Raw genomic sequence first — 72,089 nt, forward strand, 5'->3', positions numbered from 1 at the left:
GTATCATGTTGACTCAAACTGCATAAACATAATCTTTTCTCAAAAGGGATATTAAATCTACCCTTTAATACCTCCGAGGGGAGGGCATTAAGTCTGGCGAGCATAAAAGCCCTCCGTTGGAGGGGATCCTCGAGTGTGTCAAAGTACTGCTGCAGTTTCCCGTGTTTAAACAATAAATACTTTTGTGTCAATTACTGCCACAAACATTGGCTCACACTAATCTGTCCTGCACCCTGCCATTATGCAAGCCCACTAGCATGCAAGCAGTTGTTTTCCTCAGGAACTTAGCGAAATTCTGGATTATTGGGGCTTTGGTGCGTCTTGCAGTTTTGGAGATTTATAAGTTAATGAAATCAAAGGGGAAAGCTCTTTGTACCTTGATTTCTGCACTGCCAAACTAAAATTAGTATCCTAGGCTAAATTCTTTTAAGGGGCTGCTTCCATACAGGGACAGCAGGTAGCCCCTGCTGTAAAGGGGAGCGTTCAGACAACACCATGCCCAATCTGGGCACAATTTGTCTGGCTCCCATTTTTTCCTTTTGCTTGGGAGGAAAAATAAAAATGATTTTCTCCTAAGCAAAAGGGGAAACAGTCTGCAGGTGGAACATTCCTCTGGATTCTCCCCCAAAGCCAGCATGGGGAGAGGGGGAAGAGCTAAGCACCTTATTCAAAATAACAGAGTACGCTTCACATTTTCTGACTGTTTTCAGCCCTTAAAAGGTCTCCCCCCATTTCTTTACTAAAAAAAGAAATAATCCTTTACACGGTTTTAATGTGGAACTGGGGGTGGGGGCTGCACGATACACAAGTGTAAGAGGAATGGACAGTGGAGACAGAACAAGAGGCAGCAGTGTCGGGTTGCCAACCTCCAGGTACTAGCTGGAGATCACCTGCTATTACAACTGATCTCCAGCCAATAGAGATCAGTTCACCTGGAGACAATGGCCGCTTCGGCAATTGGACTCTATGGCATTGAAGTCTCTGAAGACTCAGGCAGTAGACATGATTTTTCCAGAGATTCCTCTCCACTCTTGTAGAGTCCAGAATGGCCCTTGGTTTACGAAGGAGTCTGGGGTTTTGAGATAGTTGGGCAGATATTTAGAACACAAGTAGGGAGCAACTTGAAGTGAGTATGATTGGATGTGAGTGAGAAAGCCTTATAGTTCCTGTTCTGTGGCGATGATGACACAATGCCATCCATCAGAACTTCTCTGGATTAGTGGGGGAGGACTATGATTTGGGATCAAACTGGGAGTGATGGCGTCCTCGTGGCTGCCATGCGGAGGCCACTGTCATTTTAAAGGCTGAGAGGGCCCAATCCTGTTCAGGCCTGAAGCATGATGTTTTGGTCCCCCCTCATGTCTTCCAGCCCTCTCCACCCAACCCAACTGTTTAAGCTCTTGAAAAAGAGCGGGCGGGGGGACAAGAGCTCCATGGACTATCACATTTCAATTGGCCCATAGGGTTTGGGTCAGTCTCAAGATGCCATTGGCCTAGATGCCATTGGCCTAGATGCCTAGCTGTTTGGATGAATTTGTTGATAAGACCTGTTGAAGTGGACCAAACCTTGCCCTTTGGGTTAAGTTAGTCAAGAGGGTCTGGGAGATAGGAAATGCACTTTGTGGGAGGGTGCAGTTACCCAATCACTTTGAAGTAGTTGTACAAGACCCTATCCCTGGTCCCAAATGGCTCAGTGGCCAACATTTCATTCTTGGGCAACATGCTTGAGCAGGTAGTGGCTATGCAGCTTTAGGCAGTCTTTTTTCATTGCTTTTTGGAGAGGGTGTGTATTACAATCTGTGAGCCATTTTGAACAGGTCTCTGGATAGGCGGCATATGCCTTTTCGAACCAAACAAGACCAAGATACTTGGCTAGTAGGAGTACAGTGCCAAGAGATTATTACCTTGAGAAATTGCAAGTGATTGAAGTTGAGCAAATGATGGGGATATTATCTCCTTCTCACTTGCTCCTGTATTATATATTCTTAAATGAAGCACACCTCACAGTACCCAAAGAAGAACATGAGAGGCATATTTTTCTAATGTTGCCAATCTCCAGGTGGCAGCTGGAGATGTCATGGGATTACAAGTGATCTCCAGGAGATAGAGATCAGTTCACCAGGAGAAAGTGGCCACTTTGGAAGGTGAACTCTATGGCAGCATACCCCAGTGAAGTCCCTCCATTCCCCAAACCCTGCCCTCCTCAGGCTCCACCCCCCAAATCTCCAGGTATTTCCAGACCTGGAGCTGGCAACCCTAATATTATTCACTTGTGGCAAATACCCCAGTTCACAGTAGTCAAACCACAGAACAAGAACAAGATCCAAAGCATTTTCTTGGACAGTGAAGTAAGGGAGATACCCCTGGCTGCCCTTGTGACAGCCATTTTCCTTCTCAAACCATGACAAATCCCATTCTCGATGAGATGGACCCAAACCGAAGATTCAGTATTGTTGCCAGGGCTGCCAAGGCAGTCCCCCAGACAAATACTCCCTCTGAGGCCTTACTTGCATTCTGAAGAACACACACAAGATGCAGAATGTGTGTTATGCTGTCAAGTTGCTTCCAACTTATGGTGACCCCATGAATTAATGACCTTCAAAATGTCCTGTTGTTAACAATCTTGCTCAAGCCTTGCAAACTGAGGGTGTCATCAGTCCTCATTGGGTGGCTTGTGCTGCCCAGCAAAACTGTATTCATGGAGATAGTCAACCAATTTGGCCACATGCCCCAGCCCTGATTCTACCTGACATTACTCACTCAGTGGTGAGAGATGGCAAGATCAGACATGGGACAGGATGGCAGTAAAACATTTCTGTTTTCATGCACTTTAATCACCAAGCTCAAAGTACCAATATAACAATATAGGAATTGTGGGAAAGCATGTATGTAATCTGTTTTCATTGCTGAATGTTTCTGAAGAATTCCCTTTAGCCGGATACTGTTTCTGTTATTTTACCTGCCATGCAAAGAGCTCACATTAAAATACTGAAGTAAAGGTAGAGGAAAATCACAAGACAACTGTGGTCTTCGAAGTCCATTAATTCTTTGTCTACCTATGGTTCCATTGTCTTATTTTCTAGAGTATTCTGCCTCAGAATATTCAGCCTTAGTGATGATTGTAAACTTTCCCCAGCCTGGATAAAAACGATTGCTGTGCAAGCATTTCACTGCAATGTCAAGAAATGTTACTTTGGCTCCCTTTTTTACCCAGGCCACATCTGTGGGGGCCATCATTCTATAAACAGCCAGTCAGCCTGACAGGAGTGCAGCAAAGCGGTTAGAGAGCAATTTAGGTCTCAGCAGTTCTGCATGACCAGGCTAACTTGGCATAAACTGACATTCCATCATACCAGTGGCTGCCCATCTTCTTCCCCTAGAGGACCACCAAAATATTTCTTAAAATGTTACTGACTTCTAGGAAGGAAAGTGCAATCTGCAGGACTAAAATTGTACCTGTTTCCTAACACTCACTGCTGAAAAGTTGGGTGCTTCCCCCCTCCCCTAGTATTCTAGTATTTCTAGTATTCTAGTATTTTTCTAGCATTCTAGTATTCAGGATATGAGATGCATGACAATGGAAATACTGTGATTTATGAGAACACCGTCCTGACTTTAAAGAAATGTATTTGGAGTCAGCATTTCAAAATGTCGTTGCCAGGGCTTGCCAACAGACTCAATAGAAATAGTATTGCATGGGTCATGACTCTGTGCTCCTTGTTCACTTGATAGAAAACACACAATGTTTGACTCAAAAACACCAAACGCTGCACCTTGACCTACAGACTGTGACACCATTTGGTGTATTTGCCAGTTTTGCCTCTTGCTGTTCTGGGACTGGCCATCCTCCTTTCTTCTGTCTCTAGCTGGCGTTTCTTCTAGCATGTCTTAAAGGGACTTTATGTATGTTTCAAGAGTAGCACAGGTCAGCATGGTAGTGGCGTGGAGTTTGCTTTTGACTTCTGTCCTGCCAGCGTGGTGTAGTGGTTAAGAGTGGTGGACTCTTATCTGGAGACCTGGGTTTGATTCCCCACCCCTCCACATGAGCAGCAGACTCTAATCTGGTGAACTGGGTTGGTTTCCCCAATCCTTCACATGAAGCCAGCTGGGTGACCTTGGGCCAGTCACAGTTCTCTCCGAACTCTCTCAGCCTCACCTACTTCACAAGGTGTCTGTTGTGGGGAGAGGAAGGGAGGGATATCGTAAGCCGGTTTGATTCTCCTTAAAAGGTAGAGAAAGTTGGCATATAAAAACCAACTCTTCTTCTTGCCCAGTGAAGTGTGCCAAACAAGAGCTCATTAAGTAGGGAGGAAGTGAGAGGGTTATGCCATCATGGAGTATCATACCCTTAGGTCACTGACTGAAACATCTGATTTTTCTCCAAAGAGTAAAACAGAGGGTGAAATGAGTTGAAAGAGATTTAACAATTCCTCACATATTCTCTTTGAGTTTACAGGGCAATTAGGCATTATGGAAAGCCTTGGCTACTGTTAACCCCTATGTCTCTGGTAATGTCTACCAAAAGATGATACTTTGTGATGTCATTACACTCAGGGTTTTTCTACTCCCCACAAGCATAACCAGTGAAGTGCAGTGGGGGCAAGGAGACTGAAATATAATTGTGTGTTGTGTCTTCATAGTGGCCATGAAGGAAACGTGGGCTGAGATGTAGATTGACAGCAGCCTCATATCTACGGCAGCCCCTCCACACAGCAGACAGTCCACACACAGCTAATATTATGTGTGACATGAGCACCAGGCACTGACATCAGTAAATGCCTAAGCCCAATTTGTGTTATATTTGTCACTGTTGAAGAGGAAGACTTGCGTGAATCAGGCCTCTGCATATATGGACTACAAAGCAAAACAAAACAAAACAAAAATTCAGACTGGCCAATATTGAGTCTTCCTGGTTTTTCCAGTAGTATGATTTATAGCTGCTTTACAGCAGTTTTGCAGCATTATGATTCAGTAGGAGACATGCTGCTTTTCAGTCAGTAGCCAGTTGCTGTATGGTCTCAGGGACTCAGGAGTGAGTTGGGCTCAGTGGCAAAACAGGAAACAGAGAAGTGTTTTGTTATTTCTTTGCACATTCCGAGATTTTTGCAAATAAATCATTTCCACCTAAGCACAGGAGCATCTGTTTGTGCTGTTCTCATAAGAGAGCGGGTTCTGCCCCACCCATAACTGTTGATTTCAAAAATTCTGTCACGTTCCTAAAGGGCCATCAGCAGCTTCTTAGGTAGCCAATAAGCAACTCACCTCGCCCCACCCTTGCATGCACACATTATCACTTGACATTAACACCACAGAAGTGCTGATGTTCTCAATCGGCAGTGACTTGCTGAACTTTGATGCCTGCTTTCAAGTTAATGAAATGTAACAGCACTTCTGGACACAGTTGAGATTAAATAGACTGGCAATAAAATAGTTATAAGGAGTAAGAAATGGCTGCATCTTTATTTTAAAGGGCTATTCTTAAGATTCCCTGGGATAATGATCAAGTATCCTGGGAGACTTCAAGTTCAATTACCAGTTAGTTATGTGCATCCTGCTAGATTTCTTTGCTGACTGAAGTTCTCGATTAGTGGGGAAAAGTTGGACACAAAAGACAGCAAAGCTATTAAAACAAGGCACTAAAAACAGGACAAAGCCATTGAAACAAGCCATTAAAACACAAGTCAAAGCCATTAACAAAGTATTAAAAGAACAAGTCAGGGCATAAAAGCAGCATAAAACACCTCAGGAAGCCCAGAGTGATGTGGATAAAACAGCCCCCACACCAGAAGCAGACCATGAAACACCAAACAGAGATTTAAAAAATCCAGTCTCTCAGATTGTTTGGAATCAAATTGGGTGGAAACAGGGTCTGCAAGAACCCCATCTTTGCTGCCTTCATTTTTCCCCACTCTCACCTTTCCATTGCAGCTTTTTCTCTATGTCTTCTAAAAAGATGGTCCCAAATACCTAGAATCATTTCCTCACAGTGCAAGGGTGACTCCGCAAAAGGCTGAACCAGGCCCAGGCAAACAAGCCCCCCCCCACTCAGTAACAGTTACTCCCCTAGGGCAATTAGCTGCAATCACCTAGAACCCAGGGAAAAGGGAAAAGAAGCAGCCAGAAACACACTTTAAAATGAAACATGAAACTTTAAAATGAAACTAAAAGCCTCTCCCGCTAGAAGCCACACTAAATGAAATAAAAACCTCTCACTTCCAGTCCAGCTGCTTTGCTCTGCTCTGAGAAGTCCCCACCACCAGGCCAGCTGACTATATATTGGACTTTCAACTCAGTTTTATGGGCCTGCATCTAAAGCAGGGGTCCTCAAACATTTTTGAGCCTGTGGGCACCACTGGGATTTTGAGAACATAGAGTGGGCACTACCACAAAATGGCTTCCATTGTGTGGCACCTATGATGGGGGCTGCTGTTTCTGAATGAATGTTGCCTGCAGAGCCAAAGGTGATGCCCTGTGGGGGTCTTCTGAAGCACCTCTTGCTCCAAGGAGGTTGAAGAAAGCCAGGATTGCTTTAGGTAAGTGATGCTTTGTTGAAGAAGCAAATGGATGTCAGGACACACACTGGTGGGTACCATGGTACCCATGTACACCTTGGTAGGGCTGTCGATTCGGTTCCATCCGACATGGAAAACAGCCTAATTTTCCCCGATTCGGCAGTTTCCAGTTCGGATAGAGCCGAAGTAAAAAAAGGCGGGGAAACAACAAACCGAACTCAGCGAGTTCAGGCGGATGCCGGATAAATTCGTACAACTTCGGTGCCCCCGAATCAGCATTCTCCTGCGGCCAATGGTGGCCCAAGCTGGGTCTTCTTCTGGCCAATCAGAGCAGGGATTCTCCCTTTTGAATTGGCCAGGAGAAGAGTATAAAAACTTCCAAGTCCCTCCCATCCCGTCCCGTCCCGAGTTCATTTCCTTCCATTTTGGTGGTGCTGCTCCTGAGAGATCCTGAGCTGAGCTGCTTACTGCTTACTGGAATAGGATTGGATTTACTTCTCCTCTCTGCTCCCTCTGGAAGACATCCACACAGTTTGATTTTTGGGGTTTTTCTCTATACCTTTTCTCCTGTCTGTGTGGGGGGGAGCAGATTCTGTGTGTGTGTGTTTGTGTGTGTGTGGGGAAACAGTTTCTGTGGTTGGGGGGGAGCCAAAGGGGGGCTGTTGCCTGTTCTGCCGGGGGGGGTGCTCGCTCGCCTCTGCAGGAGTGTGCATTCTGCCTTTTTCTGCCCGTTGCCACCCTCGCCTGGAATTGAGTTGGTGCAGCGGTGCGGCGTGAGTCTCCCTCCGTTTGGCACCCGCTCCTCCTCCTTGGTTCGGGTTTTTTTTTGTTTTTTTATAAAGTTTTTATTGTTTTCTCATTTTATACATCATAATCATTTTCCAGTAATACTTAACAATATAAAATTGAATCTATAAACAATTCTAAACTAAAAAATAGCAAAACATAATTGACTTCCCCTTCACTCTCTTCTGTCCATAATTAGATTGTATATACTTTTGCTAACAATATAATCCCCCTACTCAGTTGCTTTATAAGTATCCTTTTATCTAATTAATATACCTGTAATCATCCTAATATTCTCACTATACCAAATAAATAAGAGGGATTAAATCAAAGAGTATCTTTTAAAATGACCCATTGAAAAATATTTCTCACAATAAATTCTCCACACCTCCCACTCCCCCAAAAATTGTACATTGTCGGTCTGATTAATATAAGCAGTAAGTTTCACCATCTCCATCAATTCCAACATCTTGTGTAGCCAGTCCTTTTTCCCCGGTATCTCATCAGTCTTCCATTTTGCTGCATATATCAACCGTGCAGCTGTGGTGGCATATATCAAAAAAGTTCTATGAATCAGAATGGTGTCCGGTATCATACTTAGTAGCATCATCTCCTTGGTTCGTTTGTTTAGGGTTGAGCTGAGCCATACTGGTTTGAGGGGTGGTTGCCTGTTGGACTGGATGGCCCTTGTGGTCTCTTCCAACGGGCAAAAAAGGCAGAACGCACACTCCCGCAGAGGCTAGCGGGGGGGGGCCCCCCAGCAGAACAAGAGAACACGTGGAAGAATGTTACCCACAGGAATAGGAAAGCCAGGAGACATTCTGTTCCTCTGCTGCTTAGCAATCAGTTTGAAAACCTCCCCATAGATGCGGAGTCTGCACCATTGGAACAAAGGTTAAGCACCCAGTCCTGTCTGGTCTCTCAGGACCCTGTGGATGACAGGACTCAAACCTCTGCTCCCCATTGTAGAAGTAGGCAAGTGTTGGTTATTGGGGATTCCCTACTGAGAGGGGTTGAGGGTAAAGTTTGTCGACCAGACTTGTCATCTCGAGAGGTGTGCATGGCAGGGGGTTGGACACAACCTTGTGTGATTTTGTGATATTTTAGCATCTCACATTAATTTAACTGAAATTATAAAGTGGAGAGCAAAACAATAATCAAAAAGATAACTTGGTAAATGAAACATTAGCAATACAGGCAGTCTTTCATGTTTATAGTAATGATCAGTTCCATAAAGGGAACAGCTCGTCTTTTTAAGTAACAATTATTTTAATAAAAACCTTAGACATTTCCAGCATTCTACACTGTGTCCCTGGCCTGCAAGATGCATTCCTTTGAATGGTTATAAAATGTTTTTGCTTTTAATCAATGTATATTAAAAGGTTGAAAATTCTACTAAGAGAAACCACGTACTAAAGCCCCCATTGATTTCTGTGGCACTACTCTTGAAAAGCTTGTTCTGCATCATAGAGAATGTTTTGACTGACTGGAAGGGTTAGATTGAGGATGGAAAATGATATGATAGGGGAAAAATAGCAATATGTTGTCCTACCTCAGAACAGAAGTAGGATGTGAAAGCTGATCTTTCACATTAGTTAGCAATCTGTTTTCTTTCGTCTTCCTATCCAGATCTTGTATCTAACCAATGTTGTTCTCAAATCTCTTCGGAGATATTTCAGGTGCATCGTATCAACTTCATATAAAAGACGATGAAAACTTGAACTGGGTCATGACCCCAACCCAACCGCCAACAAATGATAGCAGCAGCATTATCTCCTATTCCTTGCTTAACTGAGCAAAGGCAGTGGCTGATACATGCAAGGAACTATAGTTAATGACAACAGCAATGACGAATCCAGGTTATCAGAAAAGGCCCAGAAATCAGAACTAAGTAAACGAAATGGCACTGACATGACGTAGGAGCATCCTAACCCATTTCAAAGCACAGGAATAAAAGCTGGAAGATCTGTCTTCGTGTAGGGAGGTATGACAACTCTAGGGTACAGGAAATCAGAGTCATTGCTCCTTGACTGTAGAATGCTGGCAACAATCTCTATTCTAAATCTCATGGATATTACTGAAGAAGATAGTGTGCTCCCGACCCAGGCTGGCAATTGTTCTAGGTTGTTTTGGAGACTGCCTTGTAGGCCAGTAAGTTCCTGGACCAGGTACTCTCTAAAAGAAACAAAATAACCAGATTAAGTAAAGTATGCATGACACATAGCAAGTAGGGTTGCCAGGTAGTTCTCCAGGTAGTAGCAGAAGATCTCCTGCTATTACAACTGATCTCCAGCCGATAGAGATCAATTCACCTGGAGAAAATGGCCGCTTTGGCAATTGGACACGATGGCATTGAAGTCCCTCCCCTCCCCAAACCCTGCCCTCCTCAGGCTCCACCCAAAAACCTCCCGCCGGTTGCCAAGAGGGACCTGGCAACCCTAATGGCAAGGCAGTTCAGGGAGCCGCAAAACTCAAATAACTCTCAGGACTTCTAATTTTTTTTAACTCAAAGAGCTGTGTCGCTATGTTAACTGTGGGGAAAAACATTTTTGTTACCATTTTCATTCAGTGCTTTCCCCCCAATCCATTTTTTGTCATTTTCCCCCTTGCTGTGTCCTACAATGCACTCTTTTCCCTCTTCTGCACCACCACTGGTCTGTCTTTGAACCTCTCTCGCTGTTCGCTCTCCCTCTTTCTCTGAACCATCACAAGTTTGTCCTCAATTACTGATTTTACTGGTTTTGTAATGTATTTAATGTTGTACATGCTCTTGCTGCCAGCCATTTGGGGCATGTTTTTATGGGCACTGGTTGGAATAAATAACCCCAGTTAATCCATCAGTCAGGAAACACACAAGGGATACATAGAAATCCAAGCAAAATGGCCAAATTAAAATTAATAAATTATAATAATAATTAACTAAAATATTAATAAAATGTAACTGTAGAACGTTTATGAGTTAAGTGTCTAGTGCTTCTCAATTATGATTACGTCTACATGGAGGTGTGAAAATGTACCCCTGCCATGGCAACCACAGTAGTAAGATGCATGGGGATGGCATCCCCTGGTCCTGAGCCCCTCTCAGCCGCCACTGTCCCCCCTCCCCATTCCTTTCCATTTCCCCCATCACTCTTGCCCAAAAGCACAGACATCAGGTTGCCAGCTCCGGGGTAGGCAATACCTGGAGATTTTGGGGGTGGAGACTGAGGAGGGCGGGGCTTGGGGAGGGGAGGGACTTCATTAGGATATAATGCCATAGAGTCCACCTTCCAGATGTTTTCTCCAGGGGAACTGATTGGAGATAAATTGTAATCCCAGGAGATCACCAGCCACCACCTGGAGGTTGGCAATCATACTCAGGCATGACAGTAATTTTGCAGGGACACTCACCCCCTTCCCCTGTGGCCCAGAAACCTCCCCCTTCCCCATCCCTTTCCTGAGCCGCATTGTCACAGTACAGCACACCTCATCAAGGAAAGGGGAGGGGGGATATGAAGCTTAGCCCCACCATTTTGAAGATGGAACTTGGCTCCATTCTCCCTCCATGGTGCTTCCCGGGAGCACCCATCTAGATGTTCTACCCCAAATTCCTTTGTGGAAGAACTCTATCATTATTCTTTCGCTTCCATTGGGCACAGCCCTGGATGACAGGAATGAATACTTGGGTAGAATTCGGCCAGCACACTTTTCCTTTTATCTCCACAAGTAAAAGGGCAAGAGACTTCCTTACTGAATGGCAGTTGAAGCCACTGAAGGATGTAGAATCTGATCTCACAGGCCCCTCTGAGGCTACAGCCAAGCCCTGTAATTCGAGCAAACTAGAATACCCACTAAATTAGCTCATAATCATATTTCATGTTATACTCACAGTATGGGCTGGTATCAGCCGTGATACTTTTGAGACAAAGCATGACTGGATAGGTAGAGGCAGCCTTTCCTTTATTTCATAGTCACCTGGGCCTGGACCGTCTTTCTACAATACAATAAAGTTTACATACATTTGCTAGCATCTGCACAGCACACACATTTTACTATTAAATTGTTATTCTCGTCCACATGTTCGTTGCATTGATGCTACTTTATTGGCTGTCAAGAGTCAGGATTCAAGCTAACAGATAACCAGAACCATTTTTAGAGCGTGCAAAAAGCTGAAGTGCTGTGGATTTTCAGTGCACAGGGAGAAATTCTGCTTGCAGCTCTTTGGGTCTTGCTCCTTTTAGCTCCTTAGCAGAGTACATGATTTGCACTTAGGGTTGTTAGCCTCCCCTGATATCTCAGTTATTATTAGGATTGCCAACTGTGTTTGGAAATTCCTGAAGATTTTGGGGTGGAGCTTGGGGAGGATGAGGAGGGGAGGGACCTCAGTGGGGTATAATGCCATACAGTCCACCCTCCAAAGCAGCCATTTTTACCAGGAGAACTGATCTCTTTAATCTGGAGATCAGCTGTGATTCTGGGAGATCTCCAGGCCCCACCTGGAGGTTGGCAACACTAATAATTGTTTTAGTTGACTCACTGGAGATGACGGATTCAATTAATCAGAGTGTGTAAAATTGGTACACATCTCTATGTACCATGTTAATGCCATAAAAAGATCCTCATGTCTCATCACGGAAGCTGTGAAAGTCTAGCTTGGCTGACCAAAGGCCTTCGTCGATACTGTCCATCATCTTAGATCCCTTCAGGCAGACTGCTTGATTACTACCACATGGTGAGTGTAAACAGCAATGCTCTAGAGGAAAAGCCAGTTGAGGAGAAGCAAATTAGGTGACTTACAAGCAGGGGACCTCAAGGACTTGCAGGGGGTATTGCATTTCCCCCTCCCTTAATACTTCCTCTTTCCCTTACCTGAAAAGCCCCCATAGGGTCTCCCCTTTTCCCATTTGCTTCTTTTCTTCCTTCCCACTAGCCAACATACCTCTATCTACCCATCCTGTCTTCAGCTTTCCTTCATTCCCTCCCCCAGCACCCTTTACCTGGGAAAGCTATGGCCCAGTTGTGCAGTGCCGGCCATTGAGCCAGTTCCAGTTGCATTGTCCACAAGGACTTGAGAGGGGTACAGTTTTCCCCATGCTATTTTGTCTTTACCTCCTTTTGGCAACCCATACATCCTCACCTTTCCCTGTTTCATTCTCTCCTTCCCATCCACTATCTAACCTGCCTTTTATCTGCCACCCATCTTCAGCTATATTTCTAAATTAGTTATTTAATTTATACCTAGGGTTGCCAACCTCCAGGTACTAGCTGGAGATCTCCTGCTATTACAACTGATCTCCAGCCGATGGAGATCAGTTCACCTGGAGAAAATGGCCACTTTGGCAATTGGACTCTATGGCATTGAAGTCCCTCCCCTCCTCAAAGCCTGCCCTTCTCAGGCTCTGCCCCAAAAAACCTTCCGCCAGTGGGGAAGAGGGACCTGGCAACCCTATTTATACCCCACCTTTCTCCACAATTGGAAGCCAAAGCAGTTTACAACATTCTCCTCTACTCCATTTTATCCCCACAACCATCCTGTGAGGATTTTTCCGCTGAGGATTAGCCTAAAAATCCTCAAAGGATTGTTGTGGGGATAAAACAGAGGAGAGGAGAATGATTTAAGCTGCTTTGGGTTCCAATTGTGGAGAAAGGTGGATGATTCTGGGGAACATTCTAGGATGCCTTCTGAATTCTATAGATAACCTAACAACATCAGCAACAATTCAAACACTCTGTGAACTGAGTGTGTATCTCTAGTCTTCATTTTGAATAGGGGGGAACTCATAAATGTGTTGCATCCTGGTCTATTGCATCATTTCGCATCAAACATTTATTTTTGTAGAGAGACCAAAGAAGACAGAGTTCTTTGATTTTTTTGTAGTTGAGCAGAAGGAGCATACACAGCTCGACATGGAGAGATGAGAAGAGGTGCACCTGCCAGAATTCCTACACCACTACAAAATGTATATGAGCTCCATCCTCCTTTGTATGTGTCACCCTTAGAAGAGGAGACAGAGGAGAATCAAAAAGATTAAAAGCAAGTTGCATATAGCAGGCTGGGGTGAAAGGTAGGTCATGGGTCTGAAAATGTTGAAGACCACAGCCCTCGAATACATTCAGCTCTTCCCTGCAGTTGTCTTTCAAGGATGTTTGCCCACCATTCCTGATCTTGTTGAGGAAGACCTGATAAGCAACCATGGAACCCAAAGATATTCTAAAGCCAGGTTTGAAACCCGTTGGTGTAGACAAACAGTTCTACTTCTTTCATTGTGTTCCACAAAGGCAGAAATAATATATCCTTTAGTCACAGAAGATCTGAATGACTTGCATAAATTCTGACAGATTTCCATGCCCCTGAAGTAATTAGAGGATATATCAGTAGGGTTGTCAACCTCCTGGTTCCAACTGGAGATCTCTTGTTATTACAACTGATCTCCAGCCGACAGAGATCCATTTCCCTGGAGAAAATGGTCGCTTTGGCAATTGGATTCTACGGCATTGAAGTCCTTCCCCCCCAAACCCCTCCCTCTTCAGGCTCTGCCCCCAAAATCTCCAGGTATTTCTTAACCCAGAGCTGGCAACCCTATATATCAGCTTTACCTTGCAAAGGGAAACAAACACATCTTTTAATGTATGAGCTACTGACAAAGAACATGAGCCATCACATTGCTTTGGAACAAAATCATTTACACCAGTCCATTTGTTTTCAATCACTCTCAGACACAAGTGGCACCAACTCGTCAAGAAATGCTATTATGTTATTGTTATACAGCCAAGAAAAATACATCTATTTATATCCAGTAGGTAGGTTAACGTCTGTCTATTTTTTCCCGTGTTCATGTGTTAGCATCTGTCATGTTCCTTCGAGCATAAAAATGACGTTTTTAACACATTTGAAATTGTGACATCTCTTGGGGTTTTGTGTGTGTGTGTGTGTTTGTGTTCCATGTGGCAAGTCAATTTTGTTTTGTTTAAAGGAAAGGTTTAAGAGGTTGGAGGCTAGCACTGATCTCTGGCCATAACACATTGACGTTAGAAAGCAACTTGCTGAAAGGAATAGGGGTTGTTAAGAAAATGCTCAGTGACAGCCTGTAGAAGATTTAGGGTCTTTTCACAACCCACATAAGCTTTATTTCAGCCAAAATGTCACAAGAGATATACAGTAAAAAAACCAAAAAAAACCCACATGACTATGGAGGCCCATATTGGCCTATAAAAATATAAAACAGTGAAACAGGAAACAGTCATATGAAATATAAAAGTAAATCATACATGCAAAAATAGTTGAATACATAAAGCTGCCTCATGCTGTGGGATCCAATAATATGTACTCTAACTGGTAGTGGCTCCCCCAGGTCTCATGCTGAGGCCTTTCCCTGTTTTGATCCAGAGATGCTGAGGATCAAATCTGAGTCATTCAGCAAGCAGGGCACTGTTCTACCACTGCATAGTGCTTCTTCCTTCAAAGCCTTCCTGGCTTGCTTAATTATCAACTGGATCCAGAAATGTAAGCAGCAATAGATTTATGGCAGTCTTGCACAACTTGTGACCTATCAAGCTGAATGCAACACACCAGCCATGTACTATGGCCTGCCAAGTACACTGCCAGGTTTATCCTGGAAGCACCACATTGTGACGGGACACTTTAGCACTCAAACCCCCAAAATACTAGCATCCCGTCATGATGTGGTACTTCCGAGGGCAAACCCGGAAGTGACGTAATCACGTCATGTACAGCCGCACGCTTGTGATCCCCGCTCCGAGCCGGCCAATGGATTGGCAGGCAATTGCCAGCCAATCCAAGCAATGTGGCAACCCTAACAATGTGCTCTTTAACTGACCCCCACCCCTTCCCTTGTAGGCAATTGCCAGCCAATCCAAGCAATGTGGCAACCCTAACAATGTGCTCTTTAACTGACCCCCACCCCTTCCCTTGCAGGGGGAAACGTGGGTTTTATGTTTCTTGTCTAGAACACATAACAACTTGCAAATGTAACTGCAAACTTCTTGGAAGAGCTGGCTTGATATATATTGCTATCTTCACTAAGTACTGAGTTCCGAGGTCAGCACTTACCTGGGTTGGTTCCCTTTGGAGTAGAGAACACTGGAGGTTGATGGTGTAATACTAGTTTTATCTTCAAATATACAAGAAATACACAGGTGGACTCAAAGGGTCCAAAAGGGTAGAACACCCACTACCCCACATCAGATCCCCAGAGAAAGAGAAAGAGACAGGTACTGCACTTCCAACACACTTCAGCCAACCCACAGCATATCTGGTTCTTTTCTGTTTTTTTCTCAATCTTTTGCCCCCACCCCACAAACAGACACATTTCCCCCCTTTCTTTGGCTGGGAGGGTCACCTCTTCAAGCTCTAAGGAGAGTTTCAACACATGCTTAAGTGGACCTCTTCAAGTAATTATCCCCCACTGAGGAAACATCTATAGTATTCAAGGAACATTAACATTCTTTTGCATTAGGACCTTACTCCACTCCCCTTAGGCCAAACCCATAGTAATATGATGTATAGTTCAGATGTTGGTTCAATTTAGGGAGGTTACCGCATCTTTCTACTAAACAATAGTATCCAGGGAATCTTACAAAATTAGAACATTAAAATATTAAATAATAAAAACAGAACCAGCAGTAAAAAAGCAATAAATAAATGAACAAAACAGAGATTACTTCAGTTTAAATGTAATTAAAGGTACAAGGAAAACAGGGTGGACTTTATCTTGCATGTAAAAGATAATTTATTTAAAATATTTTATATCCTGCTTTTCTCCAAATGAATGGGATTCAATGCGGGTCACACTAATTAAAAACAAATAAAATTTCAGTTCAGAGAAGTACCAAACAGAAGCAGGCAAATTTGACTGGAGAGGGAGTTCAACAACTGGGGCACTGCTACAGGGGGGGAAAAAACCCCTCTCTGTGGTACTACCTGCCCAAACGCTAAAGATGGTGGCACGTGGAGAAGTGCATTTTAGACAGATGTTAACTTGTGGGCAGGTTCATATGGATAAATGGACTTAACTGGCATGTATCTTTGTGCTTACAAAATCTTTGAGGGGCTGGCCATTTGGGGGCATCGTTTACAGGAACGCATTTCACTCTTATCTCTTAGAATCGCATCTCCCAACAGATACCCGTTTCACTCATAACTCTCAAAAGCGCCCTGCATTGTGCAGGCCTTCCCTTCAAACAACCCGTCCCGCAGACGCCTAATGAAAGGCATTTTGTTAATGATAAAAGAAACAAGAAGCGCAGAGGTATTTTCAGAGCAACAACAGCCAACCAATCTCGGCCTTCAGTGCAAAAGACGCACCTTTGGGCTGCTGCTGATTGGAAGCAGGAAAACGTTAAGATGTCAGTTACGGCTCATTTGTTGCAAAATATTGGCTGGCAGAGGTATCAATAACTCATTTAAGGAGCCGTTGTTTACACGGAACGGCTCTTCTATCACCGAAGGCCACCTGGCACAAGGACATTAATGAGATCCTCCAGGATTTTCAAATAAAAGGTTAACATCTATTTAAAAGCCAAAGAACATCCTTGGAGAATTGGTGCTACATACAAATCTTCGCTATTCTTTCAAAATACATGCTGAGCAACAGTCGAGGGGATTTTTTTTTCTCCCTCTGACCTCCACTTTAACTCTTCATAAGTGCCAACCTAAACAGTAAGAAAGGGAAGGGTGCTCTTTAAGTCCGAATTCCCCCTCTCTGTTTGACTGCGGATTTGACATGGCTGACATCTGAAAATTAACAAGGAAGTCAAAGGGACTAGAGACAATTTAATCCCAAACAAAAGAACAGATGCCTGAGGTTTTTTTTGTTTTTTAAATAGCCATGTAACCACGAAAGTCTAAAAGTCAAAAGGGCAGAAAAGAAATAGGATCATGTCTGCTCACTGGTATTTTTAAACATCTGAAAAAAGCAGCAAGAGAAATCAAACAACCCTCTGGTTTGAAGCCACTAACTCAGTCAACATAAACTCAGAAGGAACCAGTTATCCTCATGAGCACTAAGACTGCAACCTGAAGCAAGTTTACTGCTTCTGGTCAACCAGGTTTTGCAAGTTTTTGAAACAATACAAAACCTGCCATATCTGTTTACTAGAGGACAAAAGGGGGATGGGTATACACACCACTTTCAAACTGCCTTCAGTACTCTGAGCAATGCTATTAATGGTACCTAGTTCAAGGGCAATTTGAATCACTGGGACTTGTATCCAAGTAAACAGGGTTAGGATCAGACTGTAAGACATGAAAGCCCAAAGTATGAAAATGTGTCATATTGATGTGGCCTTAAGTAGAACCTGGATGAGGACTGTATAGTCTATTGTAATAATCATTGTATGTATCAACTTGCTTTTATTACATTGTCTTCTGTCTTTGTAATCCACTTTCTGCATGGTTAATGGCTAGGGTTGCCAACCTCCAGGTACTAGCTGGAGAGCTCCTGCTATTACAACTGATCTCCAGCTGACAGAGATCAGTTCACCTGGAGAAAATGGCTGCTTTGGCAATTGGACTCTATGGCATTGAAGTCCCTCCCCTCCCCAAACCCTGCCCTCCTCAGGCTCCTCCCCAAAAACCTCCCACTAGTGGCGAAGAGGGGCCTGGCAACCCTATTAATGGCAGGGTTCCTCAACTGCTTTGAACCTGGAGGCACTTTTGGCATTCTGACATAGGTTGATGGGCACAACCTCAGGAGGCAAAGCCAAACACAAACTGTCAGGGAGTTAAGTTATGCATAACTCTAACAGTAACTCTTCAACATTTGAGTCAGAAGCTCTGTTTAGCAGGATGTCTTTTAAAGTGAACATATTCTTTAAAAATATTTTCTTGCACACATTCAGAGTAATGCGGTGAAGGACCTTGTGCTTTGGTGGCAGCTGCCACTGAAGCAACTTTCAGCTCTCCAATGGCCAATTAGAAGCCCTGCTGGGCAAAATCCTCACCTGGACCCACCCACTTTCTAAAAACACTTGGTAGGCACCAGGAAAGGTGTCAGCGGGCATCTTGGCACCCATGAGCACCATACTGGAGATCCCTCTTTAAGGAATTTCATGCCTTAGGCAGGTTTGTTTTTGTTCTCTAATTCTCTACTCCTAATCCTATTGCATCACTCCAATCCAGTCCAATTACTGTTCCTTCTACCACTGTCATGGAGCACACTGTCAGGTAAAAGACCAGACAGGTGGCTCTTTAAACATGCTGTGTTATAACCACTGCCAAATATTTGGCACACCTGTACCGTAACAAGGTTTTCTGCATCTCTTAATAACCCAACATTTTTCTCAGTGTTGCATCATTCATTGGATGTCTCATGATGTCTGATTGCACTGGGTTTTTTAAAAAATATTTTGTAATCCACCTTGAGTCTCAGTGGGAAAGGAGGTCTATGAATAAATAAATGAATAAATAAAATATACTGTGCTAGGCAAATCCAAATCCAGCTCCAATGAAAATAAATCTTGCATCCCCTAAGTAAAATACTGTTAACTTCAATAAATCATATTAACCTCTGGATCTGCACAATTTTCACATAATGTGGAGGACAATAAAAGCAGGCATGACTGTCTTCCCCCTCGTGGCTTATTTCCTTGTTTTCACCAACCTGCCTGGATTCCTTGCCAACAGGCCAACTTTGCTCTTTTTGCCATATGCAGATTTGGTGGTTAATTTGGGCAAAATGCTTTTTCTGTTCCGCTTGTGTAACACATGCATGAATCACCACCCGAAAGCCTGTCACCTCTGTTCACCAATGTGTGCTAGCTAGATGCTCAGAAACCATAACACTTTCCTCCTCTGTCTTTTGTAGTACAGGGTGTTCTACTTGGGTGAACTACTTCTACAGAAAAAAAATAGGAGTGATGATGCGATAGTTGCTTCACACCAGAGAATCAACGACAGGCATCTGCTAATGAGGAGGCTGCATAACAAGGATGGATTTGAGGCCATTTGGTACACTGCAGCCCTGCAGATGTGCTTTTCCTGCTGTCACCATGATAGATTTCTGCATATCTAAATCCACTTCCATTGATCTAGCAACTTGCCGTTGTGTGGAGTCAACTTTAGTAAGTGTTCCAGTGCAAGTTCCTCTCAGTAGTTTTCTCTTTCATCCCTAGCCACAAGCAAGCTTTATTTATTTGTTTGTTTATAAGATTTGTACGCTGACTTTTTGCTCAGTGAGGGACCCCAAGGCAGAAAACAGCTAAAATAAAACTGTATAAAAGCATATAGTTAAGACAGTTCATAAACACAATTAAAACCAAAACTACATCTCAAAAGCACATAAAATAATAATTAAAACATAGGGCAGGAAAGAACGATCATCGAGGGAACACCAGACCAAAAACAAAAGGCTGGCAGAATACAGAGACAAGGAGGTACAACGATCCCTGGGGACAGAGTGCCGTAGTTTTGGTGCCACAGCTTAGAAGGCCCTCTTTTGTATTGCCACCTGCTTAATCTCAGAAGTCAGGGGCCCTGAAGCAGGGATGACTAAGCCATACAGCACCTTGAATTGGGCTCAGAAACAAACTGGGAGCCAGTGTAGATGGGCTGAGACTGGACTGATAGTCTGTACAGCGTGGTCCCATCTGCAGCCTCTGCTCCCTGCTACCGCTTGGTAGAGTGGCAGGGAATCTAGTGGGAAGGAAATTGGAGTCACTGTAGGACCACAGCGTTTGGGGGAATCCTAGAGTGTCACTCTGACATAATGACATCACTTCCGGGTTCACGCCAGAAGCAATGTTGTGATGTTGGAGCGATGCCTATTTACATGTCCTTGCTCCTATAAAGCTCCCAGAAGTTGCCAGGCCAGTGCTGGCATCCCTAGGTCCCTACAACCCACTCCAACACCCCGGCTGAAGCATTCGGTACCAATTGGAGTTTTTAAGCACTTTTCAAGGGCAGTTTCACATCAAATGCATTGCAGTAATCTAACCTAGATGTTACCAGGGCATGGCCCACAATGGCCAGATCTTTTCTTTCCTGGAAAAGCCATCAGTGGCTAACCAGTCAAAGCTGGTAAAAAGCTCCCCTAGCTGCAGCTGCCACCTTTTCCTTCAAGAGGAGTGCAGCCACAACCAAAACATGGGATTCCCTGAATCTTGGGTCAGGCCTTCCACTCACCAACAGCACTTCCATCTTATCAAGATTAAGCTTCAGTTTATTAGCCCACATCCATCCCAAAACTGGCTCCAGGTGCTGGTTTAAGGACACTTCCTATCTGTTGCTAGGAGAAGTGGGTCGTAGCCACCCATCTTGTTCACCTACGGTTGGTGTGTTCTGCCAGTGCAAGGCACAGCCCACTGTCAGAGGAGCCCCTAGTATTGGTTGGATGCATTTTGCATTGATGGAACACACCTCCCTAAGGTAAACAGGGGGTTTGGATACAACCTCCTGGTAGCAGGAGGGCACCTCCCCAACCCCAACCCCCGAAAGTAATACATTGAGGAGGTGCTTCTTGAAGCGGGAGCTTTGAGCTACTGGTTATTTATGCATGGGAGTTTTACCTGAGGTGCGTTGCTCGCTGGACCCACACTTTCCTGTTGGGAATCTATGCACCAGTAGTCTCTAAGCTCAAATCAAGTCCCACCCCTTTAAATGCTGCTTTGTAATTGGCTTACTTGTAGTGCTTACTGTGAGAGAAATCACCTCCAAACCCAATTGCCACATAAAAAATATTTTAAGAACAACATAAAAAACGAAGCAATCTGAAAGGGGGGGGGGAGAAATCCAAACCTTGGTTTTAAAAATATTTTCTTCTGCTCAGAAAGAGCTCCGAGGAAGCAGGAAGTATTTCAATCCCTGCCTCTGGACATGCTCCTTTGTAACTGTGAGAGAAACCAAGCTTGTGTGCCCCGCACTTTGCCTAACTCCAAGGAACAACCGAGACTGACTGGGGGTGAACATAAGTGAAAGTACCCATACATAAATGATCCCTGTATCTGTTTAGCACAAGGACAACCCCTACCTCATGCCAAATCATGCTCTGTGAATGTGCATAAATCAGAATGAGGATTTCTCCCTTTCATTGCTAAACATATGGCTTGCAAGTCTTCTGTGCTCTGATTCAGCACATCAGACATCTGGTACAAGCATCTGGAAAAAGTTGGCATTGGAGCTGACCTCCATAAGTATAACTGCATTTTGGTCATGCTTATCTCTTATTGCTCTTGCCTCCCCCAGTCCTACTGGCAAAGCTTAGAGTTCCCTTTCCTCAGGGCAGGGAACTCTCTTGTTTACTAATGCTGTGAAATTTTATTAGTAATAACAATGAACCAGACACTTTTGCCCCCTTCTTTGGCCCTTTCCTCTTCTCCTCCCTCAACTTCTACCCCTACAGCCTGCTTTGCCCCAACTTCCATATCCTTCCCAAACAAAGGAAAACCTTTCTGATTTCTCTGAAAACTAGAATCTGTGATGGGAAAGCAGTATTAACCCAAGCAAATATTTGCAAATATCACTAACTGGAACGCTACATTCATATCATAGAATATATGTCTCCTTGGTGCAAAACTGTGTGCGCACACCTATATAAGTGTGCAAAGCTCACACAGCCCCTTATAGCACCAGGTGCTATTCAAGGTCTTCCAGATAATTCTCACTGTGCTAAAATGACAGCGTTGGGGACATGACTGATTTGTCTTTGGGGGAGATTCATATGGTCTAAGCTCTCTTTTCAGTATTTTCAGGATCAAGCCATTTATCAAGATTATGATAGGGATGACTCATACGCTCCCCAGCTGATACACTTGCTTAATATTGATGACAAGATCTTGATACTTCCTTATAGTCTCTGCTCCTGAATTCTAGATATTATTAACTGGAGATGCAGACCCATCAATAATGTCATCCAGCTTGCTGCTTCTGTCTGTATCTGGACACTCACAATCAACATATCCATCAAGTAGAAGAGCCATGACCCTAGCTATATATCTTACAACGAGAATTTCCAAGCTGTTTATGAAAACTGGGCTCTGAATGCCACTATGGTTGGGGGGGGGGATGCTCGTGCCTTCCCCCTTCAAGACATTTTCCCACTTGGAAACAGCACTGGGAGGAGTTATTGTCCTGTTTTTGCTTCACCACATGCATAGAACACGCCATGTAGAATAGCAAAAATGGGAAATAACTTCCCTCAGCACAGTTTCCGTGTGGGAAAATAGCTGGTGGGGGGAGGCAGGAGCCTTTCCTCCCCACAGAGGCAACATTCTGAGCCTACCTGGGTTCTCCTTTATTTTTAAAAAGCCAATGCCCACACCTGGTTTGTGGAACCCAAGCTGGATCCAGGGAACCCAGACCTAACTCATTAAAAATCTGACTATGTAGTTTGGCCCTAAGTTATGTGGTGTTTATGATGTGGACCTTGTGATCCACTGTGGCACTTATGAATGTGTATGATTTTAAAAATATTGCAAATATACAGAATTACAGGAAAAATACTGGAAACTACGTGGGAGAGAATGTAACAAATTCCATCTTAATTCAATTAGCTTTAAATTTTGATTATCACATCATTAGCTATGTTTGGGGACAACTCTTTAAGTTGAGAATGTCCCACCAATGGTGAGGAGATAGAAGAGGGATTGAACGGATTCTAAGTAGGTTTTAATTTCAACAACCCGCCGGAAGAAGCCACCGACGTTATCTGTAGCAGAGATGCTGTGAATTATAGATTGGAATGTAACCTTTGAAAATCAGGTGGCATTCCCCTTTGGGAGATAAACAGATGGCAAACTGAAGAAAGAACAGATTTGAAACGTGCGCAGGATCGACCCCACGTCCTTGCCTCCTTACATCGTTGTTCCATGAGCCACTCAATATTTTCCTGGTCAATAAGTGTGTGAGAAACTACTCAAGTTGCAAGTAGTGGAGTGTCATACTATACAGCGCAGAGTACTGCATTTTGAACTTCTTTAACGCTTGGAACTTTGTGCATCTTTTTTGTGCATCTTCTACTGTATAGCATACGCTCCTTTGTTTAGGATCGCTCTCTTGTTTAGCTTTTTTGCTTAGGTTAGTGTTCTTTCCAGTTAGGATTTACAGTTTATTGGCATGAATGTAATGCCGACGTACTAGTTGTGATTATATATTTAAAATAAGCTATCATTTTTGATGATATTGTTTTCCATAATCGAACCTCTTGCTGTGTGTTCTCTATAAACTCCAGGTGGTGACTGGTGATCTCCTGCTATTACAACTGATCTCCAGGTGATAGAGATCAGTTCCCCTGGAGAAAATTGCCACTCTGGCCACTGGACTCTATGGCATTGAAGTCCCTCCCCTTTCCAAACCCTGCCCTCCTCAAGCTCACCCCCAAAATCTCCCAGTAATTCCCAACCCAGAGCTGGCAACCCTAAGTATGGTACTTACTGGGGGGAAAGTAGGAAACCTTTGGACTGCTGATCGAAACATATAATTCCTATATTTAGGGAGGAAGAAAAAAGTATTTAAGCTATTAGCAGCATTAGCAACAGATCCTCATCTTCTTCTTTACAAATGCATCTCACTGGCTTCACTGGATTTTGTGGTCAACTAACTCTGCATTGGCCATGTAGAGAATATTGGATCAATGGCCCATGCAGAAGTTCAGCACATGGGAAGCAGCCATTAAATGGAATCAAAGTCAGCTCATCTACCATTCAAATCCACATAAAAGGTGCTTTGCTGGATCAGATCAGTGGTCCATCTAGTCTAGCATCCTGTTTTGCAAAGATGCCAACTAGCTGCCCTGGCCAACAAACAGGGCCCAGAGGCCAAGGCCTTCTCCCAGTGTTGCCTCCAGGTACTGGTATTCAGAGGTTAATAGACCTATCTGTCCAGGGTGGCCCTGACCCACCCACCCCATGCTTACTGGATCAGGCCAGCGCATCGGAGACCTCTCACTGGGCCACAGCAGCCAGAAGCAGCTGGGTTTGGAGCTGCTGATGAGCACGGCTCGACAGCTTGAGAAGGTGGAAAGGGCAATGGAAGGGCACTAGCGCCAGAGCTGGTTTGGAGCACACAGCATGAGAACAAGGGAGTGGGCTGCCTTGTGCTGCTGGCGGCATGTGCTCCAGCGCCTGGTCCTTTGCACCATACTCCTGGCGCAAGTAGCACAACTGGCCAAACTGCTACAGCATGGTGCTTTCTTGAAAAGGAAGGAGGCTTTCATGCTCCTCAGCATCAGCAGTTAGGCTCGATGCCGTTTGTTCTTCAGCACAGAATTTGTTGCTCCTTTGAAATGAGGCAGGATGGAGGCTTTTTTTTTTTTTTTTTTTTAAGCAGGCCAAAAAGGATTTGGACAAAAAAGATTAGAAGATTTGCTGACTTACTTGGATGGAAAAGTGGGAACTGGAGGAGGGAAAAGATCATACTGTCCAGGGTCAGTGATTATATTCTGTGAGTGGAAAACACACAAGACAATGGTAAGTCACTCATTTTATTTAAGCTACATCTACATTACCTGGTTTGGGTAGAAAATCAGAGTACCCCAGCTGCAAGGAACTGTAGACATCTTCCTTCTCTAGCTTGGCACTGCTATTTGATAAAGCAGTTTTAGCAGTACTAAAACCACAAATCCTGTCAATCAATCAATCTTTATTAAAAACAGTCATAGACCAGCACAGCGCTTCATAATTTACCATTAAAACCTTTCGTGTTACGCTCTACCCACAGGTTAATACAAATAGTAAAACAGTTGTTTGTACTCTTTGCAAATTATATAAACTACCCATTAAAATTATTGACATGCCGGTGTTCTCAACAGCGTCTGACTAATTCTACAGGCCGCTGCACAAAATCTAGCCGTTCCTAATGTAACCTGTGGGTTTTCATCTATAAGCAACATTTTAGTATGCTCCTGACCTGAATGGCTGGAATGCCGACTAAGCCAGGGGGAGATAAACTTAGAACAAACCTCTTGATATAATGGACAGCACAGTAGATCGTGCTCTGTTGTTTCAATTTCCTTTAAAGCACAGGGACATACTCTATCCTTCAAGGGAACCTTTCTGTATCTCCCATCCACAACCTGCGAGGGGAGAGCTTGGAATCTGGCAAGGGTGAATGCTTTCCCATATCTAAAGATCTCTAATTGGGAGAGGTAGGCGGCAGGAGAGGCTACATATCTGGACTGTTCTGCTGACAGGAAAGTTGGTGCCTTCTCTAGATCTTTTTGGCGCTCCATATCCAGTATCCTTTGTTTTATAGCTTGCCTCACCTGATCATATCCCATTTCCAGGGCTGATTGAGGGGGAAAGCCCATTTCAGCCAACTTGCCTCTGACTGCCTTCAGCAATGTAGACTGGTAATTATCTAAAAGAATCAAGGGAGTTAGACCTTGAGGTTTTAGGTTTAACTTAAGCCAGAGATAGATCAATGCAAGACATGCCCTAGCCTCTACTTTGATCTTGCCAGTCTCCAGGCGCACACAAATCCTGTCCACTATGCCCCCAACCTCACTATCTTTCTGCCCCTCTCGGCAAGCATGCAGGCTAGGCTTGCCAAGTGCCCAGTGGTGGCGGGTAAAATCCCGCCAATCCACCGGGCTGCCCACTGGCCAGCTGATGGCTGGAGGGCACTGCGGGCACACGTCACTTTCAGGTAAACCCGAAAGTGACACAAACACTCTGGGAATTGCAAAGAAAACTCTATGGAAACCATAGAGTTTTGCCCGAGATCGCTAGAGTGTCCACGTCGCTTCCGGGTAAACCCGGAAGTGTCGTGGAAGCATTGCGTGGGGCGCGTGCACGTTCGGCCCGCTACAGCCATGCCCCAGAAAGCTCCCGCCGGTGGAGCTACGGGGCCTGGCAAGCCTAATGCAGGCAGATGTAGGGGGCATGCCACCCTTGCTCTCCATGCACACTAGCAGCAGGTCTGCAGGTCCTTCCAAAAAGCAGCAAAATGAGATGGTTTTGTTAGGGGGTCATGAAGCAGCAGGCTGATCCTGAGGCTGTGGGTCTGTGAACTGAAGACAGGAGTTAGACATGTCAAAATGGAAGGTCTCTGAATTCCCATCTTATCAGATAAATGGAATCACACACACCTTGACTAACATCTTGTTGTTAGTTTGGTCCCTCAGGGGGTTCAGTTAGACATTTGCAGTGTAGCGACTCCTATGAAGCATATTCATAGGGTTGCCAGGTCCCCCTTCTCCACCGGTAGGAGCTTTTCGGAGTGGAGCCTGAGGAGGGCGGGGTTTGGGAGGGGAGGGACTTCAATGCCATAGAGTCCAATGGCCAAAGCAGCCATTTTCTCCAGGTGAACAAATCTCTATTGGCTAGAGATCAGTTGTAATAGCAGGAGATCTCCAGCTAGTACCTGGAGGTTCAAACTGCAAAAAAGGCTAGGTACTGTAAAGATAATAACTAAAGAAGAAAAACAGCACCCAAAGACAAATTGCAAACAAGTAATGCTATATTACGAGTGATATGACAAAATAAAGACAAACATACACAAATATATGTACATTACACCAAAGACCAAAGTATCAAAACCTGGTATAAATCTCAACACAACAAGTCACCAAGCAATATAAGGACAGTGCATAAGGCAAGAGCCTTTGGTAAGTTCAAATGGGCAAAAAGCTGTTCCAAGAAAGCAGTGAAGGCTTGAGTCCAGGATTGATAATGGGAAGATCTTCAGGACGTGCTATCCCGATCAATTTGACACGTTTCGCTTTTGGCTTGGTCAGCCCAATGCGCAATGTAAATACTTACAAAACCATAGCAGGAGAAAAATATCGAGGACCAGACAGGTTCCAAGCCTATCTCTGAAGCAGATAATTTTCTCTAGGTGAACAAATCTCTGTTGGCTAGAGATCAGTTGTAATAGCAGGAGATCTCCAGCTAGTACCTGGAGGTTGGCAACCCTACATGTTCAGAAGCTTCCACCAGTTCTAAACACAGCCACTGGTGTATTCATAACAGGGGACTGCAAATCGGTTAATATCTTGCTGGTGCTTAAAGAACTTCATTGCCTGTTTGTTTCTGAGCACAGAATGTGACACCTCTCACTTTTAAAATTCAGAATACAAGACTGGGCTACCTGGTGAACCACCTGCTTCCCTGTGATCCTTGCCATGCCTTAAAATCTTCTGGAAAGGCTGTGTGTCCCCCGCTCCTCATGACTACTGAATACAAGGCTCAGAATACATTCCCCAGTCGAGTTCTCCTTTAGGCATCAATCAAAATCAGATTTATTCGCTCAGGTCTGTAGTGGCATCTGCTCAGTTTTGAGGGCTCGTTGAATGTTGGCTCTCAATTATTGTAACAGATTGTTATTTAATGCAATATATCATTTTTAATTTGGGTTGTAAATTCACAGCATGGCAGCTATATTAGGCAGAAAAGTGGGGAATACACGTTTTTAATAAATACAAAAATGAAAAGTACATATGGATCCTAAGCAGTTTTGCTGAAAGGAGCGTTTGGGGATGGTTGGGTACTGCAACACTATAAAGGGGGGTGGGGAGGCCAAGTTCTTCTGCCTCCTATGCATCATCCACTACAAATACAGGAACTTGGTGCTTCAGGGGGAAATCAACAGTTCTTATTGCAATTCTAGCTAGTCACCGACATTGCAACACAGACTATTTAAACCCCGCTGAAGTCAAGGGGAGCTAAACAACCTAACAACCTTCAGAATGGCAGCCATAATTTTTGCAAATAGTGATGTCCAGGATCAAGTTTAGCTCCCCTAATTTCAGATTATGGGGTTTTGGATTTCTCAGCAGTAAAGGAAAGAAATACTTTCTGAGCATATGCTCTTTTATTGTTCCTTTAGAGATTAGAGTGTTGAACTAGGATCTGGGAGGTATGAAACCTCACTCTGTCGTGGAAGGTCCCTGGATGACCTTGGGCCAGTCACAGTCTCTCAGTCTAACCTACCTCACAGGGTTGTTGTGAAAATAAAATGGAGGAGAGCAGAATGATGTAGGAACTTTGGGGGCCCATTGAGGAGAAAGGTAGGTATAAAGAAAGGAAATAAATAGATAAATCCATAATCCTCTTATTTTTACCCATCCTGCACAATTTGGTATCATCTGCAAACTTGACCACTCCATTGTGGACTTCCCAGTTCTAGATCATTTATGAACAAATTAAATAGTACCAATCTCAGTGCTGATCCTTTTGGGACCCCACGACTTACATAATTCCATTGCAAGAACTGTCCATTTATTCCTCCATGTACAAGAGCAGTATACCTCTAATGATCGCATACTGATCAAATGTTTCATGCCCTGCATCTGCCTGTCTGCTATTGAAGGTATAACATTGACTAAGATGGTTTCTAGGTCTAATCCAACAAGGCAGTTTCTCTAGTTCTCGTAAGTACACAGTCATGAAAACCCATGTTGAATACTACTGGTGGAGCCCCAAACACATGTTGCTGCTATGCAGTACTGCTTTACAGTTTACATATTACTATGGAAGTGCCCACACTGTTCATTTACTTTTACCTTATCTTTATACCACGTACTGGTAGGACTTTCCCTTGGAGTGTTCTTAAAAGAATATGTTGCTGGCCTTTTCTGTGCTAGCTCCACAAATGACGGAGGGATGAATTTGAAGGTATCTGGTAGTGTCAGATCAGGCATCTGCTGGAAGAGGGAGAACCTTTTTCTGCCTTCACTTTTAAAATTATATGTTGCTTTCACTGGGTTCAGCTTAGCATCTTCAAGAAAGTCCCGTACTGAATAAGTCCCAGGGACTGGTGTCGGCTAGTAGAAAGAGACATAAAATCTAAACATCATTATGCACATGGATTCCAGCTGTCTGGTTCCAACCAAACATCGCATGTATACAAAATAGTAATTAACATACAGAATTCAACACAGCTAGCTTAGGTGGCACTGGTTTCAAATATTTATTTATTTTAATGTAAAAGAAATTTATTAATAGTGCAACATACAGATAACAATTAGTAACATCTATGTATGTGTGTGTTAAGTGCTGTCAAGTTGCTTCCGACTCATGGCGACCCTATGAATCAATGTCCTCCAAAATGTCCTATCTTTGACAGCCTTGCTCAGGTCTTGCACATTGAGGGCTGTGACTTCCTTTATTGAGTCAATCCATCTCTTGTTGGCTCTTCCTCTTTTCCTGCTGCCCTCAACTTTTCCTAGCATGACTGTCTTCTCTAGTGACTCTTGCCTTCTCATAATGTAACCAAAATACGATAGCCTCAGTTTAGTCATTTTAACTTCTAATCCATGGTATCTGTAACACTCTCCTCCAACACCACATTCCAAAGGAGTAACATCTATATATAGAACTTATTACTTACATTTCTAATGATTTACTTCTATACTAAGTTACATTGTGTTACTTTCACAGGACATCTTCATCATGATTTCCTCTACTTTTGGTTAACAGAAGAGTTTCTTATAAAACATTTCTCTCTTAAAACTTTTTCTTTTTGCTTTAATTCTCACCTAAGTTTTCAGCCATATTTTTTCTGAAATTCTGATATTGTCTTTTATGTATTTAAGATGTTAGTTTTGCCTTGACAGCATATTCAGCTAATTTGTTCTTCCATTCTATTCGACTTGAGCATTTATCTTCTTTCCATTTTGCTGCAAATATTATTCTAGCAGCTGTCATCATATATTTGAATAGTTCATTATACATTTTCAGGATATTACTTGGTAATATATTTAATAACATACTTTTGGAGTCCATCAGAAATTAAATTTTTAAACTCGTTTGCATTTTTATCGTGGATCTCTGTCCAATATTTTCTCCAGGTAGCTGGAAGCTGGAGTAGACTGAACCATATTAGTTTGCTAGCAAATGTAATTCTCTTGAAGCATTGCTATTGTGCACTGTTAATGGAAACCATGCAGTTTTCATCAGGCAGGTTGCTTTTCAAGATCCATTGATCCATCTGGAACTATAATGCCAAGGTGCCAACTTTGCTCTCATATAGAACCTAGCAACACCATCACTGGGCCCAGCAACATCATCTCAGGTTCATTCTCCTGCTCATCTTCTAATGTGATTTATGCCATCACATGCCAGCAATGCCCTTCCACCCTCTACATTGGACAAACAGGTAAGTCCCTGCAACAAAGATTACATGGGCATAAGTCTGACATTAGAAGCCACAGCATTGAAAAACCAGTAGGTAAACATTTTAACCTTCCAGGACATTCAATTGCCGACCTGAGAGTAGCAGTTCTCTTACAAATGGATTTCAAAGGGAGATTAGAAAGAGAGACTGCTAAATACCAACTAATAATGAAGCTCAAGACAATGCATTCTCCTGGATTGAATAGGACCTGAGATTCCTGTCTCATTACCAATGCTGATTTCTCCACACCTACTAATCCTCTGCATATCACACCTGATCCAGTCGAGCCTGTTAATGTCATTTGCCTGGTATTGACATTAATGTGCAATAGCCATTGGGTGTCCGAATTCACTCTTCTTTACTTAAGGCTAGATGGGCTCACATTCTAACTGAAGAAGTGAGCTGGGACTCACAAAAGCTCATACCCTGTCAGAAATTTTGTTAGTATTTAAGGTGCTACTAGACCCTTGCTCTTTTCTACTAATTACATTGTGTTTCAGTTAGCTGAGATTTGTAAGCACTTTCCCTCATTGATGGTTACATAACATCTATGTTTCCATCTTTCTATGAATAATTAAATGGCTGTCATACTTACCCTGAGGGATGTCCTCCACCATGACTCTCTTCCCCTTGAGTCAGGTATTTCTTTCTCCTTATTAAACGCAAAGAAACACAAATTTTATGTTTGGCATACCTAGCTTTGTGGAACTGTCCACTTGGAGTGAATACAAATTAATGCCTTTTACACATACACATAGGCATATATCTCTGCCAATACAAGCCTTCATTTTATCAGTGCAGCATAAATGCATACACACCCTGATGCAAGCAGGGATTTGTTGGGTGCACAGATTTCCTGCGCCCTGCTCATTTCAAGCCTCAAAGGTGTGAGCAGAACGTCACACTGTTCTACAGAGAGAGATGCTAGAGGAAGTGTGTTCGTCACTTTAATAAATGAAAACTGCAAACTACAATAGTAAATTGCAAGCTGGGATTCCAGGCTGTGCAGCTTGTTCAACAAAGTTATGTTGATTTGTCATCTGCTTGGAGTGGTGTAACACGGCACTCTGAACAACACAACACCTTTCCCCCGCCTTTCCCTGCTGGACCACTCTTAGATGGGCCTGCTCTCTAGAAGCTAGTCTCCTAGATCTTTCTCAGCAGATAGCCATCCCATTAAAAATACATTACTGAAGTAATTCAAGGTGCCAGAGTAGTTTTCTGGAGTAGTAGGATACCCCTTTTGGAGCATAGCCTTCAAACTTATATAATACTCAAAGTAAGGTGTCAGATCGAAGCATATTGGTCTCTGAATGTCTTAAAATTGGGCTAAAAAGTTTTTATTACATCTTGATCAAAGGCTGCCAGGGGACCTCCCTTCAATCGCTTTGTGGACCAAACATGGTCCTCATGCTGCCACCTGACCATCACTGGTATCAACTCTAGCCTGAATGCATCCCCAGATCAAACTTGCATATCAAGATAGGCCTTAAAACTCCACATTCAGAAGATGCACACCCTAACATATAATCAGAAAAGAGCAAGAGTCCAGTAGCACCTTAAAGAATAGCTTTCGTGAGCCACAGCTGACTTCTTCAGAAAGCTCATACCCTGTCAGAAATTTTGTTATTGTTCAAGGTGCTACTGGACTCTTGCTCTTTTCTACTGCTATTGACAGACTAACACAGCTACCCATTGTGAACCAATGTATAATTGTACAACTAAAAGCTACTGGAACAGTCCTTGGTTTGACAGGGGAAAGTGCACCACTTTCAAAATTTATTTTTTAGAAGTTGATTTGAAGGAGTCAGGCTGTATGGCTAAGGACAATGAGATGGGCAGCCCAATCCGGGGGGTGAGGGGCAGCTCCACGGCCTCCTCAGAGGCTTCCCTGCCACTGCAGAGGCAAAAACAAAAGTTTAAAAAATAAAAAAGGGAGAAATCCTACATTGGCTCCAACGGGGCTGCACCATCAAAAAAGGTGGTGCAGCTCCTCCTTCAGGAATGTCCCCCTCCTCCCACGCAGGCACGGGCTTTCCTTTCCAGGGAGATTTGACTTTCAGTGGGTGATAAGCACCTAATAAACTCCTTTAAGTGTCTCTGAAAATCCGCTCTATGGTGGACTTAATGATGCTTCCTAATTTGGAATGAATTCATTTTACAAGAGATTGTTACCCCCTCCCCCACACACACACACACAGCCCAATGAAAGATAAGCATTTTACATTTACATTTACATCAGATTGTCTGCTACTTGTCCCCTCACTGCTGGATGCCATGTTCTCCTGTTTTAAGGAACTGAGTGCTTCTGTCAGATGACCGCAGCACCACAACAGCAGCGGTGACATCACAATGCAGTGTTCTTCCATAGAGAAGGGAGAATGGTATGGCAATCAAAGACATCAGCTTACAGTATTGAAAGTGGTTTGGAAGAAAGACTGCTGCACGTGGCATATAAACATATCCCTTTTTTGCCTCCATGAGCAGGTTCGCAGAAAGCCTGCATGACTCGCTTGACTGGAGGCAACAGGAGGATAAAAGGAATATGTCTATATACCACCATTGAAAGGATCTGCTCCAATTCAGCCTATTTAAGCAGAGCTGGTCCTTGTTTTTGGTTACCAGTCCCTCGTAAATCGCCATCCCTATTTTGTCCCTATTTTTATCTTTTGGTTCTACAAAACGTTAGGAGACTCCAGGCCAAATATCATCCTATAATGGAGGCTGCTGTTTCCAAATGGAAAGAGATACAGAGGGGTTGGATATGGCCTACATTGGCAATTTCCGCCAATTCCCCCATTCTTCTGAAGAGCCCTCTCATATTCCTCAGGGTCCCCTATCCCTCAGAGGAAGCATTTCACAGAGATCAATGGGAAGGGGAGAGGCAGGAAAGGTCCACTCTGCTGATGGGAAATTTAATCTGGATCCCACCTTCTATGCCCTACTGAAGAACCACTTACTCCAGGGAAGAAACAAGTAGATGCCAGGAAACACATTGGGAAGCTAATGTCACCTCCTGAATTTCCCCCCACAACAAACTTGTAAGGTAGCTGATGCTGTGAGCCACACTTGTAATGTCCCCAGATGTTAACTCCTTGCGCAGTATGCCGCTTCAGTTTACCCATCAAAGAGGTGAGCGCCTCAAGTTCTAACTTTAAATACACATTACAAAGTTTTACCAATTGTTCTTCTAAAAATATTATTTATGCAATTATTTGCCCGTGTTTAAAAATGTACATTGGGTCAACGACACGCCCCTTTAGGATCCGAAATAGTGAGCATAGAGCAAGAGTACGCGCTAAAGTCCTCGAAGCACCCCTCACTAATCATTACCTGGAGCAAGGACATTCTGATAATGACATCTTATTTTTTGGAAATTGGCAGTATAAACAACGACTATATCATCAGGAGGATATAATTAAAATTCTCCACCAACAGGAATTAAGGTACATATATTTGTTCAAAACATTATCCCCTGCAGGACTGAATAATGAGTTTGACATGTCTAGTTTCCTTTAAGGGATGGTAATTTGACTCAGCTGTCAAGCACCCATGATATGAGGATTGTGATTTAAGCTTCACCCTCTGTATTCTCTGTACCAGCCTTCAGAGTATGTAAGACACGTGTCAGGTCTGCTGGTCTTTTGGGGTAAGTGCACATGGATTATGTTTATGAAATGTAAACTATATTATGATTTGCATCTTCTAGTATTGGGCTGTAATATTTTTGACTGTCTTTTTAGAGGTCTGTGAACCCTGTAAAAATTGTATGAAGCTAATGGCATTTCATTAACAACTGATGAAGCTTACCTGCGAAACGAACACAGATCCGGAAGTGTCGTTTTGTTGATTGGAACCATTCTGCTGGGAACCCTTGGATTTTGCCCTCCAATACGGTGCACGCTATCTACGAGCGCTGAATAATTTCATGACAAGTTTTGTTGGAAAATCTTTTTCGGATTCATAAACAACATACCATGTTTTGGTATAATAATTTTGGATTTAGAACTGTGGAAACTATATCCTTTATTGTCCTACTCCAGGGACGGATCAGTGACTGAAACTTCCGGTGCGGCAACCGGTTTCCTGATTATTTTGGTGAAGCAACCTTTGTAATATTTGTGTTCCCTTGGTGGATTTATTTATGTTGGTTAAGATTTAATTCTGTTGAGTTTACAATAGTCTTAGTAAATTTAAATTTATTTCTCTTTGAATCTGAGCCTGTGCTGTGATTTTACTAAACTATTGTTGTTTCAGCATAAGTAGCAATTTATTAGATTTACACTACCTGGAGGTTGGCAACCCTAGTTATTGCAGATGTGCTAAAAGAACATATCCACACAACAAACAGAAGCTGTCTTCAAAAAAGTAATCTGGCAGTATATTAACTGCAAATGAACATTGGAGGTAACCAAACAGCCACAATATCAGTAATTACATAATTCTGCTGTTGTAGCAAGTTAGTTGGCTCAAATGTCCCTCCTAGCTTTGATTCTACAGAAGGGAGAAGCAAGTATGAAGATTAATTCTCCACTCCCCCCCCCCATGAAATCAGCAGTGTAGAGATAGGGAGATGATACATGTGACAAGACTGTGGAGAATGGAAGCATCATGAAATGGATTGAGCAAGCCCCTACTTTTCTGAGCCAGATAACATACCACAACATGTTCTTCCAAGTGCTTTTTTCCTCAACTTCTTAGATTTTGTAAATACAACTGCAATTTGCAAGTAGAGATTTTGTCCCTAATTGCCACTGGAAACCTTCTCATTCCACTTTCCCAAGGAAAGATAGTCAGTTTGTCAGAAATCTCACCTCCCATTGGGTTGCATCTATGATACATTAGTAGCTGCTGCTTCAAATCTCTGCCCTAGTCTAAGGAAATCTGAAATGTGTGAAGGGAGAAGACTACTTTCCAATGGAAGTATGGTTTAGAGTTTAATAGTAACAAGTGCATTTTGGATTACATACATACCAATTTTCAGCCATTGAGCCAGTTTCTAAATCATTCACGTGTCACAGTTTAGGTCCAAGCATGAGTAATTTGTTAGAGGACTGCCCCAACCCTAATGGAAACAAGCTGCAATATTCATACCTTTTCTATAGATTCAGATGACGAGGACTCACTTGGTATTGAATGCAAACGGCGGCCAAGCATTTTTGTTTTGTGTTAGGACTTCTTGTGGTTGGTTGCTATGCTGCTGCTAGGGCCAAAAGTAGGTGAAAGTTCTCTTCGTAGGCAAGTTTTCCCTGATTTATACAGGTGTTGCCAGTCTTCATTTCTAGCACCAGCAATAGACTGTACCTACTTCATCCCTATGCTGCGAGACAGAGGTCTGATGGGATTACTTAAGCCTAACAACTGCTATAATTTTACCATTATGATGCAAATGACCAACTTCCTACCAGAGGGCCTAGCTTTGAGTACAATAGCATTAAGCAGGAATATCTCTTCCTGTAACAATTATCTACTGCCGATACAGCCCACATTCTACCCTTTATAGCAGGGGTGTCGAATTCAGTTGTTACAAGGGCCGGATATGACATAAATGCCACTTGATTGGACCGGCCCATGCCTTGCCAGCCCACATTGAGAATGGATGTGTGTGGCTGCCTCGGCTGGCTTGTGGGCTGGATAAGAGAGCTCAAGGGGCTGGATCTGGCCTGCGGGCCTTATGTTTGACACCTCTGCTTTATAGGATAACCCAGGGATCCCAAAACTTTGAGCCGATGGCACATTTGGAATTTTGAGAGGAGATGGTGATTGCTATCTCAAAATCAGCTTCCACAGGAGGTAGAGCCAAACCAAAAATGGCTTCTCCAGGAGGTGGAGCCAAATGGAATACCTCCCTCCTCATGCCTCTTGGGAAGGAAAGCCAGAAGAGGGAATGGAACCACAAAATAAGGAAAGCCAAGGCGCTTACCAGTCTCGATGCTCCAGTGGACCACCTTTGCATTTGAATAAGGGCAGCCAATAACAAGCCCTGTCTTTTAATGGCCCCACCCACTTTCAGAAAAGCTCACTCAACACTAAGAGAAGTACTGGTGGGCACCATGTTGAGGAACGCTTGCCTACGCCTTCTCTGCACCCCCTTTCACCAAGGGGTGCTGCTTAGCGTGGGGGGGATGGTCTCCCCCCCCCCCCGCAGCCCTTCGCCGGAGCAAGATTCTCGCGCATCCCGCCACCGTTTCTCTCCGACCCGGAAGTGGTGGGCACCATGTTGAGGAACCCTGGTATAACCTTTGCTTCTTTGCATTGCCTTGATTTCTGCTCCTCACTATGACAGCCGTTTATATACACCCTACTTGTTTATATACACCCTTTCAATGTTTAAGAAATGTTTATTGCAAAGGATTGTGAGGTACATTCTCAGTTCAGGCAGGGCATAGAAGCGTGCTCTTAAATATGCCAAAATTTCCTAGCACCTGAATGAGGCAAAACTGAAATCTACCACAGCAGTTGGTAAACACAACTCAAGGTTCACCTTGTGAAAGGTAATCATCAGTTGCTACTGATTTCAAGAGTGGCTTCTTCACAGTGAAAAGTTGTATGCGGGGTATCAGTCCTCACAAATCATCAGGGCCAGATCAGCAGGCAGGGGGCAGATGCCCCGGGCGGCAGGCAGAGAGGGGCAGCAGCAGGAAGTGGGGGAGGCTCAGTTGCTCAGCAGAGATGGCTCATCCTGCTGCATGTGTGCCCCATTCCAATTAGGCTCCTGCTGAGAGGTGGGGGAGGCTCAATTTCACAGAAGACGGCTCATTCTGCAGCACGTGTGCCATTTCCCCCATTAGCCTGGTGCTAGGTGGGGGGTGGTCAAGGGAGAGGGAGACACTGGACCTCAGAGGGGAGTCGCAGCCCTTGGCAAGGTAGAAGCAGCACCTGTTAGTCGAGCGAGACTATGGCGAGTGAAGAGGAAGAGGAGCTAAAGGTTCCTGAGGAGATACTCAAAATGTCAAGTTCTATGCAGTGGAAGACAGACTCCCCAGGTAACCTTCCTTGGCCTCACTAAACTCCCTCCTTCCCCTGTCTGAGGTACCCTCCACTCTTCCACCTGCAGGACCCTCCAATTCCTTGTCTTCCCGCCTCCCTTTCAAGGACCGCATGTTGACAGTGGCTGAGGTAGGCTTTGGGCAAGGGATACTTCTTGGGAGGGGAGCTTAGGGCACATTCTAAACATTCATAGGGGACAAGAGTTTTTGGGCCAGTGACCATTAACAGTTTAGAATGCCTGATGCGCCCCTGCCTTGTGCTATGATGAGGCGCTGCAAACCCTGGAGCAGCCTGGAGTCAAATGGAGCAGAGGGGAAGAGGACAGGCTGACTCCCCACCCACCCACCCCCCGCTTTCAAACTGGGAGTTGTGTTATGCTTGGCTTTGACAAAGACAAGACAACCTGATCTCTCATCTGATAGGCTTGGCCTTCCCCAAAGAGCCTCATTTCACACCTTGGGAAGCAGGGGGACAAGAGCCAAGGGCCTGTTCACATGCATTATGTGCCATCAAGTCACTTCTGACTTATGAATCATTGACCTCCAAAACGTCCTCTCATTAACAGCTGTTCTCAAGTAATGCAAACTGAAGGCCATGGCTTCCTTTATTGAGTCAATCCAACCCATAGTGGGTATTGCTCTTTTCCTACTGTCTTCAACGTTTCCTAGCATTATTGACTTTTCCATTGAGTCTTTTCCAGTGACTACAATATTTCAGTGTAGTCATTTTAGCTTGGGCTGTACTTTATCAGGCTGCAAGGGAGTATGTGATGTGTTTGGTGTTTCCCATGTCAAAACTATGCTGTATTTAAAAAAATGTCATGTCCAGGAAAAGGCTAGGCTGAAAAACTTTCTCTTTGGGTTGGGTTTTTGTGTGCAGAGGGGTTAAGGGAATATTCAAACATTAATTATTCATTAGCAGTTCAGAGAGGACAACATAATTTATTCTATCATTTAAAATTGTTGATTATAGACATATATATATATATATATAAAGAAAAACATGTATATAATATACAGGGGCATCATTTTATACTCCCCCCCCCCTTAAAAATGTAGATCTGGCCCTGCAAATCATTAGAGAGCTGCTCACTGAAATCAGTCACACCTTTCAAGTCACTGAAGTATCAGGCAATACAGATGCAGATTTATTAACACTTAATGCAATTTAGAAGGAACTAGGACATTTTGGAGGACACTGATTCATAGGGTTGCCATGAGTCGGAAGCTACTTGACGGCACTTAACACACACACACACAGGTGCACCTAAGCCAGACAACAGAAATGCTTTCCTTTAAATTATGAGTATCACAGGTGTCAGTGGAAAGGAATGAAATTGAATAAGGGTCCCAATGGACCATTTCCTCCCTCATTTCAATTAACATTTGCAATGTGTAACACCTTAAAAGCAGATACGTATAAATTCAAAAGTGCACAGAAACAATATGGGTTAATTGTAATATTTTATTGGAAAACAAATATACAACTTGGAATGGTTTTGAGGCAAGTTGTGCCATAAGCAGATTCTTTGAAAATAAGTGGCTGAACAAAAGAGTTAAAAGCATAGTAACCATAGAAGAAAATGTCTTCTGGTACAGGACCAGCAGTACAAAAAATAGTGTACGAGTACCTGGATAATACACCCGTTTTGCAATAGTGCAAACTTTTAAGTTCCATATTGTTGACTGTCCATAGTCCACACAGAGTTAAGACTACATTTCAACAACATGCTAAGTTTCCTAAAATAACTAATTTTAAACAGGCATAACCTAGATGTTCCCTCATTTAACCAACACCATCTAGCTGTAGAAGTGCTGAAGGGCTTAAATATCCAGAGTAAGCCACATGCAAACATTTGTTACTTAGATCATTTTCCCAAAATATCAGAATGACAGATAAAGGGGAAAACATGGAGGAATGAGTTTGTTACTATACATGCATATTCTCTTGACAGTAGGGGAAAACCTTTTACAGATAAGTTACAAACAGAGAAAAAGGCAAATAAACAATTTGTACAAGAAATTTAACACATTCTGTACAGTGTCTTCACTTTGCTGTCATCATTTGTACAAACTCTGGAAAGAGAAAAAGAATAAGTTTTATTCAGAAATATCTGCAACGTGTTCCAATTAAGAGCTATAAAACCTGCCTTACTAGGTGATCAGTGCCAGCCGGGATGGCAAGACCATCCTCATTGCCAGCTCTATGGACAATGCATGCATGCCTACAGTGGTTTTATTTTCTAGCATTTTTGCTCTTCTAGCTATTCTTTCATATAAAGCGAAAGAAAGAAAAGCAATGACAATTTAGAAGACTCATCCATTGTTGACCATAGTCCCAGTACTCAGGTGCACCTAGATTAAAGATTTCTAAGATCTACCTACTAGCCATCCAAGGTAAAACAGATTTTAAGTGTTAGGACTTCAGACAATTTTATTAGTTTTGTTGCTCAGTCAAACGTTCTGGACCCAGTCAGAAGCTTGGCAAGTTTACAACTGTGTAGGTGGCCAAACTGCACTGCAACAGAACTTGTGATTAGGCCAACCACCAACTAAATTTGACAGAAAAATAGTCATGGACTATAGTATGGGAAGGTAACAGAACCCTCAAGGATCACTATTTGCAGAGGTGTGGGCACCTATAGTCAGAGGGAAAGCCTGAAGGTCTTGCTGCACATATGAAAACAGCTGCAGTTCTGCAACCTAATTAGTAGGTTTAGGGAAGTGTGCATATATATACATATACATACACACAGTTAAGACAGTGAAATTTACCTTCATAGTTTACTTGACCATCACCATCAATATCTGCTTCTCTAATCATCTCATCAACTTCTTCATCTGTTAACTTCTCTCCAAGATTTGTCATGACATGGCGAAGTTCTGCAGCACTAATATAGCCATTACCATCCTGGAATACAGGTTTAAAGTCACTTTGTTAACAGTGTAAATAGACTTGCTACATTCAGATTTGAACAAGATGTATTACCCCATATTTCTAAAAGGGTGTAACAAGGACTATGGTCAGTTACATCAGCTGTACATGCAAAAGACAGCCAAATGAACAGCTACATTTATCAGAAGCTTCAGTTGCATTACTTCCACCTCTAAACCTAGCTACTAGGTAATAGAAAAGCAAATACTACTCTTAGAGTGCAATCCTAAGGGGAAGACTGACCCTGGGCCTGGAGACGGTACAGTCGCACCGCCTTCTGAGCAGCTTGCTGCCATGTACTTGTCAGAGGATGGTCGAGGCTGATCCTATATTAAGCAGGGGGTTGGACTAGATGGCCTGTATGGCCCCTTCCAACTCTATGATTCTATGAGTTCCACAGGACTACACCTGACTCTTCGCAGGTGTAACTCGGCACTTGCAAAAATTGGTATACCCAGGCTGAAAGGGCTTTGGGAGCTGACTAACACCAGTTCCACCCCTGGGACTGCCCCCTTTGACACCAGCGCAAGCCTCTGCTCCAGAAAAATGCTGCCAGCGAGGCTGCACTGGCACCCAAGGCTTGTACTGCCACAAGGCTCTCCAGCGCTGGCGTTTGTGCCAGTTTAGCCAGAGCAAGTGGCACGAATGCCGGGACTGCAGTCACCCCGGCTCCAATCCCCTCCCCCCCCCCCCACATTAGGACTGGGCTGCTCATTTCTAGAATTTAGTTTTGCAGCATTTAACCAAATGTAAACGATACGTAAGTTTCTTATAAATGCTTTCTAAATCAGATGCAATCTAAGCTCCACAAACTAATATGATCTAAGTATTTCAGTAGCACAATACCTTAAGACCAGTCAGTAAGCAACTTGTCATTTTAATGTTGGCTTGGTCTTTAAAAAAAGGTATTCAGTGGTTTTGGACTTTTAATGGACCAGCTAGCAGAGCTGCCTATAACCTGTGTCAGTAATACGATGCAGTTGATGGCTAGCCCAAACACAAGGCTATTAAGAGCTTGTAAGACTAGACAGTTCCCTAGCTGCAAGTATGGGCTCAAGTCTCATTCGGAACTTGAAACCAAATCTAATATTTGTGGCAGCTATGAATGGACGGCCCTATGAAGCACCTGGCTATACAGTATTATATTGTTACATTCGATATTCTGTTATCCTCAGCTGGTTTTCAATTGTGTGCTGCACTGAGCCCTATTTACGGCAGAGAATGCCACAAGAATATTCTTTATACAGAAACGGATAATAACATTTCTAGTTAGTTACTGCAGTTACACAAAAGCTTTAGAAATTAAAGTTTTACAGTGAACAAGCTGTATTAAAACTACAGGAGAGATGCATTTTAGCCTCTTTGTATCACTTAGTTTTTTTTAAAAAAAAATTAAGTTAAACTGAAATATTTTCATAGATCTACCAAGCATGACAATGAGTTGGATCCTAGGGAGACCTATGCACACGATGGGGGAAGGAGGTATTTTTTGCAGTTCCCTCCAGCAACCCTTCAACTCTGCCCAAAACGTTCCTGGGAATCCCTCAACAGCAGCATTTCAGGAGGCATTTTGGGCTGCAGAAGGAAGGAGAAAAGCAAACAAATTGTGCTTTCTGGAGAGAAATCCTACTGCCTGCTGTAAGTTTTGGTGGGATCCAAGACAGTATTCTGTGCAGTCATTTTCAAAGTTTGATGTTACCATATGCTTTGCAGAATTTTTTCTGGTTTATCCATTGCATCTTGTAGCCATTTCTTTCCCTATCATTTTTTGCTATCTTTACTCGCTTTATTTCTACATCACATCTCTCCCCAATGAGGAGTTTACAACAACTGCCCCATCTAAGGGTCTCCAATGCATGATTTTTTGTATACTAGCATAGGCACCCTAGTACAAAACTATGCCAGTTACATCAGATAAGGTGGTTACGTATGAAACCTAACTTTCTCCTTTAGAGTAGAAGGGTCAATGCCTGAATTTTAAGGTGCATATGCAGTTCCCTAACTTAGGAACAGAGTGGGATGGGGCATAGGCTGCACCTCCAGGGGAGTCAGAAGTCACTGCCAACCACTCTTGCATCAACACACTTACAAGTGGAGCAAGACCTTACATGAGAGAGATTTCTGCCATTCCCCCTTCTCACTACAGTCCCTGAGCCACATCCCAAGGGGGACAGAACTATTCCATACACTTAGAAAGCCAGTGTGGTGCAGTGGTGTTAGACTAGTATCTGAAAGACCCAGATTCAAAACCCCACTCATGCCGCAGAAGCTTGTTGGGTGGCCTTGAGCCACTCACTCTCTCTCAGCCTAACCTTCCTTGCAGGGTTGCTGTAAGGATAAAATGGAGGAGAGAAGAATGATGTAAGCCACTCTGGGTCCCAACTGGGGAGAAATGTGGGATATAAATGAATTAAATAAACAAATGTCATTCATGGTTTGGTGGACCAAACCTTTTGTTCTTTGGGGACTCAACCAACTGTCCTTTGGTAACGCCTCCCCACCCCAACACACACACAACTAACTGAATACCTTATCAAATACACGGAATGCTTCTCTAATTTCCTCTTCACTGTCTGTATCCTTCATTTTTCTTGCCATCATTGTCAAAAACTCCGGAAAGTCGATTGTCCCGTTGCCTGTAAAATAGAAGCTGTTAACAGAAATCACTTTGAATGGTAGCGTCTGAACTGCTTTAGCTAAAGCTTACCATCAGCATCTACTTCATTGATCATGTCCTGCAATTCCGCTTCTGTTGGATTTTGCCCAAGTGACCTCATCACTGTCCCCAGTTCTTTTGTTGTTATAGTACCATCTCCATCCTTGTCAAATAGCGAAAAGGCTTCTTTGAATTCTGTAGAACAGAAAGATTATAAGTAGCTCAAGTTGAAAATGTTTGCACAAGTTACTTTTGCAACTATATACATACATAACTATTTACATTTAGAGCATACAAGCCACTGATTTTAATACAATTTGGGGTACCTCTGTCTACTGACTGCCCTTTATAGTATTTCTTACCAACAAAGAAAGAATTAAGTTAATTTCAGATCTGATCTCGATATTAGTTTGGACAAAAAGCAACTTCCAAGAATGTAGCCGTCCTCCTGGTTGAAACTGAAGAGAGCCCAGTCCAACATTCTATTCCCAACAGTGGCCAGCCAACTACCTTCAGGAAGCCTCCAGTAGGGGGAATGAAAGTTAATATCCCCCAACACCTTTTTCAGTTGATATGCTGCTTCTGAACATAGAAGTCTTTTAAGCCAGAGCTAACAGCTGCTTATGAATTTATTATTTTACTTTCCTATGTTTCTAATGTAATTTAAGCCAGTGACAGTGTAGCCGTGAACTCCATATGCTAGATATGCACTAACAAACTGCCAGTTTTCAGTAACCTGCAGTTCCAGCACTGAGGGGAAGGAAAAAAGTCCCCCTTTCCTCTATAACAACCCTGATTTCATAAACCTCCCACCCATAAAGTAAAAAGGGCCAAACATGTCAGATATTTCACAGAGAAGACAAGCATGTTGGTTTGTTGCTCTCTTCTGTATTTTTCCCCAGTATTGGTATTTGGTGGCTCTTACCCCGATTCTATCACTATACAGAGCAAAGTTTATTAAAGTAGTTATACCCCACCTTTCCCATTGACTCAAGTTTGGAGACTTCCTCCAACTTAAAGTGGCTCAATTGAAGGAAGAGCCCCTTAGATTGAAAGCAGGGTCCCTGGAAAACGATTGGCTCCATCCTATCAATCTGAATGAGACAACATGAACTGAACACTAAAAACCACACTTATCCAAATCATCCATTATCATACATACAGGTGTTGGCTTGGATCCACCAGAGTGTTTCACAGATAGATTTCTAGCACCAGTGCCCATATGGACCAATACAGGACCCTCACAGATCCAAAATGGAAAGAAGTACTGTCTCTTCTGTGGTGTAGTGGTTAAGAGCGGTGAACTAATCTGGTGAACCAGGTTGGTTTCTCCACTCCTACTCATAAAGCCAGCTGGGTGACCTTGGTCTAGTCACAGTTCTCTCTGAACTCTCTCTGCCCCACCTACCTCACAAGGTGTCTGTTGTGGGGAGAGGAAGGGAAGGTGATTGTTAGCTACTCAGACTCCTTAAAAGGTAGAGAAAATCGGCATATTAAAACCAACTCTTCTTCTTCTTCTTATCCAGTTACTGACTCACAAGACAACCTGTCCTTTTATGTCATAGGAGCTCTGCCTTTGGCAAGGAACAAACACTTTTTCAAAGTCCAAGTGCATTATGGGTCATACCCTCACACACTTAGGTAAGGGTAGCATGTTCCAGAAGAGGAACAAGCCTCTTGTGTCAGCAGGGTGCACTTTATACCAAAATAATGTTCTATCCTTAGCCCAACACCCATCCACATGCTTGATGACACTTCAACTCCAAAAAAGGTCAGTAAAGCAGTATTTCCCCTTACAGAAGTTCCTTGATAAGGTTTGCTCTTATATTTGCCATTCTTGTTTTAACATTCAGTTTACCTGAGTCAGAAGCTACACTGGCAAGATTTACAGGAAGTTCCAGGGGATCTACAAATTACATTTTATACTTGCTACTTTCCAGCTGATAACATTCTTTAAGTACTCCTGTTTATACAACTGAGCCCAAGTACTATATTACTTTGGAACTTGTATATTGGCAGTATCAGCTGTCAGTTAGTGCATGGCTCCTTAGATAACCTCCCAGAAAGTAATGGTTCAGAGATGTGGGTTTCTTTAGGAAAGATTTTCACTTGCTTAAGAACTGCACAGAACCCTTTCATCCAAAGGTCCAGCTCCCTCCCAGCTGGCTTCATTTCCCAAGGTATTTAAAGAAATTTGTTAGTGGGTTCTGTACTTTTAGCAGTTTGCTCAAACTTGTTTATATTTGTTTTGTTAAGAGTTTCTACTCTTAGTTTCCTCCTATGAACAAAATCTCCACGTTTAAGGAGGAAGGTTTTTTGTTTACTTCAAAGTGCTTAACCATGCTGGCTTCCTTTTGGACTGTGGCATTCTTTCTAACCTACCTAGGTTATTGTATATATTTTATCTACACTCTACAGGTTTTAAAGAGCCTCCAAATGTCATGATTGGATTTTATTCTAATTCTTCCCTTCAATGTTTTAGCCTGTATTGAGAAATCCTTCCTCTGAAATTAAATACAACTGCTTTCAAGTCCTACATATTGAGTTTGACAGTGCTTTGACCATTACTGTAAAGCCACTCGGGAATACTTGTTCTAACCATCTGTTTCATTGGCTGTTTCAAAGTCATATGTACTTTAAGATGGCAGTCCAATTATTGAACCAAAGCACGTATTAATGAGTGATGCTTCATTATATATTAACTCTTCTGCTCTCATTTGTAGTGTACTTTTTTCTGTATATAGACACAGAACACTGGTAAACAAGGACACTGAATTCATCTACACATGAATTTATCTAGCACGCATGATCTTATGCCACAATAAAACATTTAATTCAAGGTGCCATAATATGTAGCTGTTCTTGGTTGTAACTGACTAACCTAGCTACCCTTTAGAATCTTCTTTTGGCTGCCTTGATGGAGATAAAAAAAATCATCTGATAGATGCAGCAGGGGGAAATGACTACAGGACAAAGTGGATAAAAATCAATGATTTTTTAAATCAATTTTTTAATTTAAATCAATTTTTCTTCAAGAAGCATTTTATTTAAAAATCCATCTTAATATCATTCTCTATTTTATTTATTTTTCATACTTCTAGCCCTCCCCCGGCCATTATAGTCCAAACGTTATTCATCATGAAATAAGAATTTGTTTTTAATTATGCAGCATGAGGCTGTATATTGATGCAATGTTTACATTTTTTGGTAAATGAATTCCATTAATCCATTCATAATGTCACACTCTTCCAGAGGTTTCTGTAAGATTATTTTGGGCAATTTTTCTATCTAGAAGACATTAACACAGATGCTTGGTTCTGCAGTTCTCAAAACTGTGAATTTGTGTTTACAGAGATAACATGCTTCTTCACGGCAAAAATGTTATAAAATAAACATAACTGAGAAAAAGACCTTAATCCCAGTGGATTCTAATCTAAAGAACCAGGTTTGATTCCCCACTCCTTCACATAAGCGGCGGATGCTAATCTGGTGAACTGGGTCGGTTTCCCCACTCCTACACAGGAAGCCAGCTGGGTGACCTTGGGCTAGTCACACTCTCTCAGCCCCACCTACCTCCCATGGTGCCTGTTGTGGGGAGGGGAAGGTGATTGTAAATTGGTTTGATTCTTCCTTAAGTGGCAGAGAAAGTCAGCATATAAAAACCAACTTTTCTTCCTTTGCAAATCTATGTACACAGAATCAACCCCTTACCTCTTAATTGCTAAATTTCAAGAAGTCCAATGAATAGAAGATTGATTGGAATGGAACAGATCTGCATAAGGAGCTAAGTGTGAGGAGGGAGGGGCAAGCAGTAAAAATGATAGTGAAACCTTTGGAGCTCCACAAGTCTTGGGATCTTTGTGTGTATAGCCTGAAGTTTATCGTATTATTCTCTCCCTGGAGGAGAAAACCTGTGATGGCAGCAGGCTGTAAAAGAGACCCAGTTTGGGAATATTTTAATGAAGTTCCTCTACATATGGGTAAGGCAGGCATGTGTGCAAAATGCAACACTGCAACAAAGAAATGCAAGGCTTGGTGGCCTGAATGAAACATGAGAAATACTGCTTATGTAGAAAACCATGATTTAAATATAATCTTACTGACTAGTGATTTAAATCAAATCTATCCTGCTACAGGCTATTACTTTCATCTAGTATTTCTTCTCAGTTGTTAGCAGCAACATGGTCACAAATGTTATGTTTAACATGACTCAAAGTTTTGACATACAGCATCACTACTACATGTAGTTTATTCCTTTCCTTAAAATAGGCTATATATCCAGAGATAACTACAGCCACTCGATCACCACTAGAATTCTTATACCATTACTATATTTTCTAACACCAGACATTCTTATTCTAGCACTTTCCCCTAGTTTGGCAGGTTGCCAGGTTCTATCTAGAGCTAACATACAAGCATAATTGTTTTCCTAGTCCGGTTTCTAGTTTCATAGTCTTCCAGTTTTATATACATATTGTAGACATGTTATAGTTCACATGAATGAAAGCTTGTTGCATGAATATATTTTTATGCACTAAACTTGTCCTTCACAGTTTTTTCTAATGGCTTTGCACCACTCCTGACTAAAATATTTAAGCTTCCTTAGCTGCACAACTGTGTGTGGCAAAACTTCTGAACTCAGCATCGCTTAGAGCAGGGTCAGTCCTGGAACCTGCAAGAAGTCACTTTGATAATTTGCAGCATGCATATTTCAACCAACAAATAGCTGCAATCCGCCAAACATTCTTGCCTGAAAAGATCTCATACTATAAATATCAAGCAACATTATTCGGGCAGAAGAGACTTATTTATTAATATAGCCTCCTTTCCTTTAAAAAACGCCTACTCTCATATGCTTTCCTTCCACCTAAAATAAGGAAAACAGAAGAATGAAAAGGTTTCCCTAAATCATCTTTAACCTATTCAGAATATGCTCCTTTATTGTTGCTACCCAGGATTAATGTATACTCCATTTGTAATCAATATTGTGTAATTGCAGAATCGGGGAGTGGGGGGAAAGGAGCAAACTATAAAGGAAGACTTCACTCAGTGCTTGAATTCCTTCCATCCAACAGCACTTCTTCTGGTTTCTTAAAGGAAGGGAATGGATAAATTCAGATTGTCCGGTGGGTATACTGGATTAAACCCATCATTTTTAATTCATTTCCACCCTGCCTTTCTGCCCAACAGGGACCCAAAGCAGTTTACATCATTCTTCTCTCCTCCATTCTATCCTCACAACGCTGTGACGTAGGTTAGGTTGAAAGTATGACTGGCCCAAGGTCACCTAGAGAGCTTCCATGGCACAAATACGAATATGAACCAGGTCTTCCAGATACTAGTCCGGCACTCTTAACCACTACACCGCACTGGTTCCTATTACACCTCAGGTGCTGTCCTTGAATCTTAAGAGACATTTGTGGTCTCTTCTACATTCAGTGCCCTGAGACCAACACTATTTGAATTGACCAACTTTGTGAACCACTTGTTATTTTAGCCTGAAAGGGGTAGAAGATGAGCCAGCATGGCTCTCTTCTTCAAAAAAGACAGAAAGTCTTATTGCCAGTCCCAAATACTATAATGCCCCTCTCAAAGACAACTTCAGTGCCTCCACAACAATGAATGTTTGCCCCCCAGGACTACTAGAAGGCTCACAGAAGCTTCCCATACTTTTTGTGTATAATTGTTTATTGTGCAATAACAACTTTCCATTGGTAGAGCAGAAAGTGTTAAGTCATTTGCCACTGGATTAATTTAAACGCTTGACTCCATGGAATCTTTATCTTGCTTCTCCTCAGAAAATGCAGGCCCTTAACTGTTGGGCTCCTTTCCACTGATATGTCAATCACTCTTTAATTAAAGAGACTTAACAAAGTGTACCCAGTTTGAGGACACTGGATACTATCCAGGACACAGCTAGTAAAAAAAAAAAATACATTAGCAGTACCACTGTAGCTAATATAGTGAAACTTAAGCTTTTATATATATTCTTGAATACTGTAGAAAGCCAACATTCATTATAATAGAGCTTTGAATAAGTTTGTTCCTTAAAGAATAGTAGCACATAATTATTTCCTTTTCCTTGAGCTAGAATGCAATTGTTGGTTGAGCACAACCAATACGGCAACTAGAATCAAAATTAAGCCAGCATACTGTGTAACGTTCATGAACATTTAGAGTATTTCAGTCAGGTTAGCAACCTGTTCCTGCTTATTACAATCTCCCATGAGAAACTAATGTTATAAGTGCAATTTTAAATACAACAATTTCCTTTAAAATCTTATATTTGACTAAGGGTGACAAGCACAAGACTGCATTGTTTGGTCGCCATCTTTGATGAGTTACTATGGCTCCAAATGTCTGAACTCGCTGGCCACATCAAGATGATGCACAAGAAAAAAAAACTTCTAGTATTTTCATTATTTTACAATCTCTAAAAATTACACACAAGTATTTTACTATATTACAGGCAAATAAGCATTATGGAATAAATGCTCAGTAAGCACACAATAAGAAGCAACTGTTAAGACTGTAATGGCAAGTCTATTACAGTTCAATCTTAGCTACATTACTGCATTACTGAAATAACATGGTAGCCAAGTATGAACCCAAAGTGTTCTAATTACAGGTTACTTCAATGATGCAATTACATCAATTACACATCAAGATAATCTCACACAAGTCTATAATCTTACCAGCGATCTGTTCCTCTGTCAGTTGATCAGCCTACAAAATATCAAAAAAGTCAAGTTAGTACCTTGGAAATAAGCATCAAGAGAGTCACTGGCTCAAAAAAAATGCCGAATTATTCTAGATTGCCTACAATAACTTGCGATGTACGTACATAAATCAAGCCCTGTCCTCAGGCTCATAATCTTTCAGACTGAAGATAAGCACAAAAGAAAAAGCAGATAGAGGATGCTAGAAATCTGAGGTGAGTTTTGACAGACATTTAAATTCAGCTGGGAACAAGCTTATCTTTCCAAGTAATGGCGTTTTGGAAAGGAATGCAAGTTCACAACAGCTTTTAATCCTCTTGAGAGGCAGAAGTACTTTCCTTGAAAAAAGGCTGTTTTTCTTGAAATCTTTGCTTTCTGCTGCCAAAGCAGATTCTGTGCAATGGAGGGGCCTCTGCCCAAAAGTTAAGAGGGTCGTGCAGAACTTCTCTTACTAGCTTCTGATGAATAGCCATCTCTTTACATGCATTGACAGATGAACTGGAGCCTTTTAAACCATTCATTCCAGTGAATATTATACTGGCGCCATGATCAACAAATAAATGAATAAGAAGTATAGCATTAATATGGATGGTTTAAATGGTTTAGTGTTACAGGTTATTCAGAAAAGCACCAATAATGCATCATGACGGTAGAAAGGCAAGATAGAAAATTTGTAAAATACATCAATAAATAATAGCAGAAATCTGTTCAACTTGTTTCAGGAGATCAGTTATTGCAAATGGTATATTCCAAAGTATGTCATTAAACTACTAGACGAAAAAGCTGCACTCTGGATAGCTGCCATCAAACTTTAAACTATCTGAACATAAAGCTTAGCCAGTCCACCATAATGTTGTATGTATGAATGGCTTGACAAGGCAATAGTGCAGGGTATTCCCTAACAGTTTTCCATGCTATGAAATTAAAAACATCTTTTTAAATTACAAAAAAACCCCAAAAAAGTATTTTGTAGCCTGAAGAAATCCATATTTTTACAGGCATAGTTTTCCTTGTTTCACAGAGATAATCATCTGAATTTATTTGTAGATAGTGTTGACTGAATCTTTAAAAAGCATCATAAAATTCCTTGAATTATAAATCTTTGGTTTTTCAGTAAATGCAGGCAGTTTATTGCATGAAATTATGCAACAGAGGAGACTCTATATTTATAACAAATAACTAGAAACAACCACTTTTAATAGGTGGTGGCACAAGTCAACAGGATTACTCCTAATGCACAGGGAACAATAACCAAGTTCAGACTATAAAATGCTCTAGCCACATAATGTCCTCTGTTGTGTCCTCACTTGTCCCTTACTATTTTTCAACTGAAATTTTTTGAAAAGTGTGATAACTGTATTTCTATAGTGAATGACTAATGTTGGAAATTAAAGCCTAACAAGAAGGGGATCCACAAAGACTTACGTGGGAGGAGAAATGCCATCTCCCTTGCTGGGTCCCACTTCTTTACCCTCACTCTCCAACTGCCACCTTTTATATTCTCCCATCTAGTCCATAATGCTGACTGCTCTCATGTGATATCAGTTGGTTTTTAAAGTTGTGATCACTTCTACTGTTGGGAGGGGGGTAATTCCATACTAGTTTTGGATTTTTATGCAAACAAGTTCTCCAAGGATTGTGGACATCTCTCTGCTGGCCCAAGCATGTAGATTTTTTGATCTGCATTCTGCACTGAATTACATACAGTATTATGGTGCATATGATATACCAACTTAGAAATACATCACTGTTAAAACATAGGCAACTGATTCACAAGGTATGTTTACGTATGTTTTACAGAAGAAAGCATGGCAACATGACTAGTGAGTCACACAGCCCGGATAACCTACAAGAACCAATGAACTCTGACCGTGAAAGCCTTCAACAATATTATGACTAGTGAGTGTTCTGTAATTCTTCCATGAAACGGTATGTGAAGACTTAAAGATCATAGCGAACAAAGTTTTAACTCTAAAAACTTTCCAAAACCATCACAAAATGCTGGTCAGATGAGTTCTATACCATTGTACTTCAACTAGAGCATTAAAATGTGCATTCATCGTTAAGATCTGCATTGCCCTATTAATTAGAACAGTCCCACATTTTGGAACGTGAGTTCATCAAGCAAGAGACACATACAGATTGGTCACCAGACTGCCTACTGAAATTGACATGCCCAAGTATGAAATGTTTGCTTAAACTGTTTCAGCCTCAGAAGCCAGTTATGTATATTAAAATGTTATTTTCAGAGACATTATATAACCACTCAAAGCATAAGTTAACATTCTTTCAAAGATGTAATTTTACCACATTTTAGTTAGTATAGAACCAGCAAGTCTCTGTGTCTGGGAGCCTATCACAGTGATCCTTCCTAGGATAGTGAACTGCCCATCTCTATGATTTTGCCTGGCAGATTTTGCCTGGGAGATTCATTAAAGGAAGATCCATTATGAGTATGCTTTAACAGCTGTTTTCAGTGTGTTCTTAAAGTTTTAAGAATTCCAGGATATCAGTTCTTTCATAGGCAGACAAGCTTGTCAGCTATTATCAAGTTCAACTTTTGGAAATCACAGCAGAACATTGGGAACTCTTTGACCAGCTCTAGGTTAGATGGGGCGATAAGTGGGTCTGACATGGGCCTGAACAGGATCCTAAAATAGTGGGTCAGGACCCTCAGGTGGGTTCTAGAATCTCACCTGCTGTATTATGGCCCTAAAAAACCATTGTTTTTGTTACCTTCTGAAAGGACCTTGTTTGCATGGATAGAGAGCAGGTAACTACCCTACCTCTTTACATGCATGGCTAGAGGACCAGCAGGGAAGGAATGTCATTTCGTGGCTGTAGCTTACAGCTGTTCCAGCCTGTGTTTCCCATCCTTAACTTTTATCTGCTGTCCCCATCCCTAGTCTTCACACTTATGAGGACATAACACTGCCTTCCCCTCTTCTGACCATGTAACTGGAGTCTCATGACTTCCTGTCATATACTTCCAACTCAGAAGGTCTTATGCTCAGCAAGTACTGGGTCTGGAAAGTCTGAAGTTCAGTGTCCCAGAATACATCTCCATTTATTACAATATGCAGGGATTCTGTTAAAAGTGAAATGGGGATTCCCCAGAGTGTTTATATGGCTTTAATACTGATACTGGAAAGAGGGTGAGCATAAAAAGCCTTCTGTGATGCAATAAAAGAATAGAATAAGACGGCCGGGCCAGTCCAAGTGTGACCATTTCCTTGCAGCTGTTCACTAGGAGAGAACTGTGGGAAGAAAGCTGCAAGCCTGTAAGATCCTGCTGCAGGTATTTAAAGCCTGGGTATGGTTGGGAGCACAGGCCCAAGGGCTTCTTAGCCCATGGCCTCGATGCACTAACCCAGTGGACATGAGTTAAGAATGTTGAGCATATTCCTGGGAGGAGAAAAGCTCCAAACCCTTACCAGCATAGGTGCCACCTTATCACGGAATAAGGTGGCACCTACACTGGTGTGGGGGCAAACACACCGGCATCTGGGGAGCGGCAGAGCTCTGCTGGCCCCTGAGGCATTCCAAAGGGTGGAGCTGACATTAGTCAGCTTCCTAGCCCCTTTCAACCCAGGAACCCCCCTTGAGTGGTGGCATGGCTACGCCACCTTTTGGTGGTGTGGCCCTGCTTTTTGTTATGGGACATTTACCCCCTTTTTTAACTTAAAAAAAAGGTTTTTTAGCTCCAAGGCAACCACAAAGCCGCTGAGGAGGTGGGAAAGGGCTGCCTGTGTACTTTGTTATGTTGTGTTTTACTTAAATCTGCTTAAACTGCACTGTCTTTTTAAAGTGATTTTGAGTCCCCACTGGGGAGAAAAGCACAATTAAAATACACTAAACATAACTGCATGTCGCCAAGTGGATATCTTCATGCAACTATAAATATGGTATATGCATTTTACTAAGGCCATTAACGCATGGCCATAATCGAATTTGTTTGTACCTGGTGTATCTCACGTTTTATGTTCCCGTATTCAAAAAATTGAATGCAGGGGGCCATAATTCTCCGCCAGGCAGAAGTCACTGCCCGGCCCTGGCCAGGAAAGCAGCGGTGGCACCTTTTCCTCCCCCCCCTCTCTTCCCCCCCCCCCGCCCAGTGTTTGAAGCTCACCTCCAAGCAGCCTGCTGCCTGGATCCCCATCAGAGGGGAAGCGGCAGCAGCCTCTTCTGGCGGGCCAGGTCTGCACACTTCCTGCCGCCACAAACCTCCACCGAGCTTCAGACGTGGGGAGGGGGGGAGAGAGAACGTGGGGAGAGGGGGAGAGAGAGGAGGGGGGAGGAACAGGTGCCGCCGCTGCTGCTTTCCCTGCTGGGGCCGGGAAGTGCCTTCCTCCCGGAAGGGAAAGGAGCCACCGCTGCCGCTGCCAGGGCCCAGAAGTCTCCCGGTGGGGAGTCCATCCGGGTGCCCGGCACGCATGGGCGAGCTCCTTCCTCTGTTGCGCGACTTTCATTTAAGTCGCAATAACAGAGGAATTAGTTCTCCCGGGAATGTAGCGAAAGACAGAGGGGTCAACGCGCGCTTGTGGAAAGAACGTGCGTGGGGACCTCGCCAATTCACTGCATTCCTGGGAGAAAAGAGGGAGAAAGCTCCCATGCATTAATGGCCTAACAATGTCCTTCATAAGTTAATAGTGAGGCTCAGACACATTTGCCCATCTTTACTATTTTTCTTGACGTACTTCACTGTTAGGTATTCCCCTACGATTTCAGTGGTTGAAATAAACCTTAAACACACACATGCAATTAATTACATGGCACAAGGTTCTTGATCTTGTGCTACACAGACGTTATAACTTTTGCGGACTGTCCTAAGGTTCTCTTCCAGTGGACAATTCATACTACATAAGAAGACCTTCAGCTAGGTCTTGAAGGTTTTTAACAACATAGTTCCTAAGCTTCCACAACTTGTGACCCATCAGTCTTAATAAGCCATTTGCCAGGGACTGGAGGACAGAGAGGTTAAGCAGCACCCAGCAAGCAACAATACACGGCTGGAACACTTGCTTCAACTTAGGGTCACAAGTTATCTAAGTTAACTGGAGAAATCTACTGCTGCCAATATGACCCATTTAGAAGTGAAACCCTGTCTTTCAGAATCTATACTTAATATAGCATAAAAAACATTTCACTCTTAGAACTGCACACAGGAAACTCTGCATTCTTCAGCGTAACAGGTAAATTCCTTAAAGAATCAACATAATCCAATACAATGACAAACTGCTATAGTATCAAGAAATACCAAATTAAACCTATGTACCAAAATGAGAAGGGCTTCAACTGCCCTCCTACCCAAATTCGGCTCAAGAATTCACAGCTACCTAAGCAAGACAGACAAAATACAACTGAAATATATAGGTTTGTCAATCCCCTGGTAAACCATCACATGGTAGGTGGACTGGTAAACTGCAAAGGGAAGCAATTCGCTACTAGATCACCACAAAAATCAAGGTTATTCACAGAAGCTATACTACTGCAGTTCTTTTTAAGTTTTAAAGCAAGATCCTCATCCTAACTGTGGAACCAATACAGAAAATGAACATATGAGCAAAAGGAAGGAAAATGAAAGGTTTGTACACAGAAGGAGGAGATCAGCTTAGTGTCCACCCAGGCCTACTATACTGAATGCAGTTAATCTATGATATACTCTGCCCTCCTGCTAGGCACTTGTGACCTGCGCATGATCTCCTGCCCTGCACATTATAGGAAACTGGGGAATGGGGGGGGGGGGGGCGCGCGGATATTTTACAATCTCACCCTACCTTAATTGCCATCACTGGCTAGTGCTGTCATGGCTTCAAGTGAATGCACTTGCAGAAGGATCCCTTAATCACTGGCTAGAGAAGATTCTGCAGGAATCTATGAACTTGCAGGTTATTCCCATTAACTGAGTCCATTAAGGGCAGTTACTGGGTAGAACTAGGGCAGCAGGACTGCAACCAATATTTAGATTAGCCTCCCTAACCACTGCAGTTGCTGCTTCTCTTCCCTCCAAGCCCTTTCCCAAGAATGTATTCTACATGGACTATGCTGAGGCTCTAAGAAGCAGGAATAAAAGTATTCAATGGATATATGAGGGGTGGTGAAAGGTTCATTCCTCACTTGTCTTATTGAGCAGAAGAAAATTGGTAAGCAGGGCTTCTTGGGGGGAGGTTGAGTGAATGGGTCTCTTTCCCCTCATGCACTTCCATTTACATGACACCTTATGTGAGGTTTTATAATTTTCCCCTGTGGGGCTTGGTGGGTTCCAAGTTATTAACTGGTTGAGCAATGTTCTGCACATGACACAGACATTCTTCCCATGCTCCAGAGCTCACCATGATCAAATTAAGCCATGTATAGTAGTAATGCTGAAACTGAAGAAGTAGTATTGCCATGTTAATATGCTACTAATACACAAATGTACCTCTGAGGAAGTCTGTATGTCTTAGTACAGGGTGATGCTAAGCCAGTGGCATCATAGCACAGGTCAAGTTTTGAACATGACAGGGCTTGGTGTATCCAGGCAGCAGGTCGCCATGGTGCTTTAAAATTTCACTGAAGCATGTCTTAGCAATCCTCAATAAGAGTACAAAGCTTACTTATCATTTCTCACCAGAATATGTTTTGCTGGGTGGCATAAAATACATGTGCCTCAAGTTCTTTCCATTACTTATGCAAACATTTTGTGTTTAACAGCACACAGCAATTATTAGAACCTTTAGCACCACAGTTAAGCGCAAGAACCTCAAGATGCTACCCAATGGGCTTGCCATTGTAGGGGTAATCCCACCCTCGTTCCAAGCAGTGTCAGCAAAGCTGCTCCTTGCTCATCTTTCGCACTCCATGTTTGTTATGTTACCTTTACATTATTCCATAGTGGTAGATAAATTCTTTTCTTAACTAGCAGCTTTCTACGCTGACTCCAATATTCAAATAATGGAATTTTTAAAGCAATAATGAAATTATGGGTAACTGAATTTAGATTTAGGGTTGGAGAGAAATTTTTGTTGTAATAACAACCAAGGTTATTCAATATTTATTTATAATACTACTACAACACTTTTGTCATAGTTCGCAAAAACATGAGAAGCTGAGGAGTTTAGGATTAAGTTTTGTACCAAGTATATTTGGAAAATATGGTCATTAAAATACAAAATTCTTAAGACTGAAAAATGAGTCTTGTGCCTAAATTAATAGGCTGATTCCTAAAGCCAAAGGAAATTTGCCAAGACATGGTACATGAAGACCTAGGATAATGAGTTATGGAGGGGAGAGGGGAACAAAATGCATGAAAGTTTATCTTATGAAGGAATGTGACTCTAAAGTGTTGTTTAGAAACTGTGAGAGAAAAGAGAGGTCAGATATAGATCACTTGTCAGATTTGTGTCAGATATAGATCACTTAACTACACATTTCTAGATTTATCCTTTGCTGCTACCTTTTATTTATAGGGCCACTGACAAGCTCATTCCCCTTAGCTGTCATTGCATAAAAGTATTATTCAAACCTATTTGAATAAAAGAAACATTAACCAAACTAATTTTGGAAATTTAAGATGAAGGCCTGATTGCTAAAGTTGCAGTCATCTCCTTCATAGGCAGTACAACTTTGCATCAGTTTTACAACCAAACTCAGATTAGAAGGGGTATTGAGTGTCCCGCTCTTGCCCAGCTCCAGTATTTCCTCACCATGTCTTGAGGATCTCATTTCAACTTGCTCCTTCCTAAACATGGACATAAAACTTTTCCTTTCAAGAACCATTAAGTGCAAGAAGCATTATACTGCTAAAGAGGATTCTTCCCAGCTGGGAGACAGAAGGTTATCATTGATCAAGGAAGCACCATCCTCATTATTGGAAGGTTCAATCCTAGAGAAAGAACTGCAGTGACTCTGCATTATGCTATCGGAGTTTAGGGATACCCCTACAATTGTCAGTTGTCTCCTTATCGCAGGACATGTCAACAGCTTGGTAACACCTTAAAGATATCCCTTCTCAGCATGCCAGCTTCATAATATTCCTCGGTGGGGAAGTTGTAGCTCTTCTGGCACCGGTTGTTTTTTTCTCTCTCAGCCTTACAATCCCTCAAGAGTACTTTACAGCAGCTCAACACAGTCACACGCTACAGGAAAACTTTACAGGGATGAACAAAGATGACAGATGGTTTCATCATTATTAGCGACATCCCAACGTTCAGCTCTAGAAGTCCTCTCAGCAGTCCTTGGGATGCCAAGAGCAGCTACCGCACCATCTGCCTCGCCTTCCTCTCTCTCCCCCTCCCCTTAATACGAACACTGAAGGTGCCGCTTGAGGATTGCTCGCTGATCCTTTTCCCACGCCAAAGCTGCTACACCTCCCCTTCTCAGTCAGTTGAGACCAGCCTCCTCCGTCAAGGCGCCGGTAGCTCCGCGCGCCCGGTCAACCCTGAACAGCAGGGCGTGCTTCATTCGCGGCGGCATCACCCGGCACCGCCCGTCGCCCTTCCCTATTTACTCTTGATAGTTTCTGGCGCAAGGAATTTTCCACCCCATCGCTTGATGCGCCACGGAAGCAGAGCCCTCGAGACCCTGGCAACTCCCCTGTAGAACCCGAACGCTGCAGTGAAAGGGGCGGCGGCGGCGACTCGGTTGCTATAGCAACACCACCTTCTCCCCCCCCAACACAACCCCAACGGCCTTCTAAACGCGCCCGACAAGGAAACCGTTACCACCTCTCCCTCGCGCAGAGGCGGGAGGGGGGGGAATATCCGGGTCGGCGAGAACCGTTAGCGTCAGTTTGAATTCTGGCACAGAAAAACGGCGCGCGCGCAAAGCCGGCCTCCCACGCCTCCGTCCCACCTGCTCTCGAGCCACCTCCTGAAGACAGGCGCTCTCTCCCCCGGCCCCCCGCTAACGGCATAAACGCCAGATCCGCGCAGTTCCACCACCCCTCCAGCCACACCGGAAACACCAGTACCTCAAACCCCCCAAATCCCCTAGAGTTTGCTGACCATAGTGGCTTGAGCCGAGCCTGGCGGCGGTAACTGTAGCTAACGCGCAAGACAGGTACAGCCTGGTGGGCACAAAAGGCGGGAGTGGCGCGCCGTCGGACTCTCTGCTCCTGCTTCCAGCCCGCTCAGCGCCTCGCCTCGCACTGAGCGCAACGCGCCTCCCGGCAGCGCCTCATAAACCACCTCACCGCCCTTCTGAATCCCTCCGCTATCTCCCCTTCCCAGTAGCCGCGACAGAGAACGCAAGGCAAAACGAGATCCGGCTACCTACTCTCGGTTACTGAACCGACCGTTCTGACCCTTCTGTACACCTCCCTCCTCCGCCTTGAATTTCATTTATATTCTCACTAGGGGGAACAGTCTTAAAAACAGGCTAAAAGAAGAAGAAGAAGAAAACTTTAAAAACTCGTAACTCGGGAAGTGGCGTAACCGTTATTTTTTTTCCTAGAAAAGAACTGTTTCGTTTAGCGGAAGAAGATTGAGGAAGGGCGACGTGTGAGTGAACGAACAACTAACGAACTCCGCTGATTGGTGGCTTCGTACCTGCAATGCGTCACTTGGGCACGCACAGTCTGAGCTGGGAGTGATGCGCCCCCTGCTGAGCAGTCTGGGAGCCGGGCCGGCCAGCGGGCAGAAGCGTCCCGGGAGGCGGAGGGGGGGGGGTGGCGCAGCGAGCGCCCAGCGGCTGGCAGGACGGCGCGTTTGGAGCTTCCTCTGCAAAGTTCCTCGGCCGCAGTTACGGATGAGGAAGATGCAAGGAAAGCCTACTGGGCAGGACTGAGGAGGGCCCATGCGGCGAGGGAAATCAGCTAGTACGAAAACTAGGGAGCCTAAGAAATATCGCGAAGACAAACTAGGAATTGAGCAGCGGAGGAGTAATCGTGCAATCCCCATAGCGAATTAGCGTCTGAAGGCTGTTAAAACGGGGCACGTTCACCTACTAAGAGTGAGCGGGCAGGTGATGTAGACTGGAGAGGTGGGCTGAAGAGCCTCACCTAGAAGCTTTGAAGAACTCAAATGTTCTACAAAGTTAAGAGGTAGATACCCTGGTTCTTGATATAGGGGCATAATTTGTGTGTGTGTGTGTGGGGGGGGGGTTAATGGCTGAGGCTGATACACAAACCAAAAAGAAGTCGCTTGGAGGGCCGGGTGAAGTGGGGAGGGGCAAACAGTTTTGGTTAGTAAAGGCAATGCATTTACCTGGGCTGAAGAAAGACCTACATTCATGGCTCATTACCAATGCTGATTTCTCCACACCCATCTCTGCCCTGGACATCACAGACTCTTCTGCATACCACACCTCATCCCATCACGCCTGCTATTCACATGTACATACTGTTAACATTTACATACTAATGCTTGTCTGAATTCACTCTCCTCTACTTAAAGACAGATGGATTCACGTTCTAGCTGTATCTGAAGAAGTGAGCTGTGGCTCACGAAAGCTCATACCCTGCCAGAAAATATTTTTGTTAGCCTTGAAGGTGCTACTGGACTCTTGCTCTTTTCTAGTTTTGGTTAGTGAAAAGGATGGAATTAGTCTGCAGTCCAGCATGCCTTTGAAGGGGAATTTGCTTCTGGAAGCGGGCAGCGCCACGTTCTCGGGTGTTTCGGAAGAGCCCTGCGTACTTTCTTCTCCCTTGCCTCATCACAAATGTCAGAGGTTAGGGCACGTGAAGTACGTGTCCGATGTGGGAAATGTGGAGGGTCACATGCTTTGGAGCAATGGGGGTGGGGCAGGAGGGAACAGGGCTGCTGGGGTCATGTGTGTGTATAGAGTGGCGAGGCAAGCTTGGGAAGATGCAGCTCCGTTGTGGCTCAATGTGAGGTTTCATGTGCTCACCCTGTGCATCAGGAGGGATGGGGTGGGGGTGTGTGGCTCAAAGCGTTCGAGAGCCTTCCCCTATGGAAAGCACTGGTGAAAAGGTGTGGTACAGGGAAGGAGGGAACTGAGTGATGCTCTCTGCTTGCGCGGCAGGGACGTGGTCTTGTCTTCCTGGGCAAGGCAATTGATTTTACAGCTCAGACGGGGAAAGCCACCTGAGAAGATGATGCTGGTTTTCAGGGCAGCTCAAAAATGTTTAGATGTTGGTCACAGGTCTTTAAATCTAATTCAGGTGGAGGAATACAAGTAGTGTGGTTTCGGTTGGAAGGCTTATAGTTTAATTATTACTCATGGGCAACAGCTGAAGAATATTTATGGGGTGAAGATTAAAGGCTGCGTTCTGGAGACGTGGCTTGGGGAAACTTATCTTTTAAAATTATCTGTCAGGTTATGTTGTGGGGGAGGGGAATACAAGAGAGGCAGAGAAGAGGGTACAGCCTATTTTTATTTTAGAGAAATTAAACTATAATTGGATTTGGGTCCAGGGTACAATATCTGAGTATAACGTTGATGGCTCTGAATAAAGTAATAGTGATGGGGGCAACGGTTGTGTTTATAACCTATGTCTTGATGTGGACTTATAGGAGTTGACTGGTTAGATGTGAAAGTAAGAAAGATTATAGATAGATATAGATAGATAGATATAGATAGATATTTATTTATTTAATCGCTAGAATTTTTATTTTAACATCTCCTCTTAAAAACACTCAGCTATATTAATGACCCTTATAAAATATCTCAATATAATACAAAACCATCTTAAAATCTGCAGTACATTTATGTGTGTGTGTGTGTAAAGTGCCTTCAAGTCGCAGCCGACTTATGGCAACCCCTTTTGGGTTTTTCAAATATCAAATATACTTTATGTAGAGATGGCTGCTTTTCTTCATAGAAGAACGAATGTGCCGCAAAAGAAGTGATGAGGTCAAAAGTTATAGATGTTAATGGGACCTTACATTGTTGTTGAAATCATGAGAATTTAGACTCTGTCAATTAACTAGTATGGACGGACATTCACTTTCCACATCATAGAGAGAAACACTGTTCTGTCTTTGCTTCTGGAAAATTCTGGGCACTTAAAAATTCAAATAAGTGATATTGTTTGGTATCCTTAAGTGTAAATTGTGGGTGTGTGTGTAAAGTGCCGTCAAGTCGCAGCCGACTTATGGCGACCCCTTTTTGGGGTTTTCATGGCAACAGACTAACAGAGGTGGTTTGCCAGTGCCTTCCTCTGTGCAGCAGCCCTGGTATTCCTTGGTGGTCTCCCATCCAAATACTAACCAGGGCTGACCCTGCTTAGCTTCTGAGATCTGACGAGATCAGGCTAGCCTGGGTCTTCCAGGTCAGGGCTATGTGCAAATAGACAGGACAAAACAGCTATCCTAAGTTTCATTGGTGTTTTCTGAATGGTATAATCTGAATGGCACCTGAATACTATAAAGTACTATTGAGTTATATACATACATTTTAATTGTTATATGAGCCAACGGATATACATTTCCATAAATACGCAACATAGTAATTAAAGTCGTCTTTACAGTGCAGTCGTGACAGAGCATTTCTAGATTTTTCCCTTTTACACAAATTTGTTTTAGCTCCAGTGCAGCATAAGTAACATGATGTGGTTCTCACCTAATGGAATGGGAATAGCTGTACTTATGTTTTCCTATTTTAAATTATTGGCAATGTGAGCTGTATTGTTAGGAGTGATACAGAGCATGCATGAAATGGTGGGCAACTGCTGCATTAAGGTTGGGTATACTTGGTGGGATTTATTGCTTTACGTAGGTTTTACTCTTGCATTTGAGTAATAGAATGTTCAGGCTGTAAAGGACATTTTCAAAAGAAGATAAAATTTCTTGAAGGTTCCAGCAGAAGGACTAGCACATGGCCCTTACCCTGGGCTCAGCCCATGATGGAAGATACAGCCTGAGATGGAGGGGAAGGGGTTTCACATCATTCCCTCTTCTTCTTAGTTCCTTCAGGAGTTCTGGGGTTTCTTCCGTGCCCATCTTTATATGTGCTGGGTACCCAAGGTTGGGTGAAAAGAAAAAAAATATATAAGTCTATGTATAAATACTGAACATATAATTTATTGGAAGCGCTATGTAAAAGTTAAAATTATTTAAAAGCATTAAAGTAGCACAATGGCATTTCCTGAGGTTGATAACTGTAACCACATACCAAACGCATTTTGGCCTAAGGGGCTTTCATCCGTGGTTAATTAAAACCCTTGTTAAGCCTGCACACATTTACAGAAATACATTAATAAATACAAACAGTTCAAACCCAACCAGGCATGTGTATATGTTGTAACATCTATTCTCAATTACTCAAACATCTGGTATAATAGGTTCTAGTTGTAATACTGGTTAGTAAATATCTCTCATATGCTATGTGTGCAGGTATCAACCTAGTAAAGCAGTCATCTTTATATGTGACCTCCAGGCCAGATATGTTTCTTACCTCCTTCTGAAATCTTGCAAGGTTGCCAGGTCCATGATAGAATGGCAAAAAATCCCTTCTGCCATAGCAACCAAGCCTGTCCTGCCACAGAGTCCTTGCCCTGAGAGTACCAGAGGAGCAGTCTGTTGTTGCTATGGTTATGTGGTGTCATTCATTGCTGCTGTTCCTGTGCAGGTGGCCACCAGGTTCTGCCAGAACAGTGCCTGAGGGCCGGAACTTCATCAGTGGCTGGCAACTGAAGATGTCAAGTGGTTATAGTAAGGATTCAATCTTGTTGAACTTGTGGTCACTTTTGGAATTTAGAGAGTCATGAAATGATGGAGTACCTAGGTTGCTGTACAGAGGCTGTAGCATGCAAAGTATTCATGTCACTTGAGCAGTAAAGTTTGAGGTCTTCTGCCTGTGTGTCCCAGTTCAGGGTAGTACTCCAAAAGAATGAGGGAGAAAATAGCTCTTAAATGAGGGGGGGAAAACACCTTTATTGCCCTAGCAACATACAAAATAGAAAATAAAGTGGCAAGAATAGCAAAACTGTATACAATAACAAATACAACACCTTTGCTTCGGCAGTAAGGCAGCCTGGGGGGGCATGCTTTGGTGGAATAAAGAGGAGAAAGAAAACATGCAAGCTTGAAGAGAAAAGATGGGCAAGAGCCCAGTCCGGGGCTGGGTGATGAAAAGCGTGTCTGTGGATGAAGTTTCAGCCCAAGAGTAGAAGTCTAAAAAGTGAATCAACCATAAGGTTGAGAAAGCAGAAACCAACTATAGGATGTCTGTAGAGTGATTTTTATACACCTTTAATTATTATTATTTTGTTATTTATTTGATTTTTACCCCGCCCTTTCCCAACCGGAATCAGGCTCAGGGTGGCTAACAATAGAACACATACAGTTTAAAATTATATCAACAGGATGGCAGTGGCTTCACTGGGATTGGAATTAGGGTAGAAACTCAAAATCTTACTGGAGAATTTGAAGAAAAAAAACTGCTAAAGTTGCTCCTCAGTGGGAATTTGGTCGATGAGACTAGTGATTGAGTTATAAAATGAAGCTGGGATGTGTCAGTCAGATGTCCTCAGGCTGACAATGACTGGGGCAGGGCTGGAAGTTTTGCCCAAGAGCATGATTGAATGAAATTGGAGAGTAGACAGTTTTTGGCAAAGCCAAGATCTTCAGCTATTGTCCAGCAAGCTTCAGTCAATTATTCATAGCCAGGGTGTGAGGGAGCGCCGAAGGCTTGAGACAAAAGGCCTTTTAACAGGTTGTTCCATAGAGCATTCCAGCAGGTGGGCTATTCCCTTTATAGATTGTCCAGGGGGATTCCTGGCAATTTCAGGGGGCCCCTATTCAATATCAAGGTGGATCCTCTTGCAGTCTAGCTAGAGGATCTTTAGGGGTTATCAACTATGGTGGTCCCTATGTAGAAGGGTCTCATATGAATCCGGGAGGTTCAACAAGAGATGGCACAAGCTTCCTCCTTTGATGGAGGTGGCTGTTTCCAAATGTATGTCATACCAAGAGGAGCTTTGCTTTGAAGAAGGGCATCTGGACCTCATGTAAGAGCTAAATAACAATTGTGCAATCCATGCATTAAATAAAACCCCTTAACCTAGCCACTTTAATTGAACAACCTACATAATTACTTTGCAATACATTGTGAAGTTGGAGCAGCCTGTCTGTCATCATATTTGGCTAATCTCACTGGACTCAAAAAGAAGTGACTACATTCCTGAATCAGCTGTTCTGGCTAACCTTTTAAAACTTTGCTGCTTTATTCATTTTTTCTCCCTGGCACACACTTCTGATGCTCAACTAGAAGCTTGAGTAATCTGCACACATTGTTAATCACAAAGGGTCAAAATCTGGTGGTACAAAGTGCTGTTAAGTCACAGCCGAATTATGGCAACCCCATAGGGGTTTCAAGGCAAGAGACAAACGGAGGTGGTTAGCCATTGTCTGCCTCTATGTAGCCACCGTGGACTTCCTTGGTGGTCTCCCATCTAAGTATTAACCACAGCCAACCCTGCTTACCTTCTGAGATTTAATGAAATTGGGCTAGCTTGCGCCATCCTGGTCTGGGTCGCCAAAATCTACCAGGCTGTAAATTTTGATGCTCTCCTTTTCCAACATGGGAAAAGGTGTTGGAACAGGAACTCCTAAGGCTGAACAATAGACACTGAGCCAGAAGAGAGGCAAATCTGGGGGTGGGTGGGAATGTGTAGACAGCCTCAAATGGAGTTCTTTTAAAAAGGCTCAATAAGTGTTACCCTGATGCAGTTTTATCTTTAGTGAATGCTGCACCATTGCAAGGGTATCCCTGATAACTCCTGCCAGGCCTGTGGTGCATTGATTGATCGAGAGAATATGTGCAGTGTTAGGCAAAAGCAAAAATGGATGCAAAAGCAAATTTAAATTGTTGCATTTCACCTAGAAGTCATTTCATTTTTTTTAGCACAAGAGAGAAATGGAATCAGTCGATACACAGAGCTTGTTGATAAAGTACAAAATTCAATTTCCTCACTTTCCTGCAGATTTTTTGATCTCTCAGATGTGTGAATAATCCTATCCCTTGAAGAAGAAAAGTAAGAGGGCATTTGGAGTCTCTGATGATGCAGGCCTTCAGGAACTAGAACAGAATTTTTAAACACCCATTATTTAATCTGAATTCTCCTGTATCGCCTTTGGGAATGGAGTCATTCACATACAAAACTTAAGAACAGTGGCAGGACAAGCTTCCTTATCTGCATGCCTAAAAACTTTAAATTGTGCACTGTCAGTGTACAATTGCCTGCACCCCTGCTTCCTTGACTGACTTCCTCAGCAGAACCATAAGCCAGTGCGGCAAGCCCAACAGAACTAATCAAGCTACAGAATCCCAGCAGAACAATATCAAGCAGGGGGAACATTTGCAAGACCAACAGACCCAGTGTGTACCAGAGATGTCCAGCAGAACCCAGGGCCAATGTGGCAGTGCAAGCCCAATAGAACCAATGTCAAACCAGAGAATCCCAACAGTTTTTTTTAAAAAAGAACCAAGGGCAATCCACGGAAGCCCAGCAAGACAATCTTAAGCACAAGGGGGCACTTTGCAAGCCCAGAGGGAGAGGGTTTTGTGTTCACCCCGATCCTCCTCTCAGCAGTCTGCACACTATCACTGCCCCAGAGGAGGAGCCTTAGGTGCTGCAGCTGCCCTTCATCACTGGCTCTCCTTTTCCACCTCCCACCCCTGCAAACTGTAACACACAAGCAGATTAGCTTCATTATTTATGGTGTTCCTGTAGTTTCTGCTGCTTTCTGTTAGACACATGGGTCCCTACTCTGTCCCTTTCATCTCCAACAAGATGAAGAGGTTTTGGCGCAGCTGTATTATTTTCAGCATGCAATTTTGGTTTGGGGTGGCTGGTTACATAGCGAGCCCCACTTCCAGCATCCCCCTTTGCTACACCAGCTACTAGGGTTCAGTTGAGGCGTTTCGGTGCAGGTGGATTCAGAATAGCACACGGGATGAGGGTGGTGGTTTCTGCCAATCAAATTGGGGAACTGCCAGGCTGCTTCTTTCTAGTGACATTTTAATTTTGGGAAGAGCATTTTGCCCCGACTTCCCAAGACAGACTGAAAGAAGATGCTGGCAAAAGCATATGAGGAAGACCTTGAGGAAGACCAACTGCTCAACTGTCCAGGGGAGCAGGCATGAGCGATGCGAGCTGACAGTGTCACCCACATGGGAGAAAACACGCTCCCTCTGCATTCTCATCAGAGGGCACAAGAGGAGCCTCTGGGCTTTAGCAGAGAGTTCTGACCAGACTGTCCCTTTCATGGCCCAGTAGCTCAGTGGATTGGTGGTCTGCAACGCATAGGGCTCAGTGAGGTTCTCCCTCACCATTGCAGCCACTGCCCAGTGCCCACCCAATGAGCTCCATCTCCAAGGTCATCTTGGAAGTTGCTGCGGGGGGAGGGGGGATGCTGCCAAGCCAAGGAGGTAGATGAATAGTAGTGGCTTTCACCAATGTGTCCCTCTTGGCCTACATGCACTCAGTGTGCTGGGAGAGCTCATCTCTCCAGAAAATGAGCTGGTCACCCTGCTCAGCACGCCTACCCTTGATGCATGGGATCATACAAGGTCACCAACATATAGACCTTCTGTTGGGTGAGTGGTTGAAGGCAAAACTTGATGCCGTCTTGCAGTCTTTGCACCAGTGCACACACTGCTGGAAGCAAGTCTGTGCATCATGCAGCTGGCTCCAGAAAAGGAGGCCATCTTCTCATGAGCCCTTTGGGTCATGGGAATGTCCAGAGCTAAGGTTGTCATGTCAGATGAGAGCCACTGTATGTAGTCATTAAAGGGCTTAAGGACCTCCACAGTCTGAAAGGTAGTCAAGAAGAAGTTGGTTTTTGTATGCCAACTTTCTCTACCACATAAGGAAGAATCAAACCGGCTTACAATCACTTCCCCTTCCCACAACAGATACCCTGTGTGGTAGGTGAGGCTGAGAGAGTTCTGAGAGAACTGACTAGCCCAAGGTCACCCAGCTGGCTTCCTGTGTAGGAGAGGGGAAACCGACCCAGTTTGCCAGATTAGTGTCCGCCGCTCATGTGGAGGAGTGGGGGATCAAACCCTGTTCTCCAGATTGCACTCCACTGCTCCAAACCACCGTTCCTAACCTTTACACCACGCTGGTTCTCATCCTGCACAACTTCAATCTCAGAATTCAAGGTGGCCGGGGTTCTCTTCCGCTCCACCAAATGCTCAAGCATGATGTAGGTGGAGTTCCAGCGAGTGCTGACATTGCAGATCAGACAGTGCTCTGGCGTGCCTGTCATCCCCTGCTTCTCAAGCAGCTGACAAGTATCCTCCACACTGCATGAAAAGTGACTTAGGAGATGCCAAAAATTATGAGTTTCAGCATCCAGCCAGGGGTTCTCTGCAGAACACAACAGCAAAGAACAAAACAGGAGGAAATAAAAAGCCTTTGGGCCTTACTAGGCCCTTTGCCCTCCCAACCCACCAACGGGCCCAAAGAACAAATGTAAAGCTAAAGAACTAAGATACTTTAAATAGTATTAAAATGAGCCAATTTGTTCAAACCAGTAAATGATGATGATTGTCTCCAGGCAAGCAGGCAGGCAGGTAGGTTCCAATGCAGCTCTAGTTGCAGCAGCAGACCTCCAGAGACAAAGAGCAGCAGCTGAACCCAAGCTTAGCAGATCGTACTCCCGAAATCTCTCCCTGTAATGGAGTCTAGCTGTAGCCAGGGCCTGCTGTTATGCTCTTTGCCCATGCTCAGAAGAATTTGAAAGAAAACCAGCCATGAAACAACTCCTGTGATTGGGCAAAGATCACTACTTCCCCTACCGTGCAATCCTATTTGCCACTGCCTCCTTCACCCCTCCCTCCTGTTCCCTGGGAAACCTGCTAATGGGGGGGGGGGTGTTTCTTGGACTTCACATTTGAAGCCAAACATCTTGTAAAACAACATCTATGACTGGGCAAACAGTGTAGGTCCCCTTAGCATGCTTGCCTATGAGATATGCCTCATCCCCCCTCCCTCCTGTTGCCCCGGAAACAGTCCAAAGGATGGAAAAGGGTGTAGAGCAACTGTGAAAAGGTAAAGGTCCCCTGTGCAAGCACCGGGTCATTCCTGACCCATTGGGTGATGTCACATCCCAACGTTTACTAGGCAGACTGTTTTTACAGGGTGGTTTGCCAGTGCCTTCCCCAGTCATCTACACTTTACCCCCAGCAAGCTGGGTACTCATTTTACCGACCTCAGAAGGATGGAAGGCTTAGTCAACCTTGAGCTGGCTACCTGAAACCAACTTCCGTTGGGATCGAACTCAGGTTGTGAGCAGAGCTTGGACTGCAGTACTGCAGCTTACCACTCTGCACCATGGGAACTGTAGAGCCCCTTAATTGATGCTATTCAACATCCCCAAATAATCCTGAATAAACCCGATTTGGGTGTGTGTTCGGGATTGAATTAACCAACTATCAACCTGAAAAATACCAGGAGATCTCACTTCCCCAGTGGGTAAATGGCAAGCCTAGTCCTGCTCTCAGGTAGCATTCAGCAGAAGAGTTGGTTTTTATACCCCTCTTTTCTCGACCTTAAGGCATCTCAAAACGGCATACAATCACTATCCCTTCCTCTCCCCATAACAGGCACCATGTGAGGTAGGTGGGGCTGAGAGAGTTCTGAGAGAACTGTGACTAGCCCAAGATCACCCAGCAGGCTTTGTGTGGAGGAGTGGGGAATTGAACCTGTTTTCCACATTAGAATCCGCCACTCTTAACCACTACCTGACGCTGGCTCTCCAGAAACAGGTAGGCTTATAGCAGCTCCCCCACTAAGAACAAAAACTTGGCCTCTCATCCTAAGCACACTTTATTGGGAGTAAGCGCCACTGAAAAACATGGGATTTACTTCCAAGTAGACCTGCAGTGGGGTTTTTTGTTCAACTGTATGATTATATTTTTTTTGTAACTTACAACTGCAATCACAAATAAAGTTAAATTATTTTTATGAAACTGGTGTTATGGCAGTTTGGTTGCACCCACATAAGAACCTAATTTGGTGCAAAGAGAATGTAGGAAGATGCCTGCGTGGATCTGAATTACTCTAATAAGCGAGATTTCCAAGACTTCCCCTGCCTCCATGGTGATTTGGAGTAGGAAGGTGGTTCTGAATGTGACGCTTTTAAAAAAAGAAGAAGACAAAAATAGAGTGTCTGGTCCAGATAATTAGACAGCCATCTCTATAATTCACATCTAGTGGTGGCAGTGAAAAGTAATTGTATGTGTTGGGAGAGGTGGAATAAAACCGGGAAGGTGACCTCATCAGATTTTATGTATATAAACCCCATTAGTATTTACGATGCCCCAAAACTCCTGTTTATTATTGCTGCCATACACCTACTTCTCTGGAATTCTGTAGTCTACTAGCAGTGGTATTCTGGATAAAATCTGATAAAACTCAGATACCTCACTTGTACCTGGCATACCCAGTCAAAACCTATCCTAAATCTGATGGAATGTAGTTATGTGACTTGGACATTAAGGCTGACTATCCATGGCAATCAAGCTCCAAGCCAACTGGAGTTAGGCCAAAGCAATAGAATGAAGTCCAAATTCTATACAATTTTCAACACCAAGTAGATAAATGTATTTACAATATTTGCATGCCATCTTTCTGCTCAGTGAGGGTCACCGAAGCAGAAAACAGTTAAAAACAAACATTATAACAACATGTTGTTAAAGCAATTCATAAAAAATAATTAAAACCAAAACTAAAATACCTACTTAAAGCACATAAAACAGTAAATGAAACACAGGACAGGAAGGAGGCATCACTGAGGGAGCTCCAGATGAAACAAAAAAGGTCTACACCTTCTGGCAGTACACAGTGACAGAGAAGGACAGACAGTTATCACTAGGGAGAGAAAAAGGGCAGAAAATGCCCTTTCTTGGGTTTCCACCCACATGATGTCAGAAGGCAGATGCACCTGAAGCAGGACTTTGGAAATTGACTCCAATGGCCAGGTATATTCATACGGGACTGGGTGATCCTTCAGGTATGTGGGTCACACAGCTATTCAACAGGTAGTACAGATGTTTGTGACACATCCCAGTGGCTGGCATTATTAGAATAAACCAATTAGAGTAATTCCATTGTTTTGTGGGCTCCAACAGCAACCATATATAAATATATACTATGATAGACAGATGAAACAGATGTTTAATGACACTCAGTAGATCTTGTGCTTTATGGCCTAATTTCAATAAAGGTGAACATCTGAATCCCTTGTGGAAAAATAGCTCGCCCTGTGATTATTTTAAAGCTGTTCTTGTGGAGCTTTATATGGCTACAATGTACCATAAGAGCCAAGAAGCAATTAATTTAGAAAGGAAAGCTGAAGATTTGAAATAACAGCAATAAGGAAATAATTGGGACATTTTGAAAATCTGTCCTCAAATTCGAAATATTTTCCATGGAAAGAAAGTCTATAGAAATTAGGGGGGAAAAGAAACAGAGATAGGGCTAGTCAGCCTTGAAGACAAAAAAAGGTGAAGTAAAGTATTTGCCTAGTAACCTAGGACCCACAATGGCATTACTATTAAGAGAGAATTCCTCATTTAAAGTGGAACGCAGGAAGGGTTGCTTAATGCATTATTCCAGTTCAGAGCATATGTAAATGAACAAGCCGCTACTCAGCCTGGCAACGTAGGAGGCATTGCCACAATTATTATCCACGCTTAAGAGCAATGCATTCAGGGCCATGGGCTCTTAAAAAAAGAAAACTTACACAAATAAAAATGACAAGAATGCTCTAGAATAACAAAGAAAGCTCTATTAATTACTAGTAATTAGGCTTTCCAGATGTCACACAGTTCCTACAATGGAAGTTCCTCGGCCAGAGATTACCGTTAGGCTCTAGAGCACCATCTGGCAGTGTTGTGTCAGTAATAACAGTTGGGGGGGGGGGGCTAGCTTTTCCAGAACAATCAAGATCTTACACACAGTCACAAAGAACACTAGCATACAGGGAGCAACACTAATGAACAGGTATTGCAAGTTCTATTCCCTCTTCCTGTGGCATATCGAAGTTAATCTTGTAGGTTTAGCAGACCCAAGGGAAGGAAAAACTAATTAAAGAGCTGAAGGGGTGGCTGAGGCCTGATTCAAACTTTTTTTATTTTACTTGAAATCAGGGGCCCTACGGCAGCATGTGTTTATTTAAAAGGTTTTTAAGTTGATGCTAGCTGAGGCAGAAGCTCTTTTCCGGTGGGGCTTTGTACTCGCACTGCATCTTGTTTAAACTGGGAAGCATGAGCTTCGCATGGGTAGCCCCCCTGCTTATACGACACGCTGAGTAAAGTGCAAAATCCTCTGGGAAAGTGCCACAGTCTCTCATTTAAATGAGAACTCAGCCCCCTAGTGTGAGAGCTGAGCTCTAGGGGATATCTTCTGTGGATAGTACCAACTGCCCCATAGCTTCTCCCCTCTCAGAGCAGACTTCATCAACAGCAAATGACTTTGCAGCTGTAGAAAGAGCAAGACGGGCCCTTCTACTGTCCTGCTGGGAAAACCAATCACTGCCCTTAAATTGTCTCTT

General features: G+C 43.2%; 2 protein-coding genes across 2 annotated transcripts; both read right to left on the reverse strand.

Annotated features, from left to right (window-relative positions):
* Positions 1–9,356: 9,356 nt before the first annotated feature.
* STPG4 (sperm-tail PG-rich repeat containing 4) lies at positions 9,357–32,988 on the reverse strand. Its single transcript, XM_056853387.1, has 7 exons — positions 32,968–32,988; positions 30,941–30,997; positions 28,733–28,993; positions 24,606–24,670; positions 23,665–23,713; positions 11,167–11,271; positions 9,357–9,473 (listed from the first exon to the last, which is right to left on the reverse strand). Exons 1-7 carry the CDS (start codon positions 32,986–32,988, stop codon positions 9,357–9,359), a joined length of 675 nt encoding a protein of 224 aa, XP_056709365.1.
* A 5,793-nt stretch (positions 32,989–38,781) lies between these two features.
* Positions 38,782–58,755, reverse strand: CALM2 (calmodulin 2). The gene is made up of 6 exons (XM_056853641.1): positions 58,629–58,755; positions 49,621–49,651; positions 42,977–43,120; positions 42,799–42,905; positions 40,110–40,245; positions 38,782–39,410 (listed from the first exon to the last, which is right to left on the reverse strand). Exons 1-6 carry the CDS (start codon positions 58,629–58,631, stop codon positions 39,382–39,384), a joined length of 450 nt encoding a protein of 149 aa, XP_056709619.1. The 5' UTR covers positions 58,632–58,755; the 3' UTR covers positions 38,782–39,381.
* Between the last annotated feature and the right edge of the window lie 13,334 nt (positions 58,756–72,089).

The sequence above is a fragment of the Euleptes europaea genome, chromosome 7 (assembly GCF_029931775.1).
Source record: "Euleptes europaea isolate rEulEur1 chromosome 7, rEulEur1.hap1, whole genome shotgun sequence".
NCBI lineage: Eukaryota > Metazoa > Chordata > Lepidosauria > Squamata > Sphaerodactylidae > Euleptes > Euleptes europaea.

What these genes read in the sequence shown, in the direction of transcription:
- STPG4 (XM_056853387.1), bottom strand. Translation starts at nt 32,988, where the DNA reads ATGGCGATTTACGAGGGACTG. An exon ending in GGTGGAGGACATCCCTCAGG is followed by an intron (nt 28,994 to 30,940) that starts GTAAGTATGACA and finishes TCTTTCTACTAG; the next exon opens with CCGACACCAGTCCCTGGGAC. An exon ending in GTACGTGGTATAAAGATAAG is followed by an intron (nt 24,671 to 28,732) that starts GTAAAAGTAAAT and finishes TTCCACTCACAG; the next exon opens with AATATAATCACTGACCCTGG.
- CALM2 (XM_056853641.1), bottom strand. An exon ending in GACAGAGGAACAGATCGCTG is followed by an intron (nt 43,121 to 49,620) that starts GTAAGATTATAG and finishes TCTGTTCTACAG; the next exon opens with AATTCAAAGAAGCCTTTTCG. An exon ending in CATTCCGTGTATTTGATAAG is followed by an intron (nt 40,246 to 42,798) that starts GTATTCAGTTAG and finishes CCTGTATTCCAG; the next exon opens with GATGGTAATGGCTATATTAG.